Here is a 72,089-nt window from a genome sequence, read left to right on the forward strand (position 1 = left end):
ATTCTTTAGTTGGGGTTGAAGGTGTATTTTGGTTTGTTTAAGTTGTTGAACGTGTTTGGCTAAATAGTAGGGAGATATGGATGTAAGTTGCTATGTATTTCCTAGATTTCTATTGGAATGTATTTAAACTCTGGAGGTTTCTAGCTCCCTCAAATGAGCAAGAATTGCTTTCTTCTTTATTTAATTTCACAATAGGTCGAGGAAAGAAAATTTCTTCAAGCATGTCTGTACCAAAGTGGTATAAGATCATGGACATGGATCAGAGGGTGGAGCAGTCAGAGAAGGAAGGGTAGTCCTTATCAGGGGGACAACAAACCATCATCAATCAACTAAAAGAATTATTCTCCCAACTCAACACACGAATTGATCAAATTGCCAGGCAAGAAGGAGAAAGTTCCACAGCAAAGACCCATTTCAATAGGACTCATAGTAGCAGCAGTGGGGATGACTCTCACTCCACGTACCCACCAAAGTTAGTCAAATTGACTTTTCCTTGCTTTAACGACCAAGAGGATCCTACCAGCTGAATATGTCGAGTTGAGAAATTCTTTTAGTTTCATGACACTCCATCAACTGATAAAGTGTTGCTTGCATCATTTCACTTAGAAGGGGATGTCGAATTATGGTATCAACTCCTAAAGCAGGAAGCACCGATTATTATGTGAGAAGAATTCGAACATGGGCGAACAATGTTGTTCTGCCAATGAATGATCTTTGGTTAGGAACGGTCATACGGCATGATCATTTTTGTTGTAACACTTGTTCTTCAAGAGTAATCTTTAAAACTTGTCAATAGCGCAAAATCATTTGAATTTGAACATCTTGACTTTTGACTTGGTTTGAATAGTCGTGTAGCTTGGTTGTGCCACTTCGAGCAACTTGACCTGATTTGGCAGAAGCATGAATGATCTCTTGGAACAAGGTCATTCTGTGTGGAACTTCATCTAGGTAGCTTATGAAACCAAGAACGGTCATTCCTTCTTCTTGCACGGTCATACCACAAGGAAAAACTGTATTTTTGTTTTGGTTATGACTCTTGTCATACCTTTGCATGTTTGTTAGATTTCAATCAACTTTTTGATTAGTTTTGATACATCAAAACACATGAGGGCTCAACAATCTCACCATTTTTTATTGATAACAAAACTAAAAAAAATTGAGTTTCACATGTAAATATAAATCCATAAGCAACATGCCAAAAACAAAAATTGAAAAGCTCCCACTTAAAACATGTAGATTGCACAAACAAATAATGTAAGCACAAATGCTCCCCCTTACACCAAGCATACTACCAAACAAACACACAACTATTCTTTTCCCATTTCAACTTAACATCACATATCAATTATAATCACAACAAACATTTCAACTCAATTTCATCCTTCTTTCTCTCCCCATTTTTTTCATTAATAAAAAATGTTATCAATCATTCATTCAATAGAATCCATAACAAGTAAGAGTGATGAAAAGAAATTCATTTTAACAACAAATAATATGAGTTCTATCATCATCCACAAAACAAAACACAAAAGTAAAAGAAAATAAATCCAAGTTCAAGTGTCCCAATGGACACAAATGTATCCCTTGTGCAATAAGAAATCAAACTAAGATAATAGGAAATCTTATGACTCTAGGGACACAAGTAGAATAAAGACAATGAGATTCAATGCTGGGTTGACATTTGGTTTTTGAGATGGTGAAGTTCACTAACAACTTCAAACAACTAGTTACTCATTTGAGTAAACTTTTTATCAAAATGAGATTTCATTCTCTTAAACAATTTCATTAGCCTGACTATGAGGCATAGAACTTGATATGGGCTCATTCATCTCGTCCTCATCTTCTTGCATTTCCTTTGTTTCTGTAGGAATGAGCTCCCATGCTTCATTACCAATCTTTCTTAACATACCCATCTTTTGCAAAGCAGGACCGGTTAAAAGATGAGATTCATTGAACTCAATTTTTTTGGCTTTTTCTTGTTCATTGAGTTGTGGATCTAATTTGTTGTAGAAGAACATTATAAGCATAGCAAAAGGAATCTCTCTTGAATCTTTTTTTATCTCATCAAGCTTTCGTATCAATAGAGTTGTTATGTTCACTTCTACTATGTTTGCAACACCTTCCATTATCAATAAATTTTTAGTGGTCACTTGAGCATTGGTTCCTCTTCTAGCATTCAAGGTGAAGGTGACAAATCTATGAAGTATCCTCATTGCTACTTTTCTTAGCCTTGCCAATTTTGATTTATGAGGATTATACTTTCCATTTCCTGACACAGCATTCCATGCACTGTTATAGCTCCAATTTTTAATAGGATTAAAAAATCCTTTACTATCACATTCTAACCATGCACCAAGCTTTACAGGCCATTTTAGTCTGAACAAAATAGTATTTGGGGGATGCTAGCTCTGTTGTACCCTAGTCTAATACCTTTAGACTACTAAAGAATTCATACACTAGATGCTTATATCCATTCAGTCTAATTCCTACTATGGTTCTCCAATTGAGATTATCCAACCATTTAAAAAGTGAATATTCCAATCCCAATTTATGCAATATAAACCAGTAATGCATCCTAGAAACATGCCTTTGTTTTCCATTCTCGTGAACTCTCTCTTTTGCTTTGAATCTCTGAAAATCGCGCCATTTGGCCCATTTAGATCTTCCCTTGGAGGATATTGAGATAGAAAGTTATGACTTGCTATCTTTTTGGTCCAAGGCATGATGTTTAATTTGTAAATTGGTAGGATTTGGAATGAGTTTGGATTGATTTGGTAAGGATTTGAATGAAAGAGTTTGGAATGCAGAGAAGTTTTAGTTGAGACGTTCTCTTGAAAATGAACGGTTATGTTTATAGAAATCATAGGGAATGGTTGTGCAGTCATTGGGTAGGATCATTCTTAGAACTTTAAAGACTAGGGTTAGGGCAACTCGACTTTAAAGGGTCATTTGCGAAAGCGGAACAGTTGTGCCTAGGTTTTTAAACCTAGAAAAATGGCGGTTACTAGGAACAAACGTTCCAAGGAGATGAACGTTCATTTGATTGGAACGATCATGAAGAACAATTGTTCCAAGTGGAACAGATTATAATTTTTTTACTGTTATGCACTTTGATCAAAATATCCTTGAATAAGAATATCTTAGACATTTTAATCACTAAAGGGAATTTTATATATGAAAAAACTGTATCAAATTTATAGCAACCACAATATTGTATCAACTTGACTTTTCTTCAATCAATTCAAGCACTCAATCATACATGCATGATTTCACCAAAGTATGTCTCACATATACTAAGTTGCAAAAATTCTTATATTATTTCAAGTTAAGAAAAAGTTGTTGATCCATTAAATTGAATACATGAAGAATACGGTTTATGAGGTAGAGATTTGAAAGAAAAGTATTAGGTTTCACAAAGGAAAATAAAGTTTTAGATATTTACAAATGATAATAAATAAATAAAACATATAGACAACAATTTAATTATTTTTTCTTTTACATGTTTTAGAAATTTCACTTAAAGATAATAATATAATACAATACAATTATAATTTGATAATTACATAATAACTAAGTGTTATTAACATCAATTAACCTCAAAAATTAGAAATGACATTAAAACACCACCCCTACCTAACTGTCATAGCCAAGCCCCTCACATCCTCACCAACCACCTCGTATCACACCACATCCATACCACTCCACATTATCTCAATGCTATTAGATTTTGAGGAGAGAGTATTTAGGGAAAAATGGATTTCACTATATTGCCAAAATTACAATCGATTACTGTACAACAACCTTTTATACAAACTCAACTACAGTAACTAACTCAAGTAACAGTCCTAACTAACTTCAACTAACTATAGTTAAATTAATCTTTAAACTAACTTTAGTTAACTAAAACAGTTAACTATGTTTGACTATTCAATGCTGAGCTGGAAACTATTGAAGCAACTGAAGTATGCTTGAGCTGGAGTGCTTGCTGGAGTGAACTTGTTGAAGCTTTAATACTCCCCCTCAAGTTGGTGAGTGATAAAGGTTAAACACTCCCAACTTGGACAGAAATGATGATGCAAATGACTGCCAAGGGCTTTGGTGAGAATGTCTGCTCTCTGCTCATTGCTGGCAACATACCTAGTAGTAATGATGCCAGCTTGAATCTTCTCTCGCACAAGATGATAGTCAATGTCAATGTGTTTGGTGCGCTCATGGAGCATGGGATTAGAGGCAATATGCAATGCAAATTGACTATCACAGAACATGGGAACATGAGAAGAAGGAGAATAGCCCAATTCTGAAAGTAACTGCACTATCCACACAATTTCACAAATGGTAGAGGCCATTGCCCTGTATTCAGCCTCTGAAGACCTTGAAATAGTGACCTATTTCTTAGATTTCCAAGATAAGAGAGAATGTCCCAAAAAAAACATAAAAGCTAGTAACAGATCTTCTGGTAAGCAAGCAAGAGGCCCAATCCGAATCACAATAGGCAATAAGATTCAAAGAGCCATCAGATGGAAAAAATAAACCTAAACAAGGAACAGATTTTATATACTTTACAATCTTCAAAGCTGCTTGCATATGAGATTGTTTAGGAGCATGCATAAACTAACTTAGTAAGTTGACAGAATAGCTCAAATCTGGTATAGTCATGCATAGGTAAAGAAGCTTTCTTATAAGCTGCTGGTAAACAGAAGCATTTGCCAATAAAGGGTCCCTAGTAAGGCCAAACTATTTATCATAATCTAAGGAAGTGAACTTCATATGTTGGTCAAGAGGTATAATGGAAGGTCTAGCACTTGACAACCTTGTTTTAGAAATCAATTCCAAGGCATATTTGCACTTGGAAAGAGTGATACCTTTGTTGGACCTTGCAATTTCCAGACCAAGAAAGTACTTGAGTAAACCCAAGTATTTGAGCTTGAAATTTGCTTGAAGTAATTGTTTGGTAGCATCAATGAAGGCTAGACTACTGCCAGTGATGACTATGCCATCAACATACACTAATACCATCATAATGTGAGTTCTATGCTTCTTAGTGAACAATGAATAGTCTGATTTGGATTGAGTAAAACCACCTTGAATTAAGGTAGAAGTAAGTTTGAAATTCTAGGCCCTATAAGCCTGTTTCAAACCATATAATGATTTGTGGAGTCTGCATACAACATTGTTGCTTGCTGGTTTACTAAAACCTTAAGGCAAAGACATATATTTCTTCAGTTAAATCACCTTGCAAAAAAGCATTGTTAATATCAAGATGATATAAAGGCCAATCATGAATAGAAGCTATGGAAAAGATGATTCTTATTGTCACCATTTTAACCACAGGGGAAAATGTTTCCTTATAATCAATACATGCTTGTTGTGTGTAGCCCTTAGCTACCAGTTTGGCTTTGTACCTTTCTAAAGTACCATCAACATTGAATTTCAGCTTATACACCCATTTGCATCCGATTGGATTCTTGCTAGAAGGCAAAGGAACCAATGACCAAGTGTGATTGTCCTCTAATGCCTTTATCTCCTTTGACATAGCTTCAACCCATTTTGGATCTTTGGAAGCTTGGGAAAAGCTGGTAGGTTCAATTAAAGTGGATAATTTGCTAAGACAGGCTTGATATTTGGGTAACAAATGAGAATAGGCGACACAATCCAAGGTGGGATACTGGACACAACGAGTTTGTGAGGTAGAAGGTATAGTGGGACAGTGAAAATCAGTAGTCCAGATAGGTGGTCTTGTATGTCTATTTGATCTTCTTAAGGGAGCAGAAATAGGTTGCATTAAGCCTATAGATTCAAGAGAGGAATTTGGACTTAATGGTCATGGTCAGCAGAAGAATGTGGTATAAACTGTGATGGATTAGGACTCACAACTGATTCTGTACTGGAATGCATATCAAAAGAATTTTCATCCAAGAATGAATCTAAAGGAAAAATGGACATATTTGGGACTGACCACTTAAAAGGAAAAATGTTTTCGTAAAATATAACATCCCTAGTGACTTCGATAGCATGAGTTTGTAGATTATAAAGTAGGTACCCTTTTTTATCCAAAGAATAACCTACAAAAACACAGGGAATAGACCTAAGAGAAAATTTGTCTTTTGGTGTAAAAATAGTAGAATAAGCTATGCAACCAAAAACCCTCAAATGAATTAAGGATGAGGGCTTATCTCTCAAATGGTGAAATACCCTTTAAGACAAAAGATGGTATTCTATTTATCAAATATACTGTAGTATGCACACAGTATCCCCAAAGTGAATCTGGCAAATGAGATTGAAATTTTAAGGCTCTAGCCACCTGCAAAATATGTCTATGCTTCCTTTCCACAACCCCATTTTGTTGTGGAGAGTAAGCACATGAACTTTGGTGTTGAATGCCTAAGTCTAACAACAACTCTTTACAATTTTTATTGTAAAATTCCAGACCATTATTAGATCTGATGAATTTTGGTGTAATGGAAAATTGATTTTTAATCATGATGAAAAAATGCTTGAGTATTTGAAACATATCAAATTTGAATTGCATCAAATATAGCCATGTTACTCTACTATAATCATCCACAATTGTAAGAAAGAACCTAGCATTACCATAGGTAGGTACTTTATAAGAACCCCAAACATCTGGGTGCAAAAGATCAAAGGGATGTTGTGAAATGATATGACTTAAAGAAAATGGTATTCTAGTTTGTTTTGCTGATGGACAAACTGAACAATGTGAATTAACATCAATTGGCAAAGCTTTATTAATTTGTCTAAGAATAGGATTTGGTACATGACCTAGTCTTTGATGCCAAATATGAAAATCAGATAGTAAACTAGAAGATACAGATCTTGAGCTGGAATCTGAAACCTTATTCACTACTGCATTACAAACTATGCTTGAAGAAAGAATTTTTGCAAGTGCATGAATATTAAGATTGTGTGACAAGTGTTGTGTAAGAGGAACATGAAAGTACAAGCCTTGGAATTTTTTACCAATCCCTTTCAACTTGCCACTCCAGAGGTCCTGGATTAAGCAAAAATCAGGGTAAAATGTGACTACACAATTATGTGATGAAGTGAATTTTGAAATAGAAAACAGATTATATTTAAAATTAGGCAAATGTAAAACATGATCAAGAGTAATTTTGTCATCCAATTATACAAAACCAGTGTACCTAATCCTTATTTTGGTGCCAGTAGGTAGGCCAACAAAGACATTTGGGCTGGATTCCATATCAATATCAGAGATTAGGCTAGATAATCTACTGGTCATATGGATAGTTGCCCCTGAATCTATTATCCATCTATCATTTTCATGTAAGTAGGATAGGAGTGAAGTTGTGTTACTTGCTATATTGGATGAAGTTGACATATTTTCTTTGCCAAGGAGTTGGAAAAGTTGAGAATACTACTCAGCTGAAAGAATGGTTCCAAGAGAACCTTTGGATAAATCTGTAGGATTGTTAGAGGCAGGAATAGAAGCTGCTTGAGCAGTAGGTTGCACATATTGCACCTAATTTGTTGATGATCTGTTCTTAGAGCCAATCATTTTTCCTTTATAATCAGCAGGGTAGCCATGGATTTTGTAACAAGTATCACATTTATGTCCTGGCAAGTGACATAAGTCACATTCTATGTAAGGCTTCTTGCCCTTATATTTTGGGTTGTGATTTTGCCCCTTTTGAGTGTTCTAGGCCTATAGGGCAGTAGTCACATCTATGCCAATATTATTTGTTCCTACCAAAATCCTTTGGCTTTCATCTTGGTTAACAACTGAGTATGCTTGCTTTATTGATGGTAATGGCAACATCAATAATATCTGACTTCTTACCATAGAGTAAGTGTCATTGAGCCCCATCAAGAATTGCAACAATTTTTGTTGATTCAAATTATTTAGATAAGCTTTGGCAGCTATACTATCTAGAGGTGGTAGGCTGACCAATGAACTTAATTCATCCCATAAGGATTTCAACTTATTATATAGATTGCAACTGACATATGTCCTTGTGTCAAGTTAACTATTTCCCTCTATATTCCATAAATTCTAGTTCCACTAATTTTGTGGTATTGCTCTTGGAGATCCTACCACACCTGATGTGCACTAGTGGAATAAACTATTCCATTGAAAATCTCTTTTGATACTGTATTGAAAATCCAGGCTAAAACTAATGAATTACATCTCTCCCACTGTGTAACTAGGGTTATATCTGTTGGTTTCTTGCATGTACCATCAACAAATCCCAATTATTTTTGGCTCTAAGTGATACTTTCATAGCCCTACTCTAGATACTATAATTTTCAGGTCCTGTGAGCTGCTCTATTACTAATGTTGAACTTGGAGTATCCGATGAGTGGATATACAATGGAGAGTTTGAATCTATAAGATTCATTGTCATTTCACTGCTAGGGTTCATCATTTGCTATAATTTCTTCTAAAATAGTGCAAAAGAAATAGATCTTATGGCAAAGCTCGTAAAGTAAGTTCAGATAAACTTGTTGAACTGACCTAGATCAAGTAAAATGAAGTGATTGAATATTTAACAGATTGAGCTAGCAGATCGAACTGACCAGTAGAAGAGTTGAGCTAGCTGATTATTAGTGAAGCAAGCTCATTAAATCAAGCTAGAATCTTCAAATTAGGCTGACAAAGATCATCAAATTTTGAACAGATTTTGAGCTCTATCAAGCACATAAGTGGAATCAAACACTCTCCAAAAAGAATTTGACAAATCTCCTACTGTAGATTCAAGAAATAATCCCGTAGCTCTGATACTATATTAGATTTTGAGGAGAGAGGATTTAGGGAAAAATGGATTTCATTATACTGCCAAAATTACAATAGATTACTGTACAACAACCTTTTATACAAACTCAACTGTAGTAACTAACTCAAGTAACAATCCTAATTAACTTCAGCTAACTATAGTTAAACTAATCTTTAAACTAACTTTAGTTAACTAAAACAGTTAGCTATGTTTGACTATTCAATGTTGAGCTGGAAGCTGTTGAAGCTACGGAAGTATGCTTGAGCTGGAGTGCTTGTTGGAGTGAAGTTGCTGAAGCTTCAATAAATAGGTATACCCCCACGCCATCGATCCCCCACAACTGTGCCACTCTAGAGACCTTAGCACTCACACAAACATCGGCCCTTTGCATCCCCACCCATCATGAATAGACTGACAATTACCCCATCCTTTAAGTGTAACTATTCATGCCTTGAAGAGGAGAATTTGTGGTATTTTTGAGCTCGCTTTTTGACATTGTGGGTTGATTTTGGTTTGTCTATTGTGTTAATTTCTGAAGTGTAGTTTTGGTATGATGTTGTTGTTGTTTGGGGTTGTGCTAGCCGTCTGTAGTGGTGCACAAGGTGCGTGGGCGATGCAATATGTAAGAGAGGGTGTGAGCATAGGTTTTCGTTAAAATATTTCATTTACTTAATTTCATAATTTTAGCTTATAATTTACAGAATAAGCAAAGGTTTATATTATAAAAACACAAAACTGTACTAAATGACAAGTATGCCCTTATCTTACACCCCTAACGGTTTATTACATTGCCACACCTGAGATGTGGCATAATAACCAACCTCCTATGTGGGATGTCTCATTGAGGTTTGGCATATAAAAATTCCTTCAGTTTTGCGATACTAACGTCGTCATTCTTTGATGTTTCTGTCAATTAAATGTAGTAGTGGTGGAAGGGGTTAAATATATATTTTGAGCAAACAATTGGCCATTTATTTAAAATGTATTTTCTATTACATGTAAGTTACAAAACCTTTAAGGTGACTGTTAACTTCGAAGCATTTTTGCGCCCTTGAGTACCAGTAAATTAAGTATGTTACCTAATGTTAGTTTTTTAGTTTTACTTCCTAATTTTACTGAAATACCAGAGTGGAATATGTTTTTATCCCATTAGACTCAAAGCAAAATTCTATTCACTAATGTCAATTGTCCGTTTTACTTTCTAATTGGCTCCCGTAAAACATAGACGTTGTTATCCCGTTAGATTATAGATAATCCACTCAAAACATTGCACTTAGTTGTCCCTTTTAACCAATCTTCATCTTTATAAATTCATTTCATTACTCTAAATCAGCTCATTAAGATTTTCTCTACCGTCTTTTCATTTTATTAGAATATTTAGTACCTGAATTTCAAAACAAGTCTGAGTTGCAAACATCTTATTGACAAATATATAATTGGTGAAGTCAATGCATATCTTTTTCATAAATCTCATGCAAATACTATAATTCTCATCACAAAGAAACATGAAGCTCTTCCCACTACTTCTCTTCTTCTTCTCCCGCTTTCTCCACATTTTGTTCAGCTGGAAATGTAACCTTCTCTTCACCAGGAAATGTGACCTTCGATAAACGCTCTTTGATTATTAATGGACAACGAAAGCTTCTCATTTCTGCTTCTATTCATTACCCTCGGAGCGTCCCTGCGGTTACTCTCTTTCTCTTTCTTTCCTTTTGTAAAGTACAGAGTTTCTAATGGTATGCTACAAACTCATAAAGCTCGAATTATTGTTTATTATCATGTAAAAATTAACTTATATGAACTCAAAATATATTTTGGTTGTTTCTCTTCTTCCCTCTTTCTGGTTTGCTAGGAACACTTGTTAGAATTATTTATAATTCTTATAAAGTGGTCCATGTGAATTAAATATAATATAAGGTTTAATAATAATTAATTTAATTGAAGGGCATATTGGTCTTTAACCTTTGATGGAAAGATTACATCAGTTAATAAAATAACTGATATTTGCAGTTAATTAAATAACTGCAATATAAAAGGTGGGTCCTCTCTCTATTCCTAATGTATGCTAAAAATTTTCTCTGTCCATCGAGAGAGTTTGCGATTACAGAAGGGAAGAAAGTGAGAGAAACGCTGCCTATTTTGATTCAATCAAGATTCAAGTTTTGATTTTCAAACTATGGAATCAGGTATGTATTTCTTTTATATATATGTGAAAATTCATCAAGTTTCAAGATCCTATAATTTTATATTTGTGCAACTTAGGGCATAGAAACATGAATTGATTATGATTAGTTGCTTTTGATGAGTTTGCTTTTAAGTTTACAAGCGGTATCAGAGCAATTTCAGGTTTAGAGACTGATGAATTTTCCATAAGTTATTTTTGGGTTCTTATGGGATGTAGAAATTAATTGGTTTTGGAAATTGTGAAATAGGAATGGTTTGGGTAAAATGGTTAAGAAAGCAGTTTTGGTTTAGAAATAACAAATTGGAAGGCTATGGTAGATTGTTTTTTTTTTTTTTTTTCTTTCTTATTCTGAAATGCAAATTTTCAGAATCCAGAAGCTTTTTTCAATAAAAAAATTCTAGAAATTCGGAATATGAAGTTTACCTAATTTTCCAGAAATTCGGGTCAATAATTGACCCATAAAATTTTGATCCAACCCAATGATTAAAGCCTTATTAAGTGAGCCCAATTTTCTAATCCATTAAGAATAACCCATAAAGAAGCCCAACCCATAACTCATAAAGAATCCCAACCCTTTTTGGTCAAACAGGTCAACCCAAATAGGTTAAAATAGGCTGACCCGAATAAAAAAAGTGGGTCAAACCAACCCGGTTAGGGTTCGAAAATGTGAACTGGGCTAGTCAACGAGTTAAACTGGTTCAGACCGTTGACTGAACTGGTCAATGATTAAAGTTAACGATCAACCGTTAAAGTTAACAGTCAACCGTCAAAGTTAACGGTGACAATCAAAATTAACAATGAGGGTCGAATCAACCCAATTTTGTCCTTAATGTGCGTTTAGGCACATGAAATGTGTATAAGTTTCTAAAGTATAATTTTCTTTAGAGAAAGATAAGTATGACAAACTTATAGTTATTATTTAAGTTTGATAACTATATTATGTATAATTTGTTAGTCACCAAAGTGGCCAACTTAAAATGGTTATCCCATAGATATCAAACTAAATAAGATTCAATTACTCATGATCATTAGATGCTTTAATGAGATGATATAATGTATTGGACATGAGTAATTTAAAGTTTATATATTATAGGATAGTTAAGGATCGCCCAAAGGTAGATTAGTTAATCCTATAATTATGAACATAATCGTGGTTAATTAATGTACCTGATTAGGTGTGTTTAGTATATCCAAAGATAACAAACATGTCTAACTAAAGTACATTTAATTTCCAATTAATAAAACTTATAAAAGATTGCATCAATTAAGTTTAATTATCGTATATTGTTATTTCTCCCAAAGGAGATTTTCAATATATATTTATGTTTTAATAATAATAAATTTTAATATCTGAATCTAAAATTATGTATAAGGTATAAAACTCAAAGCATTAATGTGTAAGCATAATTTTTGTTTTTGCAGCATCTGCTCTTCACGCCTCATCTATTATTAAGTTTAATGGGTTCAATTATAATGAATGGAGTGAACAAGTCGAGTACTACTTGGGTGTTCAAAATCTCAACCTTGCACTCATGACAGAGAAACCAGTTGATCTCACTAAGAACAGCACTGATGAAGAAAGGTCTTTCCACAAGGAATGGGAGAGATCGAATAGATTGAGCCTGAATATTTACGGATGACAATGGTGAGCGAAATCAAGACCTCACTTCCTACCATAGAATATGCTAGGGAATTTATGAGATTAGCCAAAGAGACTTCTTAGTTTGAGGTCGCTGACAAGTCCCGCACGGGGGCATTAATGAGTAGGCTGACCACCATGAAATATGATGGTTCTCATAGCATGTATGAACATGTGATTGAGATGTCAAAAATAACAGCAAGAATTAGAAACATGGGAATGTCTGTGGACGAAAGTTTCCTTGTTCATTTTGTCATTAACTCTTTACCTCCTCAGTTTAGTCCATTTCAAATTAATTATAACACAATTAAAGATAAATGGAATATGACTGAGCTTCAAACTAAGTTAGTTCAAGAGGAGGAAAGATTGAAGAAACAAGGAGTTCATTTTGTTAATCTTGTGGGCTTGTTTAGAGTTAAGAACAAATCCAACAAGAAGTATGGAAAGGGCAAAAGGCCACTGAAGATTAACGAGTCTTTTGCCCAAGTCCATAAGAAGGATAAGACTAAAGAAAAGTGTCATTTCTATAAGAAAGTTGGACACTATATGAGGGACTGCCTGAAACGTAAGGCATGGTTCGAAAAGAAAGGTAAGCCTAGTGCTTTTGTATGTTTCGAATCATATTTATCGGAAGTTCCTTATAATACTTGGTGGATTGATTCTGGATGTACCACTCATATCTCTAATACTTTGCAAGGATTCCTTATGACCCAGATCATAAACGACAATGAAAGATTTGTGTACATGGGGAATCAAGTCAAAGCACGAGTTGAAGCCATTGGAACCTATAGTTTAATTTTAAATACTGGACATCATTTAGATTTGTTTAATACTCTTTATGTACCGGAGTTATCCCATAATTTAATATCTTTATCTAAACTTGATTTAGAAGGATATTCTTTTAAGTTCGGGAATGGATGTTTCAGTTTATTTAAATATAATTGTTTAATTGCTTCTGGTGTGCTTTGTGATGGATTGCACAAATTACATCTTGATAATTTGTTTGCTGAGACATTATTGACCCTGCATCATAGTATAGGAACAAAACGTGCTTTTGTGGATAAGAAATCTGCTTATTTATGGCATAATCGTTTAGGCCATATATCAAGAGAAAGGATGCAAAGATTAGTAAATGATGAAGTTTTACTTGCTTTGGACTTTATTGATCTTGGCATTTGTATAGATTGTATCAAAGGAAAACAAACCACATCCACAATTAAGAAAGTAGCCACAACAAGCACATAACTCCTTGAATTAATACACACCGATATATGTGGTCCTTTTGATTTACCTTCTTTTAGTGGAGAAAGATATTTCATCACTTTTATAGATGATCTTTCACGTTATGGATATATCTATTTATTGCATGAAAAATCTCAACCTGTTAATATCCTAGAGGTATTCATTAATGAAGTTGAGAGGCAATTAGATAAAAAGGAGAAAGTAGTACGATCAGATAGAGGTGGTGAATATTATGGTAAATACAATGAATCTGGACAATGTCCAGGTCCATTTGCTAAATTCCTGGAAAATCGAGGCATATGTGCCCAATACACAATGTCGGGAACACTACAATAGAATGGCGTTGCAGAAAGGCGTAACCGAACGTTAATGGATATGGTTAGGAGTATGATAAGTCATTCCTCATTACCCTCATCATTGTGGATATATGTATTAAAGACTGCTGTATATTTATTAAATAGGGTTCCTAGTAAGGCAGTTCCAAAGACTCCTTTTGAACTGTGGATAGGAAGGAAACCTAGTTTGAAGCACCTGCATGTTTGGGGTTGCCCAGCAGAAGTCAAGATTTATAATCCACATGAAAAGAAACTGGACTCAAGAACGACCAGTGGCTTTTTCATTGGTTATCCAGAAAAATCTAAATGGTATCGTTTTTATTGTCCTAGCCATAGTACGAGAATAGTTGAGATTGGAAATGCAAGGTTTATTGAGAATGGTGAAACAAGTGGGAGTGTTGAACCACGTAAAGTGGATATTCAAGAAGTCAGGGCACAGGTCCCTGTGCCTATGACTTCTACTGAGGTTGTGGTTCCTATAGTTGTTAGATGTTCTGATAACAATCAAGAACAACAAATAATTGAGCAAATACTACCTAATAATTTAGTAATCAACGAACCTGTGGTTGGTGAGCCACATGAAGTAGTAAATGAACCACAAGAAATGGCATTAAAAAGATCTCAAAGACAAAGGAGATCTGCCATTTCTAATGATTATATGGTTTATCTACAAGAGTCTGAAATTGACTTAGGAATGGAAGCAGATCTAGTTTCGTTTTCACAAGCCCTTAAAAGTGATAATTTTATAAAATGGTTAGACGCCATGAAAGAAGAGTTAAAATCAATGGAATACAATGAAGTCTGGGATCTAGTAGTATTGCCTGAAGGTTGTAGAACAGTCGGGTGTAAATGGGTCTTTAAGACCAAGCACGACTCTAATGGCAATATCAAACGGTACAAGGCCATACTTGTTGCCAAAGGTTTTACTCAAAAAGACGGTGTTGATTACAACGAGACTTTTTTACCAGTTTCCTCAAAGGACTCGTTTAGAATTATTATGGCAATGATAGCTCATTATGATCTAGAGCTTCATCAAATGGATGTGAAAACTGCCTTTCTGAATTCGGATTTTGAAGAAGAAGTGTACATGGAACAACCTGATGGTTTTCTAATTGAAAGGAAGGAACACATGGTGTGTAAATTAAAGAAATCTATATACAGATTAAAAAAAGCTTCCAGACAGTGGTACCTCAAGTTCAATGATACCATTACTACTTTCGGATTTAAGGAAAACATTGTTGATCAGTGTATATATCTGAAGGTCAGTGGGAGCGCATTTGTAATTCTAGTTTTGTATGTTGATGACATTTTGCTTGCTACTAATGATCTTGGCATGATGTATGAAACCAAGAAGTTTCTCTCTAAGAACTTTGAGATGAAGGATATGGGCGAGGCATCTTATGTGATTGGAATTGAAATTATCCGTGATAGATCACAAGGATTGTTGGGATTGTCTCAAAAAGCTTATATCAACAAAGTTCTGGAGAGATACAAAATAGATAAGTCTTCTGCGAGTCTAGTTCCAATTCAGAAAGGTGATAAGTTAAACCTTAAGCATTGCTCACAAATTGAATTGGAACGTAAGCATATTCCTTATGCATTAGTTGTCGGCAGTTTAATGTATGCTCAGACATGTACTAGACCAGACAATAGTTTTGCGGTCGGTTTGCTAGGTAGATATCAAAGTAATCCTGGAATGGATCATTGGCAAGCTGCAAAGAAAGTGTTAAGATATTTACAAGGGACGAAGGATCATATGCTTACCTATAAGAGATCCGATTATCTTGAGGTATTTGGATATTCAGATTCAGATTTCGTTGGTTGTTAGACACCAGGAAATCCATTTTTGGCTACGTATTTATGTTAGCTGGAGGAGCAGTTTCATGGAAAAGTGCGAAGCAGTCTGTCATTGCTGCTTCCACTATGGAGGCTGAGTTTGTGGCATGCTTTGAGGCCACAATTTAGGGATTATGGCTACAGAATTTTATTTCGGGACTTGGGATTGTTGATAGTATTGCCAAGCCACTGAAAATTTTTATGATAATATCGCAGCAGTCTTCTTTTCTAAAAACGAAAAATATTCAACAGGTGCTAAACATATGGAATTAAAATACTTTACTGTTAAAGAAGAAGTTCAGAAACAAAGAGTGACTATTGAGCATATTGGCACCAATTTTATGATAGCGAATCCGCTGACTAAAGGGTTATCACCTAAGACCTTTAGTGAGCACGTTGAAAGGATGGGTATTATTGCCCGTCATGATTGATTTATAATGTATTGTATATATTCCTTGACATTATGTTGTTAACATTATGTTGTTTTTATGTACATAAAGCTCTTTATGTTTAGTCACTCTGAGCTCTTGATGTATTGTTTCTGATTGATATCAGTTATTCTATTGTATGTTTCTTTATATTATGTTGTTTTGTATACTTGAATGATAAAGATGACAGAATTTGTCCTTGATAAGGGCATTATTGTTGGACCATTAAGAATTATTATAGATTGTTCTGAGTATAGAATTTGTAAAGTGATACATGGAAGGGAATATGTTGAATTAATAACATATGACCGCCATGATCCTTATAGGTTCCTACTTTATAATATTTATATCTTGACCATTTAAGATATGACCTTTAATTAATTATTATTGTGCACACATTATGTTTAATTACTAAGCTATAAAGTTTTATTTTTATGACACATGGACCAAGTGGGAGAATGTTAGAATTATTTATAATTCTTATAAACTGGTCCATGTGAATTAAATATAATATAAGGTTTAGTAATAATTAATTTAATTGAAGGGCATATTGGTCTTTAACCTTTGATGGAAAGATTACATCAGTTAATAAAATAACTGATATTTGCAGTTAATTAAATAACTGCAATATAAAAGGTGGGTTCTCTCTCTATTCCTAATGTACAATAAAAAATTTCTCTATCCATCGAGAGAGTTTGCGATTACAAAAGGGAAGAAAGGGAGAGAAACGCTGCCTATTTTGATTCAATCAAGATTCAAGTTTCTATTTTCAAACTATGGAATCAGGTATGTATTTCTTTTATATATATGTGAAAATTCATCAAGTTTCAAGATCCTATAATTTTATATTTGTGCAACTTAGGGCATAGAAACATGAATTGATTATTGATTCTTTGCTTTTGATGAGTTTGCTTTTAAGTTTACAAGACTATGTAAGATAGAAGAAACTACAGCACAGTACTCATGAGTCATCTTTTTTTATTGTTAAAGTCTTTATTTAGCGGTGTTGTTTTTTTTTTTTTTTTCCTTTTCCAACTTAAACTTGGTGATGATCATATCATGTTTGTTTGTCTGACTAGCTAGCTGATTTTTTAGCTGTTCATGGTTCTTGATTTTATGAAATGTAATTAAATGGAGAATAAATTTGGTATGACGTAGATGTGGGCAGGGTTGATGCAAATGGCAGAGGAAGGAGGAGCAGATGTTATTGAATCATATGTGTTTTGGAATTGTCATAAGCTTTCTCCAGGCAAAGTGAGTTAAATGAATAGAAAATATTAAATATACGATATGCATTCTTTGTATTCAACATAGTTGGTTATATTATTAATTTTTTTTTCTTTTAACTTGGAACTTCAAGTATTATTTCGGGGGACGATTTGACCTAGTCAAGTTTTTGAAGATAGTTCAAGACGCTGGGATGTATATGATTCTACGAATTGGCCAATTTCTTGCTTTTGAGCATAATTTGGGGCACTTGAATTTTATTTCATGTTAGTTAATATGACCTCTTTCAATTCTGTTTGGTTTTTTTGGAATCTGATCAATGTGTTGATCATATCTTATAGAGAGATACCTGTTTGGTTGCACTTGTTGGTTTTGCATGAAAACAAAGAAGAGAAACAGATGAAAGAAAGAGAACTGAGACTGGAAAATGATGCTCTGTTTTTTATTCAAAAAACAGGGATAAACTTATACAAAACACCTACCACTGTTTCACCTAATGGAATTACAAATTTCAAATTTAAACACAATACACCAACTAATACATGTACAAGCATAGGTAAAATTACATTTAACCAAACCTAATACACCTAAACACATCACTGAACCAATCCATAACAATGACCCAAAAACTGCTTCTGCATGAACAGCGAGAGACCAAACAGCGGTAAAATATGCAGTTCAAATTTTTCTGCCAACTTCTTCATTTCCAGTATGGTATCACCATTCAACACTCCTCATTGATATCATTGCTGGAAACACCAAGTCTGAACTAAAGATATTCAAACTTGGCTTTGGATAATGGCTTAGTCAGCAGTGTATCAACTCAACTTCACCATCTTGTTCAGCTTCCCTTACTGTATGGAATTTTATCTTTATATGCTTGGTACGACCATGATGAACTGGGTTTTTGGCCATAGCAACTGTAGACAGATTGTCATAAAAAATCACAGTAGGCTGTCTTTGAGTTTGCTTTAGATCATTCAAAATTTGCCTAAGCCAAATGGCTTGGTTCACGGCAGTAGCAGCATAAATGTATTCTATTTCTACTGTAGACTAAGCTACCATTTCCTGCTTTTTGGACAGCCAACACACAACACCTGAATTCAAGAAAAACACATAGTTAGAAGTACTCTTCATATCACCAATTGATCCAACCCAGTCACTATCTGAATATACCACAAGCTGGAAATTTTCAGACTTCTTAAAGCACACACCAAATCCATGATTACCTTTAATATACCTGAGCACGCTCTTGGCTGCCTTAAAATGGTTTTCACTTGGATTACTCATAAACCTGGAGAGAAGACTTTTGTAAACATTAAATCAGGCCTGGTTGCTGTTAGATACAGCAAACAACCTATTAAGCTTCTATATAGACTCTCATCTACCTTCACATCCCTATCTTCTTTGTTCAGTTTCTGAGTTGCAACCAGCGGTATATTGACTGACTTGCATTTATCCATGCCAAACCGTTTAAGAACCTCCACATCATACTTCCTTTGATTAACAAATATCCCACATGAAGCTTGATTAATTTCCATATCGAGGAAGTAAGACATTTTCCCAAGGTCTATCATCTCAAATTCACAATGCATGGCTTCCTTAAACTCATTCAACTTACTTGGACTGCTTCCGGTAATGAGAAGATCATCTACATATAGTGAAACAAAAATCAATTCACCTTCAACCTCTCTCACATATAATGTGTGCTCATTGGGCCTTCTCAAATAACCCAAGCTACTCAAATAATCATTGATCCTGCTATACTGGGCTCTAGGAGCCTATTTTAGGCCATACAAAGCATTCCTCAAAAGGTATACTTTATTCTCTTGGCCTTTAACCTGGTACCCTTCCAGTTGCTCAATATAAATCTCTTCATTGAGCCATCCATTGAAAAATGTAGACTTGACATCTAGTTAGAAGATTTTCCACCCGAATTGTGCAGCCAAAACAAGTAACAACCTGATTGTATCATGCCTAGCCATGGGTGCAAATGTATCTTGAAAATCAATTCCATATTGTTGAGCAAATCCCTTGACAACCAACCTTACTTTGTGCTTATGAACTGAACCATCAGGATTAAATTTCTTCTTGAAAATCCACTTGACTTAAATCACTCTTCTATCCTTTGGTCTGTCCACAAGCTTCCAGGTCTGATTTTTCTCTATCATTGCTAACTTCTCCTGTATTGCAACTCTCCAAGCTTCAAATTTTGCTGCTTCAGTGAAGCTTGTTAGTTCAAGTGTAGCTATATTACACCTCTCATATACCTCAGCCAATGATTGGGTACCTCGAACCGACAACTCTTCTTCAGTTTCACTTCCATCTTCTTCAACAACTTCATCACCTATAGCTTCAATTAGCCATTGACTTTCTCCTTCATCAACTTTGTTCTCTTCCCAATTCCAAACACCTTTCTCATCAACCTTAATATCTCTAGTGACATGGATCTTCTTGGTTTCTGGACTATACACTCTATATGCCTTAGATTGATTACTATATCCAATAAAAATTCCTATAGTTGCTTTGTCATCCAGCTTCCTCCTCTTGACTGCTGGAACAAGGACATAAAAAATGTTGCCAAAGACCCTTAAATGGTCCACAGCTGGTTTGATTCCATACCAAGCTTCATAAGGGGTTTGGTTGATCAAGGCTTTTGTGGCAAGTCTATTAAGCAAATAGACTGAAGTGTTTATAGCTTCTGCCCAAAAACATTTCGGCAGTTTTTTCTCAGCCAACATGCATCTCGCCAACTCTACAACGGTCCTATTCCTCCTCTCACTTACTCCATTCTGCTGTGGAGTATAGGGACTGTTGTATTGGTGCTTAATTCTTGCCTTTATACAGATTATTTCAAACTCTTTTGATGTATACTCACTCCCATTATCACTCCTCACCATTTTGATACTCAAACCAATTTGATTTTCAACCAACAACCTAAACCTCCCAAAAGCTCTAGCCACTTCATTTTTTTGCTTCAAGAAATACACCCAACACATTCTAGACTTATCATCAATGAAAAAGAAAAAATACTTACTCCCATTCAAAGAAGATGTTTACATAGGTCCACATACATTCGTGTGAAGGAGTTGGAGTTTTTCTACAGCTCTCCAAGCTTGGTTTACGGGAAAGGGTGGTCTGCTCAGCTTGCCAAGTTGACATGCATGGCATATGGATTTAACTTCATCAATTTCAGGCATGTTCTGGACCAACTATTTGGTCCGAATTTGTTTGAGGTCGTGGTAGTGATAATGGCCAAAACATTTATGCCAAATTTCAGATTCATCTAGCTTAGCACTATGAGCTTTGAATTCTGATTTTTTCCAATCAATGGGAAAGCTTTTTCCCATCATTCTAACCCTCATAAGTTCATAGCCCTCACTATCTAGTATTTTACAAGATTGATCCTGAAAATGTAGGACATATTTTCTCTCTAACATTTGTCCTACACTAAGTAAAATTTGATTTATTTCAGGAACATAAAGCACATCAGAAATCAACTTAATACCTGATTGAGTTTGCACAGCCACGTCACCTCTCCCTTTGACATCCACAAATTCTCCATTCCCTATCTTGACCTTGGATTGATACGCCTTGTCCAAGCTAATGAAGCTTTGCAAATTTGGAGTCATGTGATTGGTGCACCCGTTATCAATCAACCAGGTTTCATTGCATAGTAAGGCTATGCCGTAGGATGCCATAAATAATTGCTCAGCTTCCTGCCTTTGTTGCAAATCTTTAACCATCTGAGCTTGCTGCTTAAAGGGTTCCCCTTTATTTTTACAAACTTTCTATATGACCAAATTGTTTGCAAGCTCTACACTGAATTCCTGGTCTGAACCAGCACATTTTCTCTGAGTGTCCCTTCTTCTTGCAATGGGAACACGGTGGATACTCTTTTATCCCACCAGATTTGTTCCACTGAACGTTGGCCTTTTCTTTCCCTTTCTTGTCTCCTGCATTTCTCTTATTTCCTGTCTGTACAAACTTCCCTTTATGTGTTGCAACCATAGCACCTTCACCTACGACTTCTAGCCTTAAAAGCCTCATTTGCTCTTGAGCTTGTAAGGAATGGACCAGCTCAGTGAGTGTTATTTGAGTCAGGTCCTTAGAATCCTGAAGAAAGGAGATTTTAGCCTCAAATCTTTCAGGAAAGCTCACCAACACTTTCTCCACAATTCTTCTATCTGTCAACTCCACCCCAAGCAATCTAATTTTATTAACCACACTCATCAATCTATCAACATACTCCCTCACCTTCTCAGTTTCTTGCATTCTCAACAACTCAAATTCTCTTCTTAATTTCAACACTTGCATGCCTCTTGTTGTGTCACTACCCGTATACTCTTCTCTCAACTTATCCCATGCTTCCTTTGGTGTTTCATACGCCATAATCCTTGTGAATACAAGGTCAGTTACTGCTGCATGGATGTGAGAGAGAGCTCTTGGTGCCTTGGTAGCCTATTCTTCATGCATCCTGATTTGATTCAAGGTGGGATTCGGTCCCAAGTAAGGCAGTTGATGACTCTCTTCCACGTACTGCCACACACCCTATCCATGAAGGAATGCCTTCATCTTGACTGCCCACATATGATATTGCTCGCCATTAAAGACTGGAGGAGTAAGAGAGGCTAAAGGTTGTGCCATTGAAACTGAATATTTGGAATTTTGACAAAGAGAATATCGTAACAAGGGTTGAAGGTTAGGATTAAGAAGATTAGATTATTAGGGTCTCTAAGATCAATATATGCTCTAATACCAATTGTTGGTTTTGCATGAAAACAAAGAAGAGAAACAGATGAAAGAAAGAGAACCGAGATTGGAAAATGATGCTCTATTTTTTATTCAAAAAACAGGGATAAACTTATACAAAACACCCATCACTGTTTCACCTAATGGAATTACAAATTTCAAATTTAAACACAATACACCAACTAATACATGTACAGGCATAGGTAAAATTACATTTAACCAAACCTGATACACCTAAACACATCATTGAACCAATCCATAACAGTGACCTAAAAACTGCTTCTGCATGAACAGTGGGAGACCAAACGGTAGTAAAACATATAGTTCAAATTTTTCTGCCAACTTCTTCATTTCCAGCATGGTATCACCATTCAATAGCACTGCATTCCAGGCAGCTTCTTTCGAACTGATAGTGAGCCTTTCAAAGTAACGAATTGATTTATAGTAAGTAGCGGATTAATCTGTACAATTTAACAATTGTTACAAGTATGAAATTTTACTGATTTTCCCATTTTATACTTGTTGAGCAAGGCTTCAGTTTCACATGAAGAGGTTTATGACAATCATAGTGGACCTTATGAAGAAGGAGAAGTTTTTTGCATCACAAGGAGGTCCCATCATTCTTGAACAGGCAAGTTGGTTTCCAAATTCAATTTGATAGTACTCTGCTATGTACAAGTTATAGACATCCTGAATTCTACCTTCTAAGCTTACTGCTTCCCAAAATAATTAAAGTTTTTAGGAACAATTTTCTGTCCTTTGACTCTAAAGATCCGAATCAAACTTTGATCATATCTAAGCTCTTTATTTTATTTATTTTAATTGTTTTTTCCTTTGTATAGACATCACTTGTTTTGCATATGATCATACTCATATCAGTTTAGGGGGCTTATGTTGAAAAAGTTGTTACTTTACATCATAGATAGTGCCAAATTTTTAAAGTCGGGGATCAAACTTGCTTCTCATTAATTTCTGAATTACTTTAACTTTGATGGACCAGAATTGAATGAAATAGAGACAGCAGCGAGAACAAAATAACAATAAAACAAATCACAGACAGTAAACAAAGAGAAAATAACACGCTCAATTTATCATGGTTTATCCAATATGGGCTACGTCAAGCCGAGTTAATATTATTGCAATACTTTCTCACCTCTCTTGTTTACAATGAATGAATTGTCTTATGATTGCTATCACACTCATAACAAGAGAAAAAAATGTTTATATACTATGTTTAAAGTGACAAAACCTAGTTTTACAAATATTCATATTCCTAAGCCCAAACCTAATAAGGAGTTAATGACTTAAAGAAATCTTACAGTGGTTATACATGGAAAATGCTCAAACCGTCTATGGACTCGAGGGCATTTCCCCCACGATCCCTGCCCGTTCACCGAGGAGCAGAGCCCTCACCGCTGACCGGGTAGCGGGACCCATTAATGCTGAAGTAGTCGACAACTCCAACAAGAATCACATTTTATGCTAATCTATATAGGATTTTTGTTTATGATTAGTTTTTTAAAGATATTTCATATTTTGTTTTCAATCATACAAAGCTCATTTGGTCTAATGCCTATTTAATTTAAAGTTTTTCTTCTTCCATGTAACTGATAGATTGAGATTGCATTCAATGTCTTTCTTTTATCATAGGTAGAAAATGAATATGGTTGGTATCAAATGAATCACGGAGAACCAGGGAACCGATATGCCGCATGGGCTATGCAGACAGCTCTTTCTTAAAATATAGGGGTACCTTGGATAATGTGCCAACAATACGTTGGTCTTCCAGAATTTGTGGTAAGAGTTTTAATTAGCTAGTTAAACCGTTTTCTAACATCCTCAAATAATTTGAAAAACCAAGCTGAATGGGCTTGTGCTTGGCACAACATATCTCATTTGACATGGCCAAATAAAAGAAGTCTACAAGATGTATTAGTATTTGACACAGATATGAACTTTTTGTAAAACTTCATATGTGCTTCAAACCAAATACATATCCACATGCGTATATATATAGTTAAATTTGCAGTTTTTGTTCCCAATTTTAGGATATTTTGAGTTTCTCATAAGAATATATAGTTTATATTGCATTTATCTAGCTTAACAATTTTATAGTACGTGTACAGTTTTAATTATTTTAAATCCGATCGGACATTTAGCTAAAAGATATCAATTTTTTATTTTTTTATTTTTACAGATAGATAATTGTAATTCTTTTTACTGAGACCAATTCGCACCTATTTCACCAAAGAAGCCCAAAATTTGGACTGAGAATTGGCCTGGATGGTAATGTTGAGTTTTTTCTATATATCGCCTATGCTTTTTGCATGTGATTTTGGATATCAATTTCGATTTTCTACTTGAGCGTAATACAATCAACACTTTACCTTTTCCAGGTTTCAAACTTTTGGGGGGGCAAAGTGTCTCATAGACCAGCTGAAGATATTGCTTTTTCTGTTGCTCACTTTTTCCAAAAAGGTGGCAGTGTAAACAATTGCTACATGGTATATTAATTAATCTTGTATTTCATGCAAATAATCTATGTAACATTTGTTTTAATTACTTGAAGTAGTGAGTTGATAGACTAGTGTTTGAAGAATGACATACCATTATTGTTCATGGTTGTATTCTTTCATATGGTTTTTCAGTATCATGGTGGAACAAATGTTGGTCGAACGGCGGGAGGACTTTTTATCACCACAAGTTATGATTATGATGCACCAATTGATGAATATGATGAGTTGTCTCTGATAATTAATTTTAATGCCCATGATTCAACTGTTTTTATATGTGTTGTATTCAGCTAGTGTATTTATTATATATTAATTAAATGGTTTATTTTTAGGGTTACCAAGAAATACAAAATGGGGATATCCAAGGATCTTCATAGAGCTATAAAGTTATGTGAGCAAGTAGTGTTGAATAGTGAGCCAATTAACTTGTCACTCGGTCCATCCAAAGAGGTAATCTATCCATTCTAACTTACATGAATGTTTATCCATTCCGCAATGGGTTGTATTTACACAAAATAAATTGTTTTGAATAGGCCGAACGTGTATACTGATCTTCAGGAGATGTACTGCTTTCTTGCCAACAAGGATAACAAAAATGACATGATAGTGGAGTTTCGAAACGTCATATAACTTGCTGCATGGTCAGTTAGCATTCTGCCGGACGCAAGAATGTAGTATCAATTCCGCGAAGGTAACATTAATTTTCGTGTACTCATCAAATTCTTTTTTTTGAAGGGAAATGGTCCGTAAAATCATAGTATGCATGACGGAGACATGCCAATAAATAATATTTATTTTATATTCTTAATTAAGCAGGTTTGGTTATAAGTACTAGTAATATTTGATAAACCATTCTTAGATTAATGACGATCCTTGTTAGCTCTTAGTTAAAATTACATAACCTTGATATAGCTTTAGTTTGATATCATATCATACTCCCAGAATGCCAATAATTCTTTATGTAATTATTGCCTTAATTACTGCTATACTTATACAAAGAATTCTACAGGTAAGTTCACCAACCTCAAGAGTTGAAATGGTACCTGACAATTTGCAAGCTACAAAAGGGAAATGAGTTGAAATGGTACCTGACAATTTGCAAGCTACAAAATGGGAAATATTAAGAAGAAAGTTGGGATTTGGGGATAAGTGGACTCATGCAAAATGATCTTGTGGATCTGTTAAACAACAAAATTTGCTTCTGACTACCTGTGGTCAATACAAGGTTATCAGTCTCACTCTACCTCTAGAATAAATTACTAACAATTTATCAATTTATGTTTTTCTTGTGAAAAGTTGATCTATTCAAACTAAAGTATTTTCATGATGACAGTATTTATGTTAACCGAGATGAAGAGTTCTTAAGAAAGGATACCTCCAACTCTCAAATTGAATCAAGGGTCATGCACTCCACGTTTTTGTAAATGGGGAACTTCAAGGTTGGTATTTTTATTTATTTTTCTGCAATGTTCTCTTTCAGCTGCAGACTTTAAATTTATCATTTGTTCATTTTTTCGTTATATAGATATTGTGAATCAATGATCGATTTATTTACCTGTATCTGGGATTTTAATATAAGTTTTAAGATGAAGTAATTTTGTTCTTCCATTAGTATAAATCATGCAATTAAAATGTGATCATTTACTATATCTTTAATTAGAATTCACATAATTTATTGACAAACTTTGGGTGAAGAGGAGCTCTTAAGTATTGTACCATCCAGTTCTAAAGGTCATAAGATTAACTTTTAAAACTATATAAAATTCACTGACTTTCTAGTTAATTCTTAAGTTTCTATTATTGTGAGATTGGTTGTTCACGTTTGAGTAGTATATTCATTTACCATAATAGGTAGTCCAGACGGAGCCAGCTCAGGTCGTCAGCCTTCAAATTTATGAAACCCATCTCTTGAAAGCCGGGAAGAACGACATTTCTTACTAAGCATGACTTTGGGGTTACCGGTGAGTAACTTGCCTTGATGTATAAAATGTAAATAATTTTATGTAATGCACCTTGAATGTTATTTATAAAAATTTTAGAGTGCGGGATTATATTATGAATGGATGGGAACAAGATTAAACAGTGTCAAGATAGAGGGGTTCGGCAATGGGACAGTTGACTACACGCATAGAGCTGGAACTATAAGGTATTAATGTTCTCCGTTTTGCCGTACCAAGTTTTATCTCATGCTATTGTAAAACAATTTAGTTCAAGACCACTTAACAGACAAATTGTCAGTATAATCTAATGATTGCTATTCTTAATACCTTGCTTCTACCATATCAATTATAGGTGAATTTTCATTACATTAAAAAAAGAAATATCAGTTGATGATGGGCGAAGATTATAGAAATTCAAATTATGAGGTGTTGGAATGTTGGGAAAAGCGTATAAGATGCCTTGATTGTGCATTAATAGATAGTAATTTGTCTTAAAAGAATTTTGAGAATTCTTACCTTTTTCCTTATTGATCATGATTTCCAGGTAGGATTGGAAGGAGAAAGCCTAGGTATTACAAGCCAAGTTGTGTTAATTGTGTGAAATGGGTCTCGTACGGAACCACCAAAAATCAGTCTTTGACAGGTACAAGGAAATTCTTGCATGTAATGATACGTTTTCCTCTCATATATTATAAACTCTTTTTAAAGTTTTTTGATGGCATATGCTTTTACATTTAATAAGAATATTAACCAAAGAATATATGGAATATCGCAGACTATTGTAGACCAACCACCAGGGGACGATCCTGTCGGTCTTGATATGCTTGAGATGGGGAAAGGTCTAGCTTGGAAATGGAGAAGAAATTGGGAGATACTGGCGGGAGAAAGCTCTTTGATGATCAGTGGTGTCAAAAATGTGATTATAGAGGCTTATTTTCGCAGGAAAATGTCTTACTGGATGTGAGAGCTACACAAAGATGGTAAAACATAATAGAAAAATATTGACTAATTTGGAACTGAGAATTCAGCATTACATGTTTGTCCTCACTTTAAACTTATCAAATCTGCTGCAGCAAAACGCTTAGTGGAACTTCCATCGCAAAACAACTTTTTTTTTTGTAAATTCTATTTTCAAAAAAAAAAAAAAAAAAAAAAAAAAGACAACAAAGAATTGGTTATAAAAACATTATCTAATCAGGCTATAAATTTAGAAAACGGTTTCTGTCGAATTAATAGATTAATATAGTAGATACAGTATATGAGTACAAATCACTTTTAAAGCTTATTTATTCATCTGGATTGAGCAGGCACCATATTCCACGATCTTGGTTCAAGCCTACTGGAAATGTTCTAGTTATTTTTTAGGAGAAAGGTGGAGATCCAACAAAAATTAAGTTTTCAAAACGTAAAATCTCAGGTATGTGTGCGCTTGTTGGAGAAGATTATCCCTTGGCAGCTGTGAATCTCAAGAACAGTAGCATATCAGAAATAAAATTTGCCAGTTTTGGAAATCTTATAGGAACTTTCGGGTCTTATAGGAAGGGAGACTGTCATGACCTTCTAAATCTGTGGTTGAGATGGTAAGGACCTTAAATTGAAATTATACTGAATTCCTTTACTACAGAGGCATTTCGATCTGTTGATAATATAATATTTTATTGGAGGCTTGCCTGAATAAAAATGAGTGCGCTATACAGCTTACAGATGAGAGTTTCGATATGAGTTTCTGTACTTATAAAACGAACAAGAAACTAGCAGTGGAAGTATTATGTGATTACTTACCTCAACCGTTGATTTTTATAAAAAGAAACACAACTTGAGACGTTTCTGTTCGTAGGATTTCTTCTTTGTTTTTTTCCAAAAAATAATGGTGAAGTAGGAAGATGAATAATGGGCGGGATAATTCAAAACTAACGTCCCCGTTACAGGCATGTTTGCACTTGACCGCTACTTCTTGTTTTAACTCTTTAATGGCGGTTTTCTCTCCAAAATGGCAGCACTTTATGACTTTTACTTCAAAAGACTTCTATTTCTTTCTTCACATTGATCTCATTCTTCAACCCAAATTCCTCTTAACTGAAGTTTTGTTTGAGTGAAGCTTGCATATACTCCAACATCGTCCCTCAAGCAAACTCAAACTTTGCAATCTGTTCACTTTTCAACCAGAACTATAGTAATCTGTTCAAGATCTAACCTTCAAACAAAACTTCTACTTAAAACACAAACTTCAACTGACCAAAAGAAAAACTGCTTCAATCAAACATCTCAACTACTGTCGATTTTTGCAAACAAGAACCAACCAGTAAACACCACTCCTTCAAGCAAATATCTTAGCTGCGATCGACCAACATTCCTATTAATAACCATCAATCATTTGACCAAATGCCACTAACATCAAATTTTGTAACCATTTCCTTCCGATCATCAACTACTAACAATTCCATTTAATAATAGGCAAGATACTTCTAGTCATCCCTGAAATCATTCACCATTGATTACTTCAAAATACTTCTGATCGTCCCTAAAATCATTTGTTATAAATATTTTATATTTCACATAATGTGGTTCGTGTATTAATTTTATCCTGTGATTGTTTTGAAATAATTAAATTAATTGAAGAGCATGATGGTCATTTACCTTTGATGGAGAGGTTACTGTGGTTAATTAAATAACTGTTGTATATAAAGGGGTTCTCTCTCTGTTCCAATGTACGCATAATATTTTCCTTTCCATCAGAAGAAAAACAAGCCACTTACAGAAAGGGGAAAAGAGAGAGATACACTACCTTACTCTACAATCTCCATTAACAGATTACTCATGGATTCAAGTATGTTTTATTGTTTTCTTATAAATAGTGAAACTACATCAAATTTCAGATCTTGGGATTTAAGATTTTACAATTTTAGGGCATATAAATATGATTATATTACTAATTCTTTGCCATTGATGGAATTGATAAATTGATATTCATATTTTACATGTGATATCAGAGCCAGGTTTAGAAACTGATGTATTTTCCATTAAGTCGTTTTTTAGTATATTAGGGTTCTTATGGGATGAAGAAATTGAATTAGGTTTGGAAATTGAAAAATATAAAGGGATGTTAAATTTGATTGGGTTTGTAAATGTGATTGAGTTTGTAAATTTGATTGAGTTTGTAAATCTATTAAGTGATCTTCAAGACTAGTTTTTTCAATAAAAGTTTTCAAAAATTTAGATTCTAAAATTTTTCCAGAAATTCGAGTCAAATATTGACCCATATCTTGATCCAGCCCATTTTTTCATTAAAGCCTATTTGTTTTACTTTATATAAACCCAAATAAAAGAAGCCCAAACCATATTTTTTAAGTAAGCCCAATTCAAAGCCGAACCCATTAAGAAAATTCAAACCCAAACCCAAACCCATTAAGTTGTTTTTTTAATATATTAGGGTTCTTATGGGATGAAGAAATTGAATTGGGTTTGGAAATTGACAAATATAAAAGACATGTTAAATTTTATTGGATTTGTAAATTTGATTGAATTTGTAAATCTATTAAGTGGCTGGAAAGTTAGCGGAAATCAGATTTTCTTATGATAAAACGTGATCTTCCAGACAAGTTTTTTCAATAAAAATTTCCAAAAATTCAGATTCCAAAATTTTTCTAGAAATTCAGGTCAAATATTAACTCATATGTTGATCCAACCCATTTTTCCTTTAAAGCCTATTTGTTTTTGTTTATATAAACCCAAATAAAAAAAGCCCAAGCCATATTTTTTAAGTGAGCCCAATTCAAACCCGAACCCATTACGAAAATTCAAACCCAAACTGAAACCCATTAAGTTGTTTTTTTTAATATATTAGGGTTCGTATGGGCTGAAGAGATTGAATTGGGTTTGGAAATTGACAAATATAAAGGGATGTTAAATTTGATTGCGTTTGTAAATTTGATTCAGTTTGTAAATCTATTAAGTGGCTAGAAAGTTAGCTGAAATCAGATTTTCTTATGACGAAGCGTGATCTTCTAGACAAGTTTTTTCAATAAAAATTTTCATAAATTCAGATTCCAAAATTTTTCCATAAATTCGGGTCAAATATTGACCCATATATTGATCCAACCCATTTTTCCTTTAAAGCTTATTTGTTTTAGTTTATATAAACCCAAATAAAAGAAGCCCAAGCCATATTTTTTAAGTGAGCCTAATTCAAACCTGAACCCATTAAGAAAATTCAAACCCAAACACAAACCCATTAAGTTGTTTTTTAATATATTAGGGTTCTCATGGGATGAAGAAATTGAATTGGGTTTGGAAATTGACAAATATAAAGGGATGTTAAATTTGATTGGGTTTGTAAATTTGATTGAGTTTGTAAATTTGATTGAGTGGCTGGAAAGTTAGCAGAAATCAGATTTTCTTATGATGAAATGTGATCTTTCAGACTAGCTTTTTCAATAAAAATTTCCAAAAATTCAAATTCCCAAAGTTTTCTAGAAATTTGGGTCAAATATTGTCTCATATGTTGATCCAGCCCATTTTTCCTTTAAAGCCTATTTGTTTTAGTTTATATAAACCCAAATAAAAGAACCCCAAGCTATATTTTTTAAGTAAGCCCAATTCAAAGCCGAACGTATTAAGAAACCCAAACCCATTAAGTTGTTTTTTTAATATATTAGGGATCTTATGGGATGAATAAATTGAATTGGGTTTGGATATTGACAAATATAAAGGGATGTTAAATTTGATTGAACTTGTAAATTTGATTGAGTTTGCAAATCTATTAAGTGGCTGGAAAGTTAGCTGGAATCAGATTTTCTTATGATGAAACATTATCTTCTAGACTAGTTTTTTCAATAAAAATTTCCAGAAATTCAAATTCCAAATTTTTTCCAGAAATTCGGGTCAAATATTGACCCATATGTTGATCTAGCCCATTTTTCCTTTACAGTCTATTTGTTTTAGTTTATATAAACCCAAATAAAAGAAGCCCAAGCCATATTTTTTAAGTGAACCCAATTCAAACCCGAACCCATTAAGAAAATTCAAACCCAAACCCAAACCCATTAAGTTGTTTTTTAATATATTATGATTCTTATGGCATGAAGAAATTGAATTGGGTTTGGAAATTGACAAATATAAAGGGATGTAAAATTTGACTGGGTTTATAAATTTGATTAAGTTTGTAAATCTATTAAGTGGCTGGAAAGTTAGCTAAAATTAGATTTTCTTATGATGAAAGGTGATCTTCCAAACTAGTTTTTTCAATAAAAATTTCAAGAAATATAGATCCCAAAATTTTTCCAGAAATTCGGGTCAAATATTGACCCATGTGTTGATCTTGCCTATTTTTCCTTTAAAGCTTATTTGTTTTAGTTTATATAAACCCAAATAAAAGAAGCACAAGCCATATTTTTTAAGTGAGCCCAATTCAAACCCGAACCGAAACCCATTAAGTTTTTTTTTTTCAATATATTAGGGTTCTTATGGGATGAAGAAATTGAATTGGGTTTGGAAATTGACAAATATAAAGGGATGTAAAATTTGATTGGGTTTGTAAATTTGATTGAATTTGTAAATCTATTATGTGGCTGGAAAGTTAGCTGAAATCAGATTTTCTTATGATGAAACATGATCTTCTAGACTAGTTTTTTCAATAAAAATTTCTAAAATTCAGATTCCAAAATTTTTCATGAAATTCGGGTAAAATATTTACCCATATGTTGATCCAGCCCATTTTTCCTTTAAAGCCTATTTCTTTTAGTTTATATAAACCCAAATAAAAGAAGCCCAAGTCATATTTTTTAAGTGAGCCCAATTCAAAGCCGAACCCATTAAGAAAATTCAAACCCAAACCCAAACCCATTAAGTTGTTTTTTAATATATTAGGGTTCTTATGGGATGAAGGAATTGAAGTGGGTCTGGAAATTGACAAATATAAATGGATGTAAAATTTGATTGGGTTTGTAAATTTGATCGAGTTTGTAAATCTATTAAGTGGCTAGAAAGTTAGTTGAAATCAGATTTTCTTATGAGGAAACGTGATCTTCCAGACTAGTTTTTTCAATAAAAATTTCTAGAATTTCATATTCCAATTTTTTTTCCAGAAATTCAGGTCAACTATTGACCCATATGTTGATCCAGCCCATTTTTCCTTTAAAGCCAATTTGTTTTAGTTTATATAAACCCAAATAAAAGAAGCCCATGCCATATTTTTTAAGTGAGCCCAATTCAAACCCTCAAACCCAAACCGAAACCCATTAAATTGTTTTTTAATATATTAGGGTTCTTATGGGATGAAGAAATTGAATTGGGTTTGGAAATTGACAAATATAAAGGGATGTTAAATTTGATTGGGTTTGTAAATTTGATTGAGTTTGTAAATCTATTAAGTGGCTGGAAAATTAGTTGAAATCGGATTTTCTTATGATGAAACGTGGTCTTCCATACTAGTTTTTTCAATAAAAATTTTCAAAAATTCTTATTCCAAAATTTTTCCAGAAATTCGGGTCAAATATTTACCCATATGTTGATCCAACCCATTTTTCCTTTAAACCCTATTTGTTTTAGTTTATATAAACCCAAATAAAAGAAGCCCAAGCCATATTTTTTAGTGATCCCAATTCAAACCCAAACCCACTAAAAAAATTCAAACCCAAACCCAAACCTGTTAAGTTGTTTTTTAATATATTAGAGTTCTTATGGGATGAAGAAATTGAATTGGGTTTGGAAATTGACAAGTATAAAAGGATGTAAAATTTGATTGGGTTTGTAAATTTGATTGAGTTTGTAAATCTATTAAGTGGCTGGAAAGTTAGCTGAAATCAGATTTTCTTATGATGAAACGTGATCTTCTAGACTAGTTTTTTAAATAAAAATTTCTAGAATTTCATATTCCAATTTTTTTCCAGAAATTCGGGTCAACTATTGACCCATATGTTGATCCAGCCCATTTTTCCTTTAAGGTCTATTTGTTTTAGTTTATATAAACTCAAATAAAAGAAGCCCAAGCCATATTTTTTAAGTGAGCCCAATTCAAACCCCAAGCCCATTAAGAAAATTCAAACCCAAACCCAAACCCAAACCCATTAAGTTGTTTTTTTAATATATTAGGGTTCTTATGGGATGAAGAAATTGAATTGGGTTTGGAAATTGACAAATATAAAGGGATGTTAAATTTGATTGGGTTTGTAAATTTGATCGATTTTGTAAATCTATTAAGTGGCTAGAAAGTTAGCTGAAATAAGATTTTCTTATGATGAAACGTGATCTTCCAAACTAGTTTTTTCAACAAAAATTTCCAGAAATTCAGATTCCAAAATTTTTGCAGAAATTCGGTTCAAATATTGACCCCTATGTTGATCCGACCCATTTTTCGTTTAAAGCCTATTTGTTTTAGTTTATATAAACCCAAATAAAAGAAGCCCAAGCCATATTTTTTAAATGAGCCAAATTCAAACCCAAACCCATTAAGAAAATTCAAACCCGAACACATTAAGAAGCCTAACCCATTTAGTCAAATGGGTAAACCCGTTCCAATCAACGATTCGGATCGGTAAACGGGTCAAACCACTCCAGACCGTTGACTAAACCGGTCAACCGTTAAATCAAACAGTCAATCATCAAAGTTAACAGTCAACAGTCAAAGTTAACAGTTGACTATTAAAATTAATGGTCAACTGTCAAAGTTTACGATCAACGGGTTGAATTGACCCAATTTTGACCTTGGATAATATTATAATTATTATTTAAGTTTAATACTCTATTACGTATAATTCGTTAGTCACCAAAGTGGCCAAATAAGAATGGTTATCCCATAGATATCAAACTAAGTTAGATTTAATTACTTATGATCGTTAGATGCTTTAAAGAGATGACATGATGTAGTTGACATGAGTAATTTGGAGTTCATAAATTATAGGATAGTTAAGGATCACCCAAAGGTAGATTAGTTAATCTTATAGTTATGAACATGACTGTCGTTAATTAATGTACTTGACTGGCTGTGTTTAGTATATCTAAAGATAACAAACATGTCTAATGAAAGTATATTTTATACCAATTAAGAAAATTGCATCAATTAAGTTTAATTATCGTATATTGTTATATCTTCCAAAGGAGATTTTCAATATACATTTATGTTTTAATAATAATAAATTTTAATATCTGAATCTAAAATTATGTATTAGGTATAAAACTCAAAGCATTGATGTGTAAGCATAATTTTGTTTTTGCAGCATCTGCTCTTCATTCCTCATCTGTTATTAAGTTTAATGGGTTCAATTATAATGAGTGGAGTAAGCAAGTCGAGTATTATTTGGGTGTTCAAAATCTCAACCTTGCACTCATGACGGAGAAACCAACTAATCTCATTGAGAACAGCACTAATGAGAAGAGGTCTTTCCATAAGGAATGAGAGAGATAGAATAGATTGAGCTTGAAGTTTTTATGGATGACAATGGGAAGTGAAAGGAAGACCTCATTTCCTGCACAGAATATGCTAGGGAATTTATGAGATTAGCCACAGAGACTTCTCACTCTGAGGCTACTGACAAGTCCCATACTAAGGCATTAATGAGTAGGCTAACCACTATGAAATATGATGGTTCTCGTAGCATGTATGAGCATGTGATGGAGATGTCAAATATAGCAGCAAGAATTAGAAACATGAGAATGTTTGTGGACTAAAATTTCCTAGTTCAGTTTGTTATTAACTCTTTACCTTCTCAATTTAGTCCATTTCAAATTAATTATAATACAATTAAAAATAAATGGACTATGATTGAACTTCAAACTAAGTTAGTACAAGAGGAGGAAAGATTGAAGAAACAAGGAGTTCATTTAGTTAATCTAGTGGGCCTGTCTGGAGTTAAGAAGAAATCCAACAAGAAGTATGGAAAGGGCAAAAGACCACTGAAGATTAATAAGTCTTCTGCCAAAATCCATAAGAAGGATAAGACTAAAGTGTCATTAAAGTGTAATTTCTATAAGAAGTTGGACATTATATGAGGGACTGCCTGAAACGTAAGGCATGGTTTGAAAAGAAAGGTAAGCCTAGTGCTTTTGTATGTTTTGAATCATATTTATCAGAAGTTTCTTATAATACTTGGTGGATTGCTTCTGGATGTACCACTCATGTTTATAATACTATGCAGGGGTTCCTTATGACCCAAAATTTTGTCGAACGGTCGTCACAATCACAAAATTAAACCTAAATACCGTAGTTAGCGGTAAGCAGGGTCGAATCCACAAGGAGCAAGACTAACAACCTAATCTATTTTGAGTAGTGGAAATGAAATTGGCAATTGATTAATGAAACTAAACAAACTAAATGCAAATAATAAAAAAGTGAAATTAAAACTAATAAAGACTTTATAATAAAAACGTTGCCATTACGGTTTTGGTTCGACACGAGACCAACTCACACAATTCTCCTCCACCCTCTACGATCCCCTAAACCTACAAGGCAAGGTAAATCAATGAAATAGTTTGCCAGTACTCTAGGTATAATCTATCATGTCTCACCCGATCACTCAAGTTCGATTGGTTAAAGACTATCATTAAATGCCGATAAACGCTACAAGATAATACCACTAGTTGGTACGCGATTAACAAATATAATTTGTCAACACGTATTTTCCAAACAAACAACTTCACAATAAACGCAACAACAGTAGAAATGAAATTAAATCCGAACACAACTCAATTACAATCGATGCGAAGTAATGAAAAGCAATATTCATCATTTAATTATTTCAAACCAACGTTTATCATTCAACGTGTTCTATGAAAACATTAAATCACAATGGACAACAATATTCATCACAGATTATGCTCAAACCATATTAAAGTATCGAAATCAAACATGAAACAAAAACAAATATAATCCAAAGCACAATACTACCAAATGTCCTATAATCGGGCTCATCCAACTAGTCGAGAGCTGATGAGCAGAGCCATGGAGTCAATCTTGATCTCATCTACGCCGTAATAGACAACCAGGAACTCAGCCGCTCATGGTGGTGATGACGGAGGCCGAAACAGTGGAAACGAAGTTGATCATGGCGGAGAGGAGGTAACTGACAGCTATATGATGCAAAGAAGGCGCAAAAATGACCAACGGACAACCCGGAATACGAACAATCGCACTCATCGGAAAACATTAATTTTTCGGTGGGTCTTCCAGAAAATGGTGGTAGAAATAGGATCCGAAGGTACCGATGGAAAGCTCTGGTGATGGGGAGTTCAGATCAGGTCTTGGAGAGGTGAAAGGTTGCCGGAAATGAGCAAGATCTGGGCTGGAAGATGAAGAGGAACGGCGGCTAGATGGCAGATTCCGACGGTTTTCATGGCAGCTGAAGCTCGGAATGGGTAGATCCAGCTGTGGGGAAGGAAGATCAAGTCCTAGGAAGCCCAACCGTCATTGAAAAATGGCGAAATCTCGGCTAGAATGCGAAAAGTCGGGGTGGGAATATGAAGCGTCGCGGCGGCAATGATGGTTCTCACGGTGGTGATCCAGGACGATGAAGATCTATGCACGAGGGAGATGAACCGTCGCCAAAGGTCGCTAGAAAGGAAGATGAAGGATTGCCGGAAAATGGATGAACAGCGACTCCTGGAAAACGCGACCTCTCGTTTTCTTTTATAGAATAAAATACAAAATATTACTTTGGTCCCTGCATAATTGAAACATGACAAAATCAGCCCTTATAAATATTACAGTTTACCCCCTAAACAGCAATGAATGGACAAAATCACCCTAACCTAAACCACAACCTAATACAACTCATATCCTTCCAAAATCATTCCAAACATGTTAAATTCATAAGAAAAATATAGGAAACGATTTTCGTAATAAATTCATAAATTCTTTAATTGTCTCAATATACTTCAATTTAATCACATGGGGTATTTTTATCACCAAAATAGAGTCACTTTCATGACTCTAACACACTCTCCAATTACTCTTTGCTCGTCCTCAAGTAAAGTTAAAAGAACTCTTTCAACGTTCTCACAAAACCATACACAACCATATTCATCAACAACCAAGACATTCAACAAAAGGTGAAGTGAAGAATTTGAACCTAACATGCAAACAAACACGATCCTAAATAAAGAACTAAAGTTTCTGTTAAGATTTGCCTATCCCCATTCAAGCTTCTCAAACACACATTTCCATTTATATCACAATGTTAAAATGTCATGCAAAACTCCCCAATTGTACATGCAACAATGCTCAATTTCCACACAAGATTTTGACATATTATTTCTTTTCATTCATCACTTGTTTGTTTGTTTGTTTGTTTTTTTTTTTTTTTTTTTTTCTTGTCTTAACTTCTTAAGCTTTCTAGAAGGTCCGTGTAACGGGCTTTAGGTCAATGACTCCCAAACCAGATGGCTATAGGGCACTAAGTGTAGAACACTCCTTGAACTTACTCACCCGAACCAACTAGGCTACAAGTCAAGACTTTATTTCTTTATTTCTTTTTTTATAAAGCTTATGATCTATGTAATGACTTCTTAAGTTTTCTAGAGGACCCATGTAATGAGTTTTAGGCCAACCGCTCCCAAGCTAGATGGCTTTAGGGGATTAGGTGTAGAACACCCCTCGGGTGTACTCACTCGAGTCAACTAGGCTACAAATCAAAACGAAATCATCAAGCAGCATTTAAGCACTTTTAACACACGCAAGATAATAAATGAAACTTTGCTCCATGGGCATGTAACGTATGTGGGAGACTTGCATAAACACTAAAACATATGACATTTACACAAAACGGTGGCTAACCACAATTATGGACAAATTTAGCACAAAACAGAACCAATAGTGCAATGTTTAAAACCATGTTGCAACAAACAATTTTCAAAAACCTCACAAAACCTTTCAACTAGCATCTCAATTGCTTCAAAAATGGTGATTATGCATGAATTCATGAAAAATTTTAAAAATAACTCACTTTAGTTTACTTTAACCACTTTTGGACTTACAAGAGAAAGATTCAACATATTTTCAGCAAAAAACATCATCATGCCACAAAAATTTAAGCACAATCCATTCAACACACAATCTCCACAAAAGCATCATCAATAACACTTCACAAAAATAAAAATCACAATCTCCAAAAATCACAATCTCCACAAAAGCATCATCAATAACACTTCACAAAAATATCACAATCTCCACAAAAGCATCATCAACAATACTTCACAAAAATAAAAATCAATCAACACTCCCCAACTTAAAATGTCATTGTCCTCAATGACCCACAACTACAAACATCCTCCCCAACTTAGCATCAAATGATCTCAAATGACAATATGATCAATAACATTAAAATCGTCCAACATATTTGAGAATAAGAAATCTAACAATAACAGCATATAAGGTGGAGAGATACAACCTGAGGAACAATGTTAGGGCTGTCATCAATAGAGTTTGTGGAGCATGAATAAGCGTAGCCTTGGACTAGTTAATGAGTTTCCAAACATGACAATCCTGCGAAGACAAAAACAACAAAAACATAAAAGTAGTGAAAAGATATTTACAAAGGTGGGTTGCCTCCCACAAGCGCTAAGTTTAAAGTCTTCAACTAGACTCAGTGCACTGACATGGCTAATGTGGTTCTAATAAAGAACACTCTTCAATTATCTCTCTATCATTAATTCCATCGACATAAGGTTTAAGTCTTTGGCCATTCATCTTATAAACTTGTCCCTTTTTTGGGTTTCGGATTTCAACAGCTCCGTGAGGGAAAACATTAAGAACAATAAAAGAGCCATCCCATCGTGACTAAAGCTTCCCCTTAAAGAGGCGAATCTTAGAGTTAAAGAGCCACACTTTTTGATTAGGAGAGAATGACTTCCTAACAATGTGTTTATCGTGAAAAGCTTTCGTCTTCTCTTTAGAGATGCGAGAGTTCTCATAAGCTTCGTGTCTTAGCTCATCTAACTCCGAAAGTTGGAGTTTCCTATGGTCACCGGCCGTGGTCATGTCAAAATTGAATTTCCTTGTGGCCCAATATGCTCTATGTTCAAGTTCTACAAGTAAATGACATGCTTTCCCAAAAACTAACTGATAAGGGGACATGCCAATAGGGGTACGATATGAGGTTCGATAGGCCCAAAGTGTATCATTCAGACGCACTGAACAATCCTTACGATCGGGCCATACCATTTTCTCTAAGATAGTCTTAATTTCCCTATTAGCACGTTCTACTTGTCCACTAGTTTGAGGGTGATAAGGTGTGGCAACTCGATGGGTGATTGAGTACTTTTTCAATAGTGAGCCAAAGTGCCTATTGGTGAAATGTGAGCCACCATCACTGATGATGGCGCGCGGATGACCGAAATGGCTAAAGATGTGCGATTGAACAAAGTTGACGACCACCTTATGATCATTGGTCCTAGTGGCAATGGCTTCTACCCATTTAGACACATAATCAACTGCAAGCAAGATATATTCAAAGCCAAAAGATGAGGGAAATGGACCCATGAAATCAATACCCCACACATCAAACACTTCCACAATCAAAATAGGATTCAGGGGCATCATATCTCGTCTACCAATATTCCCTACTTTTTGACATGAAGTACAAGCACGACAATAAAAGAATGCATCACGAAAAAGAGAGGGCCAATAGAAACCACACTGGAGGACCTTTAAAGCGGTCCTCTTGCCACTATAATGACCACCACAAGCATAAGAATGACAAAATGCAAGTACACTACTAAAGTCATGGTCGAGAACACATCTCCTAACTATCTGGTCTACACATACCTTGAAAAAGTTCGGGTCTTCCCAAAAATAATGCTTGATGGTTGCAAAGAAATGATCTTTCTAAGTTTTGGTCCACCCTAATGATAATTGTCCTACGGCCAAGTAATTGACTATATGGGCATACCAAAGTGCTTTGGATTGGGATATCGCAAACAGTTGCTCATTCGGGAAAGATTCATTCAAACATTGACTAGGGACATACTCTGTAAAGAGTTTAGACAAGTGGTCAGTGACCACATTATCACTACCCTTTTTATCTTTGATTTCTAGATCAAACTCTTGCAACAACAAAATCCATCGAATTAGTCTAGGCTTAGTGTCTTTCTTGGCTAACAAATACCTAACTGCAACATAGTCTGTAAAGACAACTATCATACACCCAAGAAGATAAGACCAGAACTTATCAAGGGAAAACACTACTGCAAGCAACTCTTTCTCCGTAGTGGTGTAATTACATTGAGCATTGGAGAGGGTCTTGCTTGCACAGTAGATCACAATGGGCTTTTTATTCCCCCGTTGGCCAAGGACTGCACTAATGGCAAAATCCGACGCGTCACACATCACTTCAAAAGGTAGGTTCCAATCAGGAGGTTGCATGATGGGTGCTGTGGTCAACGCTTCCTTCAAAATGGTAAAGGCAATCATACAAGAGTAATAAAAACAAATGGCACATCTTTAGCAAGGAAATCACACAAAGGCTTGGAGATCTTGCTAAAATTCTAGATGAAACGCCTATAAAATCCTGCATGGCCTAGGAAAGATCTAATTTGTTTGACCGACGAAGGCGGTGGTAGTTGAGAAATCAACTCTACCTTTGCCTTATCCACTGCTATCCCCTCCTTGGAAACTACATGACTTAAGACAATTCCCTCCTGAACCATGAAATGACTCTTTTCCCAACTAAGAACAAGATTTGTCTCTTTACAACGTTCCAACACCAACTCAAGTTTTTCGAGACAATCATCAAAAGATGCACCAAACACAGAAAAATTATCCATGAAGACTTCAAGGAATTGACCCACCATGTCAGAAAATATCGATAACATGAACCTTTGAAACGTTGCCGGTGTATTGCATAACCCGAAGGGCATGCAATGAAAGGTAAACGTACCAAAAGGACATGTGAACGTGGTTTTTTCCTAGTCTTCGGGGGCAACTGGTACTTGATTATATCTGGAATAGCCATCCAGAAAACAATAGAAAGCTTGTCTTGCAAGTTTTTCTAGGATTTGGTCAATAAATGGGAGTAGAAAATGATCTTTCCTAGTAGCTAGGTTGAGCTTCCTATAGTCAATGTAAACTCTCCATCCTTTGGGAGTACGGGTAGGAATTCGCTCACCTTTTTCATTTTCAACAACGGTGAGGCCATTCTTCTTAGGTACAACATGGGTCGGACTCACCCATTGGCTGTCGGATATAGGGTAGATGATACCCGCATCAAGCCATTTGATCACTTCTTTCTTCACTACCTCTTTCATGTTCGGGTTTAACCTTTTTGAGCTTCATGCACCGGTTTAGCATTCTCCTCACAAAATATGCGATGCATGCACAAAGAAGGGCTAATCCCTTACAAATCGGCTATCAACCAACCGATTGCTTCTTTATGTGCTGTCAAGACCGCCACTAATCTCTCTTCTTGCTCACTATCTAAGTTGGCGGCAATGATCACGGGTAAGGTCTTATTAGGTCTTAGGAAAACATACTTTAGAGTATCAGGCAAGACCTTCAACTCTAAGACTGGTGGAGACTCAATTGACCTCGGTTGTGTCGTCTTAGACAAAGGTGGTAAGGGTTCATACTTGATGTTCCAAGGTCGACGCTCTAGAGTGGGCGACCTAGCCATATACGCACTAACCTCCTTAATCTCAGACACGACACTCAAGCTAGATATCTCCTCAACAAACGGATTCATAAGAGTGTAAATTGCATCATCACATAACATCTATGGGGTGTGAGCCTCCACTAGACTGTCAATAGCATCAACCATGAAACACTCGTTATCGTCCTCACGCATCGGTCCTAAACCAGCATTAAACACATTAAGTCTCAGTTTCCTATTCCTAAAAGACACTTCCATCTCTCCTGATCTACAGTTAATGCATGCATTTGCCGTTGCTAGAAAATGTCTCCCTAAAATAATTGGTGGCATACTTCCACTGCTCGTATACTCTATGTCTAAGACAAGAAAATCCACCGGAAAATATAGTTCCTCAACCTTAACTAACACGTCCTCAATTAGGTCCCTAGGCATTTTGACCGATCGGTCAGCTAACTGTAGTATGACTTCAGTCGACTTGAGCTCACCTAAGTTAAACTGTTCATACACAGAAGTGGGTAATAAGTTCATGCTCGCCCCTAAGTCTAAGAGTGCTCTATCAATCGTGACATTACCTAACACACAAGAAATAATAGGAGCTCCAGGATCCTTTAACTCTGAGGGAATACGGTTTGAGACAACCGGACTTACATTTTCTGGTAAATGTATAGTCTTAGGTGTGTGAGATTTCATTCGCCTCTTTTGTGTACACAAGTCTTTAAGGAATTTGGCATAAGCAGGTACTTGCTTAATGGCATCTAAGAGTGGAATGTTAATCTGTACCTGCTTAAACAATTCAATCATTTCCTATATCCTAGCACTTTTCCTAGTAGTGGGAGCATTTGGGGGCTCTAAGCACTGAGGAAAGGGTGCTCTCGGTATGTACGATGCAAGGGATGGTTCATTCTCCCCAACTTTTTCCTTACCCGGTCTTTGAGCACTTGACTCTACAAGTGGCTCACTCTCGCTCTCTTTGGCTTGGTCCCTACCTAGACTTTCCTCTTCTCTACCCTGGACTTTTACTTCCCTCTCAAGCTTAATTAGCTCTCGACCGCTCTGAAGAGTCATCACGGCCTTAGCTTGTTCGAAAAACCCTTTCTGCTGAGAAGAACCACTAGGGTTACTTATGACTTGACTAGGCAATTGGCATTGTTCCCTCCTATTGACTGTTTCGGCTATTTGACCAATCTGGGTCTCTAGCTTACTAATGGATTGGGAATGGGAATGTAGAAGTTGGGTATTCTGCTCTAAATCCTGGAACCTAGCATTCATGTCGGCTTTTTGTTCTTGCATGGTTTAGAGCATTTGAGCCATCATTGATTCTAGTGAACTCGGCACCGGAGTAGGCTATTGAACGAGAGGTGGGATCCTAGGTTGGATTGAAGGTTGCTCCCTATAATTGCCTTATTGATTGGAAGGATTGTTCTTGTATGACATATTATTGGGGACATTCTAAGGTGGTTGTGGCTTCCATGAAAAATTAGGGTGATTACGCCACCTAGGATTGTACGTGTTCGAGTACGGATCGCTCCATCTCTGGAAGCTTTGTGCAACCTGCACTTTCTCTTCAAAAGGGTCAGGGGCGAGTATCTCAATTGGATGGTCAAGAGTGGAGTGCATGGCAAAAACATCCTGGTTCGCCCTTTTCTGAGATGATTGTATAGAGGGTTGCCCTTGTATAGATACAAACTGGGCAAATCGGTGGGCCAACACCTCTAACTTAGAACTAATGTCATCTAACCGTGACACCTCATACATGCCACCCTTCTTGGATGGCTACCCTAAAATAGGCATTCTAGACGCAGAAATGTGGTGCATTGAATTTTCACTTAAGGTCTTGAAGAGTTGCCATAACTCATTCTCGTACTTATGCATAAATATTCCTCCACAAGAGGCGTCTACCATATTCCTATGCCTCTTGGTTAGTCCGTCATAAAAACTACAAACTAATTGCCACCTAGGGACTGCGTGATGGGGACACTTCCTAAGCATTTCCTTCAAACGTTCCCAACTCTCATAAAATTCCTCGCCATCAAGTTGAGCGAAACTAGTAATGGCTCTTCTTATGCTTTTGGTTTTACCAATGGGATAATACTTTTTTAGGAATCCTTGTTGCATTTGGGCCCAAGAGATAATGGACCCTGCTGCCAAAGAATTAAGCCACTGTTTGGCTTGATCCGTAAGTGAGAATGGGAATAAAATTAAGCGCACGACATCTTCATTCACTTGTTGAAGTCTAACTGTGGAGCAAACCTCTAAAAATTCATCTAAGTGTTTGTATGACTCATTTAAATTCCCATAATAAATTGGCAGCAATTGGATGACACTAGTGTTGATCTCATAGTGTTATGTCTGGACATTGGGGATATGGATACATGAGGCTGAAGTGTAGGTGGTGGGTGCGAAATGTTGGCTAAGGGGCACATGTGCGGGTTCATCTTGGTCAGCCATCCTACGTGCTTGTTTTCTATTCCTCTTACATGTGCGTTCAATTTCAAGATTTAAAGGTAATAACTCTTCGTTACAAGACCTTTTAGTTTGCATTCATCAATCAAACACACAAAAGGCTCAACAAGCAATGCAACAACAATCTCAAAGAAAATTAACTAAATGCAAATCCTAAGAAACAAATTTTAATAAGCACACAAAACAAAACTAAAACAAATCTAAAATCTAACAAAACTATACCCAACAAATATGCTTAATCAAAACTAAAGTTATCAATGCAACCTAAAAGAATTTAATACTAAGAACAAAAATTAAATCTAGGAATAAAAAAAATCAAAGGTTAAGAGAATTTCACAATCAGGTCGTGCAAGATCTTTACTGCTCACGACACGTTGAAGCATTTTCCCAATTGCAATTTTCCTGTAAAACAAAAACAAACACAAATGAAACTATTCCAATGAAAATAAAATAAAGCAAAGAAAAAATGAAATTACGCAAACAACCTAAAAAGAAAATAATTAACTAAAAATGCAAAGAGACAAACTAAATGGAACATAAAAATTAAACAATTCACCCAAACAAAGTAATCACTACAAAGAAAATAACACAAACAAAAACAAAGACTAAAATAAACCTAGAATAAAAACTAATGACTACCCAAACACACAAAGTCAAAAGCACGTTGCTCCCCGGCAACGGCGCCAAAATTTTGTCGAACCGGTCATCACAGTCACAAAATTAAACCCTAAATATCGTAGTTAGCGGTAAGCAGGGTCGAATCCACAGGGAGCAAGACTAACAACCTAATGTATTTTGAGTAGCGGAAATGAAATTGGCAATTGATTAATGAAACTAAACAAACTAAATGCAAATAATAAAAAAGTGAAATTAAAACTAATAAAGACTTTATAATAAAAACGTTGCCGTTATGGTTTTGGTTCGACACGAGACCAACTCACACAATTCTCCTCCACCCTCTACGATCCCCTAAACCTACAAGGCAAGGTAAATCAATGAAATAGTTTGCCAGTACTCTAGGTATAATCTATCCTGTCTCACCCGATCACTCAAGTTCGATTGGTTAAAGACTATCATTAAATGCCGATAAATGCTACAAGATAATACCACTAGTTGGTACGCGATTAACAAATACAATTTGTCAACACGTATCTTCCAAACAACCAACTTCACAATAAACGCAACAACAATAGAAATGAAATTAAATCCAAACACAACTCAATTACAATCGATGCGAAGTAATGAAAAGCAATATTCATCATTTAATTATTTCAAACCAACATTTATCATTCAGCGAGTTCTATGAAAACATTAAATCACAATGGACAACAATATTCATCACAGATTATGCTCAAACCATATTAAAGTATTGAAATCAAACATGAAACGAAAACAAATATAATCCGAAGCACAATACTACCAAATGTCCTATAATTGGGCTCATCCAACTAGTCGAGAGCTGATGAGCAGAGCCGTGGAGTCAATCTTGATCGTGCCTATGCCGTAACAGACAACCGGTCATGGTGGTGATGACGGAGGCCGAAACGGTGGAAACGAAGCTGATCATGGCGGAAAAGAGGTAACCGAAGTGATATGATGTGAAGAAGGGGCGAAAACGACCAATGGATAGCCCGGAATACGAACAGTTGCACTCGTCGAAAAACGTTAATTTTCTAGCGGGTCTTTCAGAAAATGGTGACGGAAATGGGATCCGAAGGTACCGATAGAAAGCTCTGGTGATGGGGAGTTCAAATCAGGTCTTGGGGAGGTGAAAGGTCGCCGGAAATGAGCAAGATTTGGGTGGAAGATGAAGAGGCACGGCGGCTAGATGGCGGATTCCGACGGTTTTCGCGGCGGCTGAAGCTCGGAATGGGTAGATCCAGCCGTGAGGAAGGAAGATCAAGTCCTGGAGAGCCCAACCATCACTGGAAAACGGTGAAATCTTGGCTGGAATGCGAAAAGTCGCGGTGGGAAGATGAAGCGTCACAACAGCAATGATGTTTTTCACAGTGGTGATCCGGGACGATGAAGATTTATGCACTAGGGAGACGAACCATCGTCGGAGGTCGTCGAAAAGGAAGATGAAGCATCCCCGGAAAATGGATGAACAATGCCTCCTGGAAAACGCAACCTTTCATTTTCTTTTATAGAATAAAATGGAAAATATCACTTTGGTCCCTACATAATTGAAACATGACAAAATTATCCCTTATAAATATGACAGTTTACCCCCTAAACATCATAAATGAGACAAAATCACCCCTAATCCATAAACCACAACCTAATATCAACTCATATCCTTTCCAAAATCATTCCAAACATGTTAAATTCATAAGAAAAATATTATGAAGCGATTTTCGTGAATAAATTCATAAATTCTTTAATTGTCTCAATATACTTCAGTTTAATCACACTTGGGGTATTTTTATCACCAAAATAAAGTTACTTTCATGACTCTAACAATAAGCCTAGTGCTTTTGTATATTTTGAATCATATTTATCAGAAGTTTCTTATAATACTTGGTGGATTGCTTCTGGATGTACCACTCATGTTTATAATACTATGCAGGGGTTCCTTATGGCCCAAACCACAAACGACAATGAAATATTTGTATACATGGGAAATCGGGTCAAAGCAAAGTTGAAGCTATTGGAACCTATCGTTTAATTTTAAGTACTAGACATCATTTAGATTTGTTTAATACTCTTTATGTACCCAAGTTATCCTGTAATTTAATATCTATATCTAAACTTGATTTAGAAGGATATTCTTTTAAATTCATGAATGGATGTTTCAGTTTATTCAAACATAATTGTTTAATTGGTTCTTGTGCGTTTTGTGATGGATTGTATAAATTACATGTTGATAGTTTATTTGCTGAGATATTATTGACCCTGCATCATAGTATAGGAACAAAATGTGCTTTTGTGGATGAGAAATCTGCTTATTTATGGCATAAACGTTTAGGCCATATATCAAAATAAAGAATGCAAAGATTAGTAAAGAATAAAGTTTTACCTGTTTTGGACTTTATTGATCTTGGCATTTGTGTGGATTGCATTAAGGGAAAACAAACCACATCCATAGTTAAGAAAGCAGCCACTGGAAGCACATGACTCCTTGAACTAATACACACATATATATGTGGTCCGTTCTATGTACAACCTTTTAGCGGGGAAAGTTATTTTATCACTTTTACAGATGACTTTTTACGTTATGAATATGTCTATTTATTGCGTGAGAAATCTCAATCTGTTAACATCCTAGAGGCATTCATTACTAAAGTTGAGAGGCAATTAGATAGAAAGGTGACAGTAGTACGACCAGATAGAGGTGGTGAATATTATGGTAGATACAGTGAATCTGGTCAATGTTCATGTCCATTTGCTAAATTCCTAGAAAGTCGAGGCATATGTGCTCAATACACAATTCCAGGGACGTCGCAACAAAATGGTGTTGTAGAAAAGCGTAATCATACATTAATGGATATGGTTAGGAGTATGTTGAGTAACTCCTCATTACCCTCGTCACTGTGGATATATGCATATACTTATTAAATAGGGTTCCTAGTAAGGTAGTTCCAAAGACTCATTTTGAATTATGGACATGAAGGAAACCCAGTTTGAGGCACCTGCATGTTTAGGGTTGCCCGACAGAAGTCAAGATCTATAATCCACATGAAAAGAAACTGGATTCAAGAACGATCGGTGGATTTTTTATTGGTTATCCAGAAAAATCTAAAGGGTATCGTTTTTACTATCCTAACCATAGTATGAGAATAGTTGAAACTGGAAATGCAAGGTCCATTGAGAATGGTGAAACTGGTGGGAGTGTTGAACCACATAAAGTGGATATTAAAAAAGTCAGGGTACAGGTTCCTGCACTTATGACTTCTATTAAGGTTGTGGTTCCTGTAGTTGTCAGATGTTCTGATAACAATCAAGAACAACAAATAATTGAGAAAACATTTCCTAACAATGTAACAGTCAATGAACTTGTAATTGATGAACCACATGAAGTAGTAAATGAACAACAAGAAGTGACATTAAGAAGATCTCAAAGACAAATGAGATCTACCATTGCTAATGATTATGTGGTTTACCTTCAAGAGTCAAAATTTGACTTAGGTTTGGAAGCATATCCAATTTCATTTTCACAAGCCCTTCAAAGTGATAATTCTGCAAAGCAGTTAGACGCAATGAAAGAAGAGTTAAAAACAATAGAATACAATGAAGTCTAGGATCTAGTAATATTGCCTGGAGGTTGTAGAACAGTCAGGTGTAAATGGGTCTTTAAGACCAAACGCGACTCCAATGACAATATTGAACAATATAAGGCCAGATTTGTTGCCAAAGATTTTGCTCAGAAAGATATTGTTGATTACAACGAGACTTTTTTGCCAGTTTCCTCAAAGGACTCGTTTAGAATTATTATGTCAATGGTAGCCCATTATGATATGGAGCTTCATCAAATAGATGTGAAAACTGCCTTTCTGAATGGGAATTTAGAAGAAGAAGTGTACATGGAACAACTTGATGGTTTTCCAATTGAAGGGAAAGGTCATATGCTGTGCAAATTAAAGAGATCAATATATGGACTGAAACAAGCTTCCAGACAGTGGTACCTCAAGTTTCATAATACCATTACCACTTTCAGATTTAAGGAAAATATTGTTGATCGGTGTATATATCTGAAGGTCAGTGGGAGCGCATTTGTAATTCTAGTCCTATATGTTAATGACATATTAATTGCTACTAATAATCTTGGTATGATGTATGAAACCAAGAAGTTTCTCTCTAAGAATTTTGAGATGAAGGATATAGGTGAGGCATCCTATGTGATTGGAATTGAAATTATTTGTGATGATCATAAGGATTGTTAGGATTGTTGATTGCCAGGCCGTTAAAAAATTATTGTGATAATGGTACAACAGTTTTCTTCTCTGAAAAAAACAAATATTCAAAGGGCGCTAAACATAAGGAATTAAAATATTTTGTCATTAAAGAAGACGTTCAAGAACAGAAAGTGACTATTGAGCATATCAGCACAAATTTTAAGATAGTGCATCCGCTGACTAAAGGGTTGTCACCTAAGACCTATAGTGAGCATGTTGAGAAGATAGGTATTATTGCCCGTCATGATTGATTTATGATATGTTGTATATGTTTCTTAATTTACATTATGCTCCTCATCTTTTAGACACTTTGAGCTCTTGATGTGTTGTTTCTGATTCATATAAATTATTCTGTTGTGTGTTTCTTTATATTATGTTGTTTGGTACACATGAATGATAAAGATGATAGAATTTGTCCTTAATAAGGACATTATTGCTGGACCATTAAAAATCATTAGAGATTGTTCTGAGTATATAATTTGTAACATGATACATGGAAAGGGGTTGTGTTGATTCAATGACATATGACTGCCATGATCCTTATGAGTTCTTGCTCAATAATGTTTATATGCTTGACCATTTTAAGATATGGCCTTTGACTAATTGTTATTGTGTACACATTATGTATTATTTCTTAAATATAAAGTTATTTAGTATTACATGGTCCAAGTGGGAGAATGTTAGAAATATTTTATATTTCACATAAGGTGGTCCATGTATTAATTTTAACCTATGATTGTTTTGAAATAATTAAATTAATTGAAGGGCATGATGGTCATTTACCTTTGATGGAGAGGTTACTGCAGTTTGGGAGTTAATAAATAATTTCAATATATAGAGGGGTTCTCTCTCTGTTCCAATGTACGCATAATATTTTCTTTTCTATCAGAAGAAAAACAAGCAACTTATAGAAAGGGAAAAAGAGAGAGATACATTGCCTTACTCTACAATCTCCATTAACAGATTACTCATGGATTCAGGTATGTTTTATTGTTTTTTTATAAATATTGAAAATACATTAAGTTTCAAATCTTGGGATTTAAGATTATACAATTTTAGGGCATAGAAATATGATTATATCATTGATTCTTTGCCATTGATGGAATTGATAAAATTGCTATTAAGATTTTACATCATTCACCACTAGTTACTTCAAAATACTTCTAATCTTCCCTGAAATCAATCACCACTAATTATTTCAAATTAGCAAATATTGTCTCTCAAGTAAAGACTTGGATGACTATCATCATTGTCCCTTAGACAAGGCTTGAGTTTATTGTTATAAAAAACTAGAACAATGTTGAGGCATTCTCGAAGTCGTTGGAAGCGAGGTCTAAATAGTGGCTTGGTAAGCAGATCAACAATTTGATGTTCAGATGACACATATTTAACTTTGAGATGTTTAGAAGCAACTATTTCTCGCACAAAATGCACATTTATCTTGATGTGCTTAGTGCAAGCATGCAAAACTGGGTTAGAAGCTAGAACCCCAACATTTGTATTATCACACTAGAGAATTGGAATAACAGTTGTTGAAATACACAATTCTTGGAACAAGTTTTGCATCCAGGCAATCTCAGTAGATGTTTGAGCAAGAGTTCTGTATTTTGCTCTAGTAGAGGTAAGATAAACTACTTGTTGCTTCTTGGGACTCCATTGAACCAAATTTGGTCTACGATATGCACACATACCACTGTAGAGCTACGAGCAAGAGTACTACTAGCCTAGTCTGCATCGACATAACTCTTAAGTTTGAGCTCCCCTTTAGACTTTAGTATGAGACCATGGTGACTGGTGCCCTTGATATTTCGCAAGACATGTTTACAGGCTTGCCAATGATTCATGGTAGGGGCTTTGAGGTATTGATTAAGTTTGTTAACATCATATGACAAATCAGGTCTAGTTAATGTGAGATATTGAAGAGGTCATACAACAGGTTCTATAAACTGAAGGTTGATAAAATAAAGGATTGTCTTCTAAACTGAGTTTGGAACCTACTACTAAAGGTGTGGTATGTGGGTTACAATTATGCATATGAGTTTTAAGTAATAGGTCTTATGCATATTTTTTATGGTTGAGCTGCACAATTTTGTGTATGTGTGACTTCAATTCCTAGAAAGTAATGTAATTTTCCTAAATTTTTTAGGGCAAATTGTGCATTCGAATCACTTACAACTTTGTCAAATAGTTTTGTATCATCACCAGTAAGGAAAATATCATCAACATAAACCAGCATAAAGATAGTGATCATACCTGTATTGTAATAGAACAAACTATGATCAAAAGTAGAATTTTGGAACCCTTAATTCAACAATGCTCTCTTTAATTTGTCAAACTAGGCTCAAAGAGCCTATTTCAAGCCATAAAGGGCTCTATGCAGTTGACAAACATGAGTTGGATGCTCTGGATTTTTTAAACCTTCAGGCTAAACCATGTACACAGTTTCACTATGATCACCATTGAGAAATGTGTTATTTACATCGATCTGCTGAAGGTTCCAACCATGAAAAACAGCTAGGGAGAAGACAATTCTTATAGTGGTAGCTTTAGCAACTTGAAAGAATGTCTCCAGATAATCTAGGACAGAAGTTTGGTGAAACCCTTTTGCCACAAGCCTAGTTTTGTATCTTTGCAAAGAGCCATTAGTGTTATATTTAACTTTGAATACCCATTTGTTTTCCACCAAATTCATAACTGGAGAATAAAGTACGAGGGACTAGGTGTTGTTTGACATCAAGGTTAGATACTCATCAATCATAGCTTGTTTCTAGTGAACATCTTGCAAAACAAGAATGACAGATTTGGGTTCAACAGGTGATGAAGGTGAGGTTGATGTGCTCAACAAGGCAGTTGTTTTGCTTTTAATAGTCATGGGATGATAATTTTGTGATGGAGGCATATTATTTTGTGTAGAGGTAAGAACATTATCTGATGGCTTAGAAGGAATTTGTAATCCCACATATAAGGGAGTACTAGGATAAGACTAACCAGATGAAATACTTTGTGGTGATGGTATTTTGTTACTGTTTGTTGTATTAGGTTTGTTAGATGACTCTAAAGGAATAATCTAAGAATTTGAAGTGACAGCACAATAGGTGGTGTGAGAATTAGTTGTGGAATTTATAGAAGAACTGGAAAAAACCATTTTTAAAAGGAAACACTAATTCATCAAATTTCACAATTTGAACAGCGTAAACTTTTCCTAAAGAGTTAAATCAAAGATAAACTTTGTGGTAGGAGCTATATCCCAAGAAGACACACTGTTCTCTATGGTAGGAAAACTTGTGCTTTTGGTAAGGTTGAATAAAAAGATAACACAAACATCCAAATGTTCTCATGGAATCATAGCTTTTTAGTTTATAATATAAGTGTTCAAATGGTGAATGATGATTCAACGCAACAAAAGGTAATCTATTAATAACATACATTGTTGTATGAAATGCAAACCACAAGAATTGAAGAGACTTGGATGCTTGAGTAATGAAAGTTAGACCAACCTCAATAACGTGCCTATGTTTTCTTTCAAATTTCCCATTCTGCTAATGAATATGAGGACAGAGATGACGAAAATGAATGCCTTGATTGGTAAAATAAGAATCCAAAGGTCTGAATTCTCCTCCCTAGTTTGACTGAAAACTCTTAATTTTTTTTTTTTTTTTGCTCAAAAAGCTTATGAAACTGCATAATTGATATGGTAACTTCATATTTCAACTTCAGTGGATAAATTCATGTATACCTGGTACAGTTATCAACAAATAACAAGTAATATTGAAAACCAATAGAGGATGTGATAGGAGCTAGTCCCCATACATCAACATAGATCAGTTCAAAAGGCTCAGCACAAACAATTATAGAAGAGGGAAAAGAATTCTGATAAAGTTTACTAAGATGACAAGCCTCACAAACAACATTTTTATTTCTGCCAGAAAATGGTACATGCATTTGATTCATAATGGATTTGAGTACACCAATATGAGGATGGGCTAAACACCAATGCCACAACATGACTATCTTATTCAATTGACATATATTTGAAGTATCTAATACTTCATTACAAATAGACTGAGATTGATTCATTTGGGGATCATCTAAGAGATTTGTGAGGTTGAAACAGGTTGTAGTGAAACTTGACAACTCTGAACTGTCTCTTTATTATCAATTCCAGTTCAAGAAGTTAGATTAGGAGGTATGACCAGCTTATACAGACCATTCTATAGATATCCTCATAGCAAAATTTCCCTAGTGTGCTTATTCTTCACAATACAATCATTAGTAGAAAATTCCATGATAATCATGTTTTCTACCCTGTTTTTATACTAAGTTTCAATAGGATTTTCATTAATTGCCCTTTGCTTTGGCTGTGAAATGCATTTAATTAGAAGTTTTGTTCTTTATAGGGTGAAATGTCAGCTTTGAGTACAAACGGGATAACATAAGCTGTAGACCTTGGAATTGGATGATTCTTGAGGCATTGGAAATTTGATTTGAAGGGTTATGATTCATATGTTCATGACTTTGCCAGATTCATGCTCACCGTGGTGAAAATTTTTACCGCCACAATGTGTGTGATACTTCAATGAACAAAATTCGTATAAAAAGAAAGAGATGACTTGGGAAAAAAGGAGGCTAGGGTTCTTGAAAAAAAAAAAACACATCAAGGAAGGGGAGGAGATCAAAGGGGGTGTCAAGCACCATTCATTTGGGAGAAGTTAACACGAAACCTTTCAAAGATCAATTCTTCAAGATTTCAGTTTTTGTTTTCTCTTACTCTACTTTTATGTATCAGTTTGGAATTGTTATGATGATGAGTTCAAAAATGATGTTGATTGTTAAATGGTAGATTCTACTGAACCATGTTGACTTGATTTTCAATATTATCAAAGTATTTAGGAATTTTATTGTTCTACAAGAATCTATGTGATTTGCTTAATGCTTTTGGATTTGATGTTTCTCTAAATATTTAGGGTTTTTATTGAATGATGAACCAGGCGATAAAGTTTGATTAGAAAATCTTTTGATCAGGGTTTCATTGTGTTCAATTGATGTGATGATGAACCGGGCGGTGAAATCACTTTAGGTCGTTAAAATAGCATAGATCATAGATTGAATAGGATACTCGGGAAATTCTTATGAGATTTATGTGGCTAATTTAGATTTTAAGCAGGAGTGGAACTAACTGTTTGTGAATTTCGCAATTGTGTTAAATTGAGGGATTTAGCCATATTTAGATCAATGAATTTCTTAATCTGATTTTTACATTACATAGCTGTCAGCATTGGTTTAGGTAGAATCAAACTCTTAACATTTTCATTACATAATGATCTTTTATCATGTTATTTTAGTTGTTTTTACTTCTCATAATTTTTTTTTTTTTAAATTTTAAATTCACATTACAATTGTAAGATTTCCTGCTTAAAAAGGGTAAAATTGGCGTAAAACATGGTATAAGGTCATATGACATGTTATTGAAACAAAAAAAATGGTGAAATTGTTACCTTTTATGCTTTACAACTTTTGTAACTTGAAAAGGAGTTCAAGATCTTTAACAAATTTGATGAAAATCCTCAAAGTAAAGTCCACCCCAAGATGAAGAAAAGAGAGCTAGCCATGAGAGCTCAAGAGAGAGATTTTCAAATTAAAATAAAAATTTAGATTAAATTTGGGAATATCACTTATTTATATACAAGGACCATTTTGTAATAATTTGAAATTGTTCTCAAGTCCTTGAATTAATAGGAATCCTTTATTAACACTTAATACAAATTCAATATTGTTTTCAAGTCTTTGAACTAATTTCAATTTAATATTAACTCTTAATATTAAATCGTTATTAATCCTAAGTCCTTGAAACAATTTCAATTTAATATTAACTCCTTAATATTAAATCCTTGATTTAAACAAATTTATAATCAAGGCAAATAAAATCATCTCATTTAATATTTAACCCATTCTTGAATCCAATTCAATAATATATTTTAGTCCATTATTGAATCTAATCCAATAATGACCAAATTACCTTATTACCCTTGGTAAGTGCTAGCTTCCCATGAGTAATCATTTCTCACCAATACATAAATTTGTATTTATATTTTTACATCTTAATATCGCTAACCTTTAACGATATGTATTACTCTCTCTTCTCATACTTGGTTTTTAGGTGTGACCACTTAGATTCACTGTAACCTAGCCATGGGCCCAATATCGCAATCCGATATGTTTCGTCATAACTCTTTATGATCAAAACTCTCACCGATCATGGTAGCCATCTAGCAATGCTCTATAACCCCTAAGCCACAATGAAGTCAAACTCCAATGAACCATTTTTCCCGATCGTACGTTTTATATAGTAAAATACCTCCATCGTATAATCCTGATTAAGTATAGGTTCATGGTATGTTAAAACCCTTAACTTAATCTTTATCTGAATTGTCAATCAATACAATGTCATATGACTATTTTGTACTCTAGCCAGAGATTTCCTCTTTCTAATGTTTATTGACATTCGTTTGGAAACTCGGGACTAAACTATTTTGAGTCAACGGATCCCATCTTGACCATCACTTGTCCTTGCACATGAATAATATATGAGCAAACCGGCTTCTTACACAAAACATGACTAGTTTTGTATATATACACCATATGAATCATATACATCCTATGTTGAGTCCAACCGTGATGTCTCAGGTCTAAGGATCAATGGTACATTAGTACGATCCTACGATGTATCATTGACCACATTCTAAATGTCCATGTGATTCATCGTAATTGGTCATATTCGATAAACAGTTCACCGACCTTTTATCCATGCTAATGCCCTAGTGATATACCTCTTATAATCATTCACATTAATACCATCACATGATATTCAATGGAGGCATTCAACATGCCTACTATTCAATGTTATTGCCTAATTAACATTACTTACGTAGGGAATGCTTCGATGATTTGATATTCCACAGATCCGTATAAATGAAGCAGTAAACAACATGTGAACACAAAACTCTTTCTTCCATTCTCAAAAGAGTATTTACAAGATATAATGCCCTGAAACCGATAACACGATTGATTTCTAGGGCATACACTAACAACAATTTCCGTCATCTTGAATAACGTTAAGATCAGTCAATTTATTTGTTTGTTTAGCATTCAATCCTTGTGGGATTTGACACTTTATTACTTGTTGACCAGTGCACTTGCTAGCATACGAAATAGTCACAACATTCCACCAACACATTATTATCATGAGCGATCTTAGAGATGCTAAGAAGATTCTTAGTGATATGAGGTATGCATAATATATATTCTTAAGATAGAGGGACTTGGAGTTTGATGTTGAAGGTACAGAGATCAAACCTGTGTGAGATATGGATAATTGTCCATTCCCAACTTATAGTTTGTATTTTCCAGAGTATTCACTTTTTAAGGACATATTTTGTGAGTCTGGTGTAACATGATGAGTTGCTCCAAAATCAATGTACCAGCTAGAGTCTGCAATAGTGAGAGGTGAAGCCATAACAGTATGTTAATGACTTCATCCAAAAAAACTTTCTTGCGTTAAGAGGCCAGATCTATGGCCAAAGATTTATCCGTTGACATCTAGATCTTTGACCACATCTGGTTGTCAACGATAGCCAAGATATGGCTCTCGTTGTTGACCATATGTGGCTAGATCTAGCTGTAGATCCAGCCAGCAATGCCCCTATTACGGTAGATTCTGGCCACCTTTCGGAGGTGGTGGCTGAAATCTAGCAAATGTGGGAGGGTGGGGGTGTTTTTGTTTATTTATAAACTTTTTGTTGGGGGTGTTTAGTTAAATTAACAAACCTAGGGGGCGTTTTTGTCAATTTTTAAATTTTATCTCGTAATAACAATCCAACTCAACTTTTTAAAAAATACTACTCAAAATAATAAAATAAACACAGCCTAATGTTTGAAATTGAAAATTCGATAGGACGTTAATGGTTTTTAAATTAAGGGTTAAAAAGTGTAAAGTTCCCAAACCTAGAGTGAGCAAATATAATTCAGCCACTATTATATAATTATATATGTAATTAAATAAGAAAACATCTGGGTAGGTCCTGATCCGGGTGTCACTTGGCCTCAGATAAAATACTCGGAAACAAAAGTGATTCCCCGGCCCATCCGAACCGGATAATTCCAAGTACCTTAACTCGTAGGCCGCCGGTTCTAGAGCTATCCGTTATTTTTCATTTTGAAACCAAATTGTTGATCGTCATATCAGTCCTGAATTGTAATATCTCCGATTCAGGTGAGTGTTCTTCAAATTACTTATGTATGCTAGAATTTCATATAATCTATATTCTGTCGTCCAAATAATGATGCAATTGATCTTTATATTCTCTTTATAGTAGTGTAAAATCTTGAGGACTGTCCAAAGAAGTTGAAGCCTTGATGAATGAGAAGTCCAAAGGAGAGAAGTTTCATCCCCAGGTTTATTTAAAACTGTTGATACAAGATTTTGCACCAACTAGAGTGATCTAATCAACCTTGGAGGGATCAGAACTGATATGTGCATGATTACGGGTAACCAACAGCGAGTAAATAATAAAATGCAATAAAGTAAATGATAAAGAGATTTTTAAAGTGGTTCGGCGAGATGAACTCTTGAGAACTTACAATGACAATCCTAGAAAAATTTTCTAACCCATTTCTCATCGTTAAAGGTGGTTTATATACAGAGTTTGTACAAAAAAAAAAAAAAGAGCGAAAATAATGGGATTACAATTAAGTTCGAAATGCAACTCCGATATTCTCACAATTAGGCACTGTGATTGCGTAAAGATTGATGTCGATCTGATCTTTCCTAAGATATCCGGGATCTGAACTTATCTGTGAATTGGTTGAACAACTGTAAGGATTGGTCGTGACTAGCTTGTGCTAGGTTGAGCTATAACTTGACTAGCTTATGTTGGGTCAGACAATCAGTAGAGTCAAGCTAGTTTTGGATCGAGCTATCATAATACTCCGAGCTTGGTAGAAAAATCACACACAACAAAAACCAAATAAACCATTTGTTGCTAGGCTTACCTGTAATCTTTGAAAAAAAAAAAAAAAAACCGTTATGTTGTGATGAATTGGTAGGCCAAAGTAGAGCAAATGTTTGAGCATAACAGACGGCTCAGGCTTTGTCTCGGATGGTTTCGCAAAGTTTATGAAAATAATACTCTCGAGAAGGAAAATTTTCGAAAAGAAGTTGAATCTGCTGAGAAAAATATTGGTATATTGTTTTAATTAGCATTAAACAGTTATATTGCAGTTTTTTAACTTGACTGATACAGTTTTAAACGTATATTTTTACTTTGGATTATCAGAAGTGGAGATGAAAAATAACGATGCTGAGGTCAATGCAACTCTTTTGGAGTTGAGGAAAGAAAACGCGTCTCTGCAAGAGAAAGTTGTGCGAGCATTAATTGCTAAATTAGAGGAGTGTCAAGAAAGTAGAAGGAGAGCTTTAACAGAGTTGGACCGCTTGATAGCAAAGGCAAAATCCCTAGAGGTTGGCTAAAATTTTCTTTTTACCAATCGTATACTTGTGTCTTGAACTTTGTGATGTTTTGATTTTTCGATTGTAGGTGACAGGTTCTTTCCTAAAGAAACGTGAATGTTGGAGCTTCAGCTATCGACTAAGGGCGGTGGTAGTTGAGAAATCAACTCTACCTTTGCCTTATCCACTGCTATCCCTCCTTGGAAACTACATGACTTAAGACAATTCCCTCCTGAACCATGAAATGACTCTTTTCCCAATAAGAACAAGATTTGTCTCTTTACAACGTTCAACACCAACTCAAGTTTTTCGGGACAATCATCAAAAGATGCACCAAACCCAGAAAAATTATCCATGAAGACTTCAAGGAATTGACCCACCATGTCAGAAAATATCGATAACATGAACCTTTGAAAGTTGCCGGTGTATTGCATAACCCGAAGGGCATGCAATGAAAGGTAAACGTACCAAAAGGACATGTGAACGTGGTTTTTTCCTAGTCTTCGGGGGCAACTGGTACTTGATTATATCGGAATAGCCATCCAGAAAACAATAGAAAGTGTTCTTGCAAGTTTTTCTAGGATTGGTCAATAAAATGGGAGTAGAAATGATCTTTCCTAGTAGCTAGGTTGAGTTCCTATAGTCAATGAAACTCTCCATCTTTGGAGTACGGGTAGGAATTCGCTCACCTTTTCATTTTCAACAACGGTGAGGCCATTCTTCTTAGGTACACATGGGTCGGACTCACCATTGGCTGTCGGATAGGGTAGATGATACCCGCATCAAGCCATTTGATCACTTCTTTCTCACTACCTCTTTCATGTTCGGGTAACCTTTTTGAGCTTCATGCACGGGTAGCATTCTCCTCACAAAATATGCGATGCATGCAAAAGAAGGGCTAATCCCTTACAAATCGCTATCAACCAACCGATTGTTCTTTATGTGCTGTCAAGACCGCCACTAACTTCTCTTCTTGCTCACTATCTAAGTTGGCGGCAAGATCACGGGTAAGGTCTTATTAGGTCTTAGGAAAACTACTTTAGAGTATCAGGCAAGACCTTCAACTCTAAGACTGGTGGAGACTCAATTGACCTCGGTTGTCGTCTTAGACAAAGGCGGTAAGGGTTTCATATGATGTTCCAAGGTCGACGCTCTAGAGTGGGCGACCTAGCCATATACGCACTAACCTCCTTAACTCAGACACGACACTCAAGCTAGATATCTCCTCAACAAACGGATTCATAAGAGTGTAAATTGCATCATCACATAACATCTATGGGGGTGAGCCTCCACTAGACTGTCAATAGCAATCAACCATGAAACAATCGTATCGTCCCACGCATCGGTCCTAAACCAGCATTAAACACATTAAGTCTCATTCCTATTCCTAAAAGACACTCCATCTCTCCGATCTACAGTTAAGCATGCATTTGCGTTGCTAGAAAATGTCTCCTAAAATAATGGTGGCATACTTCCACTGCTCGTATAATCTATGTCTAAACAAGAAAATCCACCGGAAAATATAGTTCCTCAACCTTAACTAACACGTCCTCAATTAGGTCCCTATGCATTTTGACCGATCGATCAGCTAACGGTAGGATGACTTCAGTAGATTGAGCTCACCTAAGTTAACTGTTCATACACAGAAGTGGGTAATAAGTTCATGCTCGCCCCTAAGTCTAAGAGTGCTCTATCAATCGTGACATTACCAACACACAAGAAATAATAGGAGCTCCAGGATCCTTTAACTCTGAGGGAATACGGTTTGAGACAACCGACTTACATTTTCTGGTAAATGTATAGTCTTAGTGTGTGAGATTTCATTCGCCTCTTTTGTGTACACAAGTCTTTAAGGAATTTGGCATAAGCAGGTACTTGCTTAATGGCATCTAAGAGTGGAATGTTAATCTGTACCTGCTTAAACAATTCAATCATTTCTATATCCTAGCACTTTTCCTAGTAGTGGGAGCATTTGGGGGCCTAAGCACTGAGGAAAGGGTGCTCTCGGTATGTACGATGCAAGGGATGGTTCATTCTCCCAACTTTTTCCTTACCCGGTCTTGAGACACTTGACTCTACAAGTGGCTCACTCTCGCTCTTTTGGCTTGGTCCCTACCTAGACTTCTCTCTTCTACCCTGGACTTTTACTTCCCTCTCAAGCTTAATAGCTCTCGACCGTCCTGAAGAGTCATCACGGCCTTAGCTTGTTCGAAAAACCCTTTCTGCTGAGAAGAACCACTAGGGTTACTTAGATACTGACTAGGCAATTGGCATGTTTCCTCCTATTGACTGTTTCGGCTATTTGACCAATCTGGGTCTCTAGCTTACTAATGGATTGGGAATGGGAATGTAGAAGTTGGGTATTCTGCTCTAAATCCTGGAACCTAGCATTCATGTCGGCTTTTTGTTCTGCATGGTTGAGCATTTGAGCCATCATTGATTCTAGTGAACTCGGCACCGGAGTAGGCTATTGAACGAGAGGTGGGATCCTAGGTTGGATTGAAGGTTGTCCCTAAATTGCCTATTGATTGGAAGGATTGTTCTTGTATGACATATATTGGGGACATTCTAAGGTGGTTGTGGCTTCCATGAAAAATTAGGGTGATTACGCCACCTAGGATGTAGTGTTCGAGTACGGATCGCTCATCTCTGGAAGCTTTGTGCAACCTGCACTTTCTCTTCAAAAGGGTCAGGGGCGAGTATCTCAATTGGATGGTCAAGAGTGGAGTGCATGGCAAAAACATCCTGGTTCGCCCTTTTCTGAGATGATTGTATAGAGGGTTGCCCTTGTATAGATACAAACTGGGCAAATCGGTGGGCCAACACCTCTAACTTAGAACTAATGTATCTAACCGTGACACCTCATACATGCCACCCTTCTTGGATGGCTACCCTAAAATAGGCATTCTAGACGCAGAAATGGGGTGCATTGAATTTTCACTTAAGGTCTTGAAGAGTTGCCATAACTCATTCTCGACTTATGCATAAATATTCCTCCACAAGAGGCGTCTACCATATTCCTATGCCTCTTGGTTAGTCCGTCATAAAACTACAAACTAATTGCCACTAGGGACTGCGTGATGGGGACACTTCCTAAGCATTTCCTTCAAACGTTCCCAACTCTCATAAAATTCCTCGCCATCAAGTTGAGCGAAACTAGTAATGGCTCATCTTATGCTATTGGTTTTACCAATGGGATAATACTTTTTAGGAATCTTTTGCATTGGGCCCAAGAGATAATGGACCCGCTGCCAAAGAATAAGCCACTGTTTGGCTTGATGTAAGTGAGAATGGGAATAAAATTAAGCGCACGACATCTTCATTCATGTTGAAGTCTAACTGTGGAGCAAACCTCTAAAAATTCATCTAAGTGTTTGTATGACTCATTTAAATTCCCATAATAAATTGGCAGCAATTGGATGACACTAGTGTTGATTATAGTGTTATGTCGGACATTGGGGATATGGATACTGAGGCTGAAGTGTAGGTGGTGGGTGCGAATGTTGGCTAAGGGGCACATGTGCGGGTCACTTGGTCAGCCATCCTACGTGCTTGTTTTTATTCCTCTACATGTGCGTTCAATTTCAAGATTTAAAGGTAAAACTCTTCGTTACAAGACCTTTTAGTTGCATTCATCAATCAAAACACAAAAGGCTCAACAAGCAATGCAACAACAATCTCAAAGAAAATTAACTAAATGCAAATCCTAAGAAACAAATTTTATAAGCACACAAAACAAACTAAAACAAATCTAAAATCTAACAAAACTATACCCAACAAATATGCTTAATCAAAACTAAAGTTATCAATGCAACCTAAAGAATAATACTAAGAACAAAAATTAAATAGGAATAAAAAAAATCAAAGGTTAAGAGAATTTCACAATCAGGTCGTGCAAGATCTTTACTGCTCACGACACGTGAAGCATTTTCCCAATTGCAATTTTCCTGTAAACAAAAACAACACAAATGAAACTATTCCAATGAAAATAAATAAAACGAAGTTAAAATGAAATTACGCAAAACACCTAAAAAGAAAATAATTACCAACAATGCAAAGAGCAAACTAAATGGAACATAAAAATTAAACAATTCACCAAACAAAGTAATCACTACAAAAGAAATAACACAAACAAAAAACAAAAGACTAAAATAAACCTAGAATAAAAACTAAGACTACCCAAACACACAAAGTCAAAAGCACGTTGCTCCCGGCAACGGCGCCAAAATTTGTCGAACGCATCACAGTCACAAAATTAAACCTAAATATCGTAGTTAGCGGTAAGCAGGGTGAATCCACAGGGAGCAAGACTAACAACCTAATGTATTTTGAGTAGCGGAAATGAAATTGGCAATTGATTAATGAAACTAAACAAACAAATGCAAAATATAAAAAGTGAATAAAAACTAATAAAGACTTTATATAAAAACGTTGCCGTTAGGTTTTGGTTCGACACGAGACCAACTCACACAACTCCTCCACCCTCTACGATCCCCTAAACCTACAAGGCAAGGTAAATCAATGAAATAGTTTGCCAGTACTCTAGGTATAATCTATCCTGTCTCACCCGATCACTCAAGTTCGATTGGTTAAAGACTATCATTAAATGCCGATAAATGCTACAAGATAATACCACTAGTGGTACGCGTTAACAAATACAATTGTCAACACGTATCTTCCAAACAACCAACTTCACAATAAACGCAACAACAATAGAAATGAAATTAAATCCAAACACAACTCAATTACAATCGATGCGAAGTAATGAAAAGCAATATTCATCATTTAATTATTTCAAACCAACATTTATCATCAGCGAGTTCTATGAAAACATTAAATCACAATGGACAACAATATTCATCACAGATTATGCTCAAACCATATAAAGTATTGAAATCAAACATGAAACGAAAACAAATATAATCCGAAGCACAATACTACCAAATGTCCTATAATTGGGCTCATCCAACTAGTCGAGAGCTGATGAGCAGAGCCGTGGAGTCAATCTTGATCGTGCCTATGCCGTAACAGACAACGGTCATGGTGGTGATGACGGAGGCCGAAACGGTGGAAACGAAGCTGATCATGCGGAAAAGAGGTAACGAAGTGATATGATGTGAAGAAGGGCGAAAACGACCAATGGATAGCCGGAATACGAACAGTGCACTGTCGAAAAACGTTAATTTTCTAGCGGGTCTTTCAGAAATGGTGACGGAAATGGGATCCGAGGTACCGATGAAAGCTCTGGTGATGGGGAGTTCAAATCAGGTCTTGGGGAGTGAAAGGTCGCCGGAAATGAGCAAGATTTGGTGGAAGATGAGAGGCACGGGGTAGATGGCGGATTCCGACGGTTTTCGCGGCGGCTGAAGTCGGAATGGGTTGATCCAGCGTGAGGAAGGAAGATCAAGTCCTGGAGAGCCCAACCATCACTGGAAAACGGTGTGAAATTTGGCTGGAATGCGAAAAGTCGCGGTGGAAGATGAAGCGTCACAACAGCAATGATGTTTTTCACAGTGGTGATCCGGGACGATGAAGATTTATGCACTAGGGAGACGAACCATCGTCGGGGTCGTCGAAAAGGAAGAGTGACGCCCGGAAAATGGATGAACATGCCTCCTGGAAAACGCAACCTTTCATTTTCTTTATAGAAATAAATGGAAAATATCACTTTGGTCCCTACATAATTGAAAATGACAAAATTATCCCTTATAAATTGACGTTTACCCCCTAAACATCATAAATGAGACAAATCACCCCCTAATCCATAAACCACAACCTAATATCAACTCATATCCTTTCCAAAATCATTCCAAACATGTTAAATTCATAAGAAAAATATTATGAAGCGATTTGTGAATAAATTCATAAATTCTTTAATTGTCTCAATATACTTCAGTTTAATCACACTTGGGGTATTTTTTCACCAAAATAAAGTTACTTTCATGACTCTAACAATAAGCCTAGTGCTTTGTATATTTTGAATCATATTTATCAGAAGTTTCTTATAATACTTGGTGGATTGCTTCTGGATGTACCACTCATGTTATAATACTATGCAGGGGTTCCTATGGCCCAAACCACAAACGACAATGAAATATTTGTATACATGGGAAATCGGGTCAAAGCAAAGTTGAAGCTATGGAACCTATCGTTAATTTTAAGTACTAGACATCATTTAGATTGTATACTCTTATGTACCCAAGTTATCCTGTAATTTAATATCTATATTAAACTGATTTAGAAGGATTTTTTTTAAATCATGAATGGATGTTTCAGTTTATTCAAACATAATTGTTTAATTGGTTCTTGTGCGTTTTGTGATGGATTGTATAAATTACAGTTGATAGTTTATTTGTGGATTATTGACCCTGCATCATAGTATAGGAACAAAATGTGCTTTTGTGGATGAGAAATCTGCTTATTATGGCATAAACGTTTAGGCCATATATCAAAATAAAGAATGCAAATTAGTAAAGATAAAGTTTTACCTGTTTTGGACTTATTGATCTTGGCATTTGTGGATTGCATTAAGGGAAAACAAAACACATCCATAGTTAGAAAGCAGCACTGGAAGCACATGACCCTTGAACTAATACAACATATATATGGTCGTTGTTTATGTACAACCTTTTAGGGGGAAAGTTATTTTACACTTTACAGATGATTTTTACTTATGAATATGTTCTTTATGCGTGAGAAATCTCAATCTGTTAACATCCTAGAGGCATTCATTACTAAAGTTGAGAGGCAATTAGATAGAAAGGTGACGTAGTAGTCGACCAGATAGAGGTGGTGAATATTATGGTAGATACAGTGAATGGTCAATGTTCATGTCCATTTGCTAAATTCCTGAAAGTCGAGGCATATGTGCTCAATACACAATTCCGGGACGTCGCAACAAAAAGTGTTGTAGAAAAGCGGTAATCATACATTATGGATATGGTTAGGAGTATGTTGAGTAATCCTCATATACTCGTCATGTGGATATAGCATATACTTATAAATAGGGTCCTAGTAAGGTAGTTCCAAAGACTCATTTTGAATTATGGACATGAAGGAAACCCAGTTTGAGGCACCTGCATGTTTGGTTGCCCGACAGAAGTCAAGATCATAATCACCATGAAAAGAAACTGGATTCAAGAACGATCGGTGGATTTTATTGGGATACCAGAAAATAAAGGGTATCGTTTTTACTATCCTAACCATAGTAGAGAATAGTTGAACTGGAATGCAAGGTCCATTGGGAATGGAAACGGTGGGAGTGTTGAACCACATAAAGTGGATATTAAAAAGTCAGGGTACAGGTTCCTGCACTTATGACTTCTATTAAGGTTGTGGTTCTGTAGTGTCAGATGTTCTGATAACAATCAAGAACAACAAATAATTGAGAAACATTTCCTAACAATGTAAGTCAATGAACTTGTAATTGATGAACACCATGAAGTAGTAAATGAAAACAAAGAAGTGACATTAAGAAGATCTCAAAGACAAAGAGATTACCATTGCTAATGATTATGTGGTTTACCTTCAAGAGTCAAAATTTGACTTAGGTTTGGAGCATATCCAATTTCATTTTCACAAGCCCTTCAAAGTGATAATTCTGCAAAGCAGTTAGACGCAATGAAAGAGAGTTAAAAACAATAGAATACAAGAAGTCTAGGATCTAGTAATATTGCCTGGAGGTTGTAGAACAGTCAGGTGTAAATGGGTCTTTAAGACCAAACGCGACTCCAATGACAATATTGAAACATATAAAGGCCAGATTGTTGCCAAAGATTTTGCTCAGAAAGATATTGTTGATACAACGAGACTTTTTGCCAGTTTCCTCAAAGGACTCGTTTAGAATTATTATGTCAATGGTAGCCCCATTATGATATGGAGCTTCATAAATAGATGTGAAAACTGCCTTTTGAATGGGAATTTAGAAGAAGAAGTGTACATGGAACAATGATGGTTTTCCAATTGAAGGGAAAGGCATATGCTGTGCAAATTAAAGAGATCAATAATGGACTGAAACAAGCTTCAGACAGTGGTACCTCAAGTTTCATAATACCATTACCACTTTCAGATTTAAGGAAAATATTGTTGATCGGTGTTATATCTGAAGGTCAGTGGGAGCGCATTTGTATTCTAGTCCTATATGTTAATGACATATTAATTGCTACTAATAATCTTGGTATGATGTATGAAACCAAGAAGTTTCTCTCTAAGAATTTTGAGATGAAGGATATAGGTGAGGCATCCTATGTGATTGGAATTGAAATATTTGTGATGATCATAAGGATTGTTAGGATTGTTGATTGCCAGGCGTTAAAAAATTATTGTGATAATGGTACAACAGTTTTCTTCTCTGAAAAAAACAAATTTCAAAGGGCGCAACATAGGAATTAAAATATTTGTCATTAAAGAAGACGTTCAAGAACAGAAAGTGACTATTGAGATATCAGCACAAATTTTAAGATAGTGCATGCTGACTAAAGGGTTGCACCTAGACCTATAGTGAGCAGTTGAGAAGATGGTATTATTGCCCGTCATGATGATTTATGATATGTTGTATATGTTTCTTAATTTACATTATGCTCCTCATCTTTTAGACACTTTGGCTCTTGATGTGTTGTTTCTGATTCATATAATTATTTGTTGTGTGTTTCTTTATATTATGTGTTTTTGGTAACACTGAATGATAAAGATGATAGAATTTGTCCTTAATAAGGACATTATTTGGACCATTAAAAATCATTAGAGATTGTTCTGAGTATATAATTTGTAACATGATACATGGAAAGGGGTTGTGTTGATTCAATGACATATGACGCCATGACCTTATGAGTTCTTGCTCAATAATGTTATATGCTTGACCATTTTAAGATATGGCCTTTGACTAATTGTTATGTGTACACATTATGTAATTTCTTAAATATAAAGTATTTAGTATAACATGGTCCAAGTGGGAGAATGTTAGAAAATTTTTATATTTCACATAAGGTGGTCCATGTATTAATTTAACCTATGATGTTTTGAAATAATAAATTAATTGAAGGGCATGATGGTCATTTACCTTTGATGGAGAGGGTACTGCAGTTTGGGAGTTAATAAATAATTTCAATATAAGAGGGGTTCTCTCTCTGTCCAATGTACGCATAATATTTTCTTTTCTATCAGAAGAAAAACAAGCAAATTATAGAAAGGGAAAAGAGAGAGATACATTGCCTTACTCTACAATCTCCATTAACAGATTACTCATGGATTCAGGTATGTTTTATGTTTTTTTTATAAATATTGAAAATAATTAAGTTTCAAATCTTGGGATTTAAGATTATACAATTAGGGCATAGAATATGATTATATCATTGATTCTTTGCCATTGATGGAATGATAAAATTGCTATTAAGATTTTACATCATTCACCACTAGTTACTTCAAAATACTTCTAATCTTCCCTGAAATCAACACCCACTAATTATTTCAAATTAGCAAATATGTTTCTCAAGTAAAGACTTGGATGACTATCATATTGTCCCTTAGACAAGGCTTGAGTTTATTGTTATGAAAAATTGGAAGAATGTGAGCCATTCTCAAAGTCGTTGGAAGCGAGGTTAAATAGTGGCTTGGTAGCAGATCAACAATTTGATGTTCAAATGACACATATTGAACTATGAGATGTTTAGAAGCAACCATTTTCCGCACAAAATGCACATTATCTTGACGTGCTTAGTGCGCATGCAAAACTGGGTTAGAAGCTAGAACCCAACACTTTGATTATCACACTAGAGAATAGGAATAACAGTTGTTGAAATACACAATTCTTGGAACAAGTTTTGCATCCAGGCAATCTCAGTAGTGATTGAGCAAGAGTTCTGTATTCTGCTAGTAGAGGTAAGATAAACTACTGTTACTTCTTGGGACTCCATTGAACCAAATTTGGTCTACGATTAGCACACATCCACTGTAGAGCAACGAGCAGGAGTACTACTAGCCTAGTCTACATCTACATAACTCTTAGTTTGAGCTCCCTCTAGACTTTAGTATGAGACCATGGTGCTGATGGCCTTGATATTTCGCAGACATTTTCAGGCTTGCCAATGATTCATGGTAGGGGCTTTGAGGTATTGATTAAGTTTGTTAACATCTATGACAAATCAGGTCTAGTAATGTGAGAACTAGAGAGCTTATACAACAGATTCTATAAACTGAAGGTTGATAAAATAAAGGATGTCTTCTAAACTGAGTTTGGAACCTACTACTAAAGGCGTGGTATGTGGGTTACAATTATGCATATGAGTTTTAAGTAAAAGGTCTTAGCATATTTTTTATGGTTGAGTACAAACAATTTTGTGTATGTGTGACTTCAATTCCTAGAAAGTAATGTAATTTTCCTAAATTTTTTAGGGCAAATTGTGCATTCGAATCACTTACAACTTTGTCAAATAGTTTGTATCATCACCAGTAAGGAAAATATCATCAACATAAACCAGCATAAAGATAGTGTCATACCTGTATTGTATAGAACAAACTATGATCAAAAGTAGAATTTTGGAACCCTTAATTCACAATGCTCTCTTTAATTTGTCAAACTAGGCTCAAAGGCCTATTTCAAGCCATAAAGGGCTCTATGCAGTTGACAAACAGAGTTGGATGCTCTGGATTTTTTAAACCTTCAGGCTAAACCATGTACCAGTTTCACTTGATCACCATTGAGAAATGTGTTATTTACACGATCTGCTGAAGGTTCCAACCATGAAAAACAGCTAGGGAGAGACAATTCTATAGTGGTAGCTTTAGCAACTTGAAAGAATGTCTCCAGATAATCTAGGACAGAAGTTTGGGAACCCTTTTGCCACAAGCCTAGTTTTGTATCTTTGCAAAGAGCCATTAGTGTTATATTTAACTTTGAATACCCATTGTTTTCCACCAAATTCATAACTGGAGAATAAAGTACGAGGGACTAGGTGTTGTTTGACATCAAGGTTAGATACTCATCAATCATAGCTTGTTTCTAGTGAACATCTTGCAAAACAAGAATGACAGATTTGGGTTCAACAGGTGATGAGAGTGAGGTGATGGCTCAACAAGGCAGTTGTTTTGCTTTTAGTCATGGGATGATAATTTTGTGATGGAGGCATATTATTTTGTGTAGAGGTAAGAACATTATCTGATGGCTGAAGGAATTTGTAACCACTATAAGGGAGTAAAGGATAAGACTAACCAGATGAAATACTTTGTGTGATGGTATTTTGTTACTGTTTGTTGTATTAGGTTTGTTAGATGACTCTAAAGGAATAATCTAAGAATTTGAAGTGACAGCAATAGGTGGTGTGAGAATTAGTTGTGGAATTTATGAAGAAACTGGAAAAAACCATTTTTAAAAGGAAACACTAATTCATCAAATTTCACAATTTGAACAGCGAAACTTTTCCTAAAGAGTTAAATCAAAGATAAATTGTGGTGGAGCTATATCCCAAGAAGACACACTGTTTTCTATGGTAGGAAAACTTGTGCTTTTGGTAAGGTTGAATAAAAAGATAACACAAACATCCAAATGTTCTCATGGAATCATAGCTTTTTAGTTTTAATATAAGTGTTCAAATGGTGAATGATGGTCAACGCAACAAAAGGTAATCTATTAATAACATACATTGTTGTATGAAATGCAAACCACAAGAATTGAAGAGACTTGGATGCTTGAGTAATGAAAGTTAGACCAACCTCAATAACGTGCCTATGTTTTCTTTCAAATTTCCCATTCTGCTAATGAATATGAGGACAGAGATGACGAAAATGAATGCCTTGATTGGTAAAATAAGAATCCAAAGGTCTGATTCTCCTCCCTAGTTGACTGAAAACTTAATTTTTTTTTTTTTTTTGCTCAAAAAGCTTATGAAACTGCATAATTGATATGGTAACTTCATATTTCAACTTCAGTGGATAAATTCATGTATACCTGGTACAGTTATCAACAAATAACAAGTAATATTGAAAACCAATAGAGGATGTGATAGGAGCTAGTCCCCATACATCAACATAGATCAGTTCAAAAGGCAGCACAAAAATATAGAGAGGGGAAAAGAATTCTGATAAAGTTACTAAGATGACAAGCTCACAAACAACATTTTTATTTCTGCCAGAAAATGGTACTGCATTTGATTCATAATGGATTTGAGTACACCAATATGAGGATGGGCTAAACACCAATGCCACAACATGACTATCTTATTCAATTGACATATATTTGAAGTATCTAATACTTCATTCAAATGACTGAGATTGATTCATTTGGGGATCATCTAAGAGATTTGTGAGGTTGAAACAGGTTGTAGTGAAACTTGACAACTCTGACTGTCTCTTTATTATCAATTCCAGTTCAAGAAGTAGATTAGGAGGTATGACCAGTTATACAGACCATTCTATAGATATCCTCATAGCAAAATTTCCCTAGTGTGCTTATTCTTCACAATACAATCATAGTAGAAAATTCCATGATAATCATGTTTTCTACCCTGTTTTTATACTAAGTTTCAATAGGATTTTCATTAATTGCCCTTTGCTTTGGCTGTGAAATGCATTTAATTAGAAGTTTTGTTCTTTATAGGTGAAAGTAGTTGAGTACAACGGGATAACATAAGCTGTAGACCTTGGAATTGGATGATTCTTGAGCATTGGAATTTGATTTGAGGGTTATGATTCATATGTTCATGACTTTGCCAGATTCATGCTCACGTGGTGAAAATTTTTACCGCCACAATGGTGTGATACTTCAATGAACAAATTCGTATAAAAAGAAAAGAGTGACTTGGGAAAAAAGGAGGC

At 35.2% G+C, this 72,089-nt stretch overlaps 1 protein-coding gene and 1 pseudogene across 1 annotated transcript; one reads left to right on the forward strand and one right to left on the reverse strand.

The window, feature by feature from the left end:
* The first annotated feature begins 4,067 nt into the window (after window positions 1-4,067).
* On the forward strand, window positions 4,068-35,239 carry LOC116127724 (annotated as a pseudogene).
* Window positions 35,240-42,542: 7,303 nt separating this feature from the next.
* Window positions 42,543-43,220, reverse strand: LOC116127740. Its single transcript, XM_031413383.1, has one exon. It carries the CDS (start codon window positions 43,218-43,220, stop codon window positions 42,543-42,545), a length of 678 nt encoding a protein of 225 aa, XP_031269243.1.
* Between the last annotated feature and the right edge of the window lie 28,869 nt (window positions 43,221-72,089).

Source organism: Pistacia vera, unplaced genomic scaffold, assembly GCF_008641045.1.
Source record: "Pistacia vera cultivar Batoury unplaced genomic scaffold, PisVer_v2 Contig105, whole genome shotgun sequence".
NCBI classification, from domain to species: Eukaryota; Viridiplantae; Streptophyta; class Magnoliopsida; order Sapindales; family Anacardiaceae; genus Pistacia; species Pistacia vera.

Bases quoted from the DNA above. Each gene is read 5' to 3' on its own strand.
- LOC116127740 (XM_031413383.1), bottom strand. From the start codon at position 43,220: ATGATTGAATTGTTTAAGCAGGTACAGATTAACATTCCACTCTTAGAT.